The sequence below is a fragment of the Coregonus lavaretus genome (genome assembly GCF_964263955.1).
Source record: "Coregonus lavaretus genome assembly, chromosome: 40".
Lineage (NCBI taxonomy): Eukaryota > Metazoa > Chordata > Actinopteri > Salmoniformes > Salmonidae > Coregonus > Coregonus lavaretus.
The window spans coordinates 6,401,642-6,473,730 of record NC_140027.1 but is presented as its reverse complement, the minus strand read 5'-3'; the positions used below and the strand labels follow the sequence as shown (position 1 = coordinate 6,473,730).

Here is a 72,089-nt window from a genome sequence, read left to right as displayed (position 1 = left end):
TTTACAGCACCATGTCTGTATCAATGACTGATTTCACCTGTATTGCTACCCTTTGCACAAACATCAAACGTGTCTAGAACATTAATATCTTATATTCTGAGAACATGGCAACCATGTTCTGTGTGTGTTTGGTGTGACAATTAAGCAATATTCTCCTAACCCTCTGAATGTGTTCTTGCAACGTTCCCATGAAACGTGTCTAGAATATTCATATCTAATATTCTGAGAACATGGCAACTATGTTCTGTGTATGTTTGATGTGACGTTGGAGGAATATTCTCGTAACCCTCTGAAAACTGGACACATGAATGTTCTTGCAATGCTCCCATGAAATGTGTCTAGAAAACTAACCCTCAGAAAACTAGACACTGGAATATTCTTGCAATGTTCAGTGGTGTTAAGTAATTAAGAAAAATACTTTGAAGTTCTACTTAAGTATTTTTAGGGGATATCTGTACTTTACTTTACTATTTATATTTGTGACAACATTTACTTTTCCCTCACTACATTCCTAAAGAAAATATGTACTTTTTACTCCCATACATTTTTCCTGACACCCAAAGTACTCGTTACATTTCGAATTCTTAGCAGGACAGGACAATGGTCCTATTCATGCACCTATCAAGAGAACTTGTCATCCCCACTGCCTCTGATCTGGCAGACTCACTAAACACAAATGCTTCGTTTGTAAATAATGTCTTAGTGTTGGAGTGTGCCTCTAGCTATCTGTAAATGTAACCCCTCCACTGCCAAACGAAGAGGGTAGCTCAGTTGGTAGAGCATGGCGCTTGCAAGCCCAAGGTTGTGGGTTCGTTTCCCACGGGGGACCCAACAAAAAGAGCATCTGCTGAATTACGTAAATGTAAAATGTAATTTCTCTATGCTAATGCAAGGCCAATTAGATGCAGCTCCTCAGTGCCCCTGAATGTTGCCTTGTGCCTGAAGTGGCGACTATGAGTGAGATAATAAAGAAAGGCTGAATTGAAAGGATACCTTGCTATTGTGGATAGGAGGAGGATGAGTCTGTGACCCCTACGGAGTGGAGGGCGGCTGAGTGTTTTGAGTGCCCTCAAGGCTGATGTAATTGCCTGCGGAGCCTCTTGTCAGTGGTCTGAGGGTCGCTGCAGGAGGCTGCTGTATCAGCCCAGGGTTAATTATGCTGCTCCCCTCTGTCAGGATTACCTCAGGAGATGGGTTATCCACAGGCCTTAATCCCTCTGGAAGGGAGGGGAGAAAAACATGTGGGTTACAAGGATGGGAGTAATGGGGGATAGATGGGTGGAGTTGGGGTAGAGAGGAGAGGAACTTGGGGGTAGGAAGAATAGGGAATGGAGTAGGAGATAAAGGAATGGAAAGTGGGTAGAGGAGAGGAACCTGGGGGCCAGGAGGACTGGAGGACTGGAGGAAAGGGGGATGAGTAGGAGGCTGAGGGATGTGTGCCGGTGCCTTCATGTGCTCTGCACTTGCCTTATTAATGTTAAAAAGCAACTAGATATTGTGCATGATGAGACAATTCAAACTTTAAACTCCTACCGGTCAATCAGTTCATCCCTATCTCTCTCTTTCCCCCAGTCTCTTCCTAACTCTCTGTCTCCATCTCTGTTTGTGTTTATCCATGTTTGGGATTGGACCCGCGCAAATATTAGGTTGATGAGAAGTGTGGCCAGCAATGGGCTCCAGTGCCTGGGCATACATTGATTTGAGCGTTGCTGTGCAGACTCTATTTAAGCTTATTTAAGCAATAAGGCCCAAGGGGGTGTGGTATATGGCCAATATACCACGGCTAAGGGCAGCTCTTTCGCACGACACAATGCGGAGTGCTAGGACACAGCCCTTAGCCATGGTATATTGGCCATATATCACAAACCCAGAGGTGCCTTATTGCTATTATAAACTGGTTACCAACGTAATTAGAGCAGTAAAAATAAATGTTTTGTCATACCCGTGGCCTTAACTATCTCTCTGTCCCCTGGCCCCTCTCTATCAGGTTCCATTAGAGTAGCTCAGTTCTGGCCATTAAATTAGCTCTCCAGGTCTGCCAGCCAGAGAGAGGAAAGCAGGAAGGCTATGCTCATTACCCACAGGGCCTCTGCTCCGCTCTGCTCCACTCTGGTCCGCTCACTGCACTAAAGCTCCTCGCTTTCACCTCTTAATTTGAGACACTAGGGAGCATCGGGCCGGCAGCAAGATAGAGAGATGCGCCATCCAGTGCTATCGCCACTCTCCGCCTGATATGCATGTCCTGCATCCTCTTGATTACAGAGGCGGATTTAGAGTGTGTGCTTGGCAGGCGGGAGATGCACAGGGTACATATTATCCCCATTACATGGCTGACATTGTGCCATGTATGGTTGGTAGTTGGTCCAGTCAGTACTACATGATACTCACATTTTCCCTGTAGCCATCATGAGGTTGCTACAACCTAGCCTATGAATGAAAATGTAAAACGTAGATGGACAGGTTGAGAGAATTTTGAGTAATCAAGGTGACAGACAGTGACACATTCAATAACGCCTTGCACACTCTTGCCTGCATCTAGCTGATCTAGGGTGTAATCATTAGTCTAACAGTTGCAAATTGAGTTTCTATTGGACAAATTCAGGTATGTTTATCCCCGTTTCATTCCGTTTGCTTCTGTTTAAGAAACGTTTTTCAACAGAATCTGCGGAATGAATACACCCCTGATCACACACAAACAGTTCACTTTCATAGCAGCCACATAAAAACAGCATGATCACTTTGCTCGTTGTATATATAATTCCTTCTGCAACTATCTATCTACACGCTCTCCTACTCTCACCTTTTCCCTTCGCTTGTGCACAACACATCAGCTGTCTGTGACCAGGCGAAAAAAACCTTCCAAGCCAAACCTTCATATCATTACCGTTATTGTCACGTCATAGTCAACTAGAACTACTAAAACTAACGCGCTAGTAAACCTGTACAGTGTACAGTTAGAAAGCAGGTTAGCAGTTAGACCGGCAAGCCACGGTGGCAATAAATGAATAAAACCAAAAGCTTACCTTGTCTTGGAAGAGTTCCAGTGTTGGATAGCCATAGCCAGCTAGCTAACATGGCATCCCTCCCTGTTTTTGCTAGGTGTTTGAGTAGGCTAAACTAGCTAGCTGCATTTGCTAACTAAGTGAAAGTGAAGGTTTAAAAAAATACAACCAAATATAGCTATCTCTCGCTCTCTCTCTCTCTCTTGCTTCTCCTTAATTTAGGAAGAAATGAATTTGTTCAAAACTGTTCAGCTATTGTCTTTCTCTCTCTGAGTCAACTACTCACCACATTTTATGCACTGCAGTGCTAGCTAGCTGTAGCTTATGCTTTCAGTACTAGATTCATTCTCTGATCCTTTGATTGGGTGGACAACATCAGTTCATGCTGCAAGAGCTCTGATAAGTTTGAGGACGTCCTCCGGACGTTGTCATAATTACCATGTAAGTCTATGGAAGGGGGTGAGAACCATGAGCCTCCTAGGTTTTGTATTGAAGTCAATGTACCCAGATGAGGAAAGAAGCTAGTGTGATTTTAACCAATTATATGAGTAGGCATTACCTACAAATTGCCTAGTAATTGTCTACTAATTGTTTGATGTCATTGTAAACACTTATTTTCCTCTATCTTTTTTACTACAAAACATTGAAGCCAGCCATTTTCACATATGTTGATGTTGGGGTGGTGCTTTGTAAAAAATAATAAGTGAATCCCCATTAGCCGACGCCAATGGCGACAGCTAGCCTTACTGGGGTCCGACTTACTGGAGATGATTGTGAAGATGTCCCTTTAATGGAGTGGATCCAATGCTGCCCAATTCCCTTTATGGCAATGCATTTTGTACTTTTTCGTTAAAAGAACTTACCTTCCCTTTGTGCTCCCGACGGACGAAAACAAACAAACCAATGAAATCCCCAGGACAACAGGAGAAAATTAACAGCAACAACAAGGAATCAATAATTTATTTAATCAGCCAGGAAGCATGAAGTCTTGGATCTCATTTGGGGGCCGAGGAGACTAGGGACCAGGAAGTCAGCTGACACAGTACAGGTCGCACTGCTCCGTCTGTTGAGACCCTATATATAGACACCAAATCATATCTGCTTCCAAGAAATCATTCAACTACCAACCACACAGTCCCATTTCTCTCCTAAGCCACAGAGCCTCCAATAGAATCAATAACTTCTCAAATGGATACTTAGTCAAGTGGTCTGCAGGTCAAAGCTAATGGACATTGGCATGTACCCGAAATTGCCTTTTTTTAAATTATTTTTTATTTGGTGTACAGACTGATATGATGTATGTTCTGTTTCCACTTGCAGATTTCCAACTCTACCAACATTTTCACACAAAGATACAGCAGAGTGTAGCTCAGACAAATCACTTGTTTATTTAATTGAGGGGAGGGTGGAGTGAGGGAAGGATTGGTCTCTAGCCTCTTGGACCAGAGAAGACTGTAAACTCTTTTTTTGACGTATCATCATCCTTTATTAGAGTGTAACTCTTGGAGGACATCCGTGTCTTTATATGATTACACCTCTCCAGAATGTCAAACAGCAACTTATCATAGAGGAGTAGACATCATGCTGTGGAACGTTTGCATCACCTTTGTTCCTCTTTGCTTTCCATGCATACCCTGAACTGAGGAGAGCCAGACAAGGTTAGAAATGTATTTTCCTGAGCTTTGTTGTCTCTGGTATATAACTGAAGATCTTTGACTCCTCCTCTGTGGCAGCACTACCTGTGGTGGTTTCTAGATGTTTCACACCAATAAACATTTCAAATCAGTCAATGATGAAGGCTTCATGCTGCCATTGTCCATTTTAGCTGCTGAGCAATGTGTTCCATGGCTTAGCTCTTTAGGCGCACAATTGGCCCAGCGTCGTCCGGGTTAGGGGAGGCCGGGGTAGGCCGTCATTGTAAATAAGAATTTGTTCTTAACTGACTTGCCTAGTTAAATACAATTTAAATAAAGTCTGTAGGTGCAGAGGACCTACAGTTGCCTGTAAATAAGGGCTGGACGACGGGAGGGAAACCAGTCTTGGGAGGAAGGGGAGAAGTGGTTTGAGCCATCCCCAGGCTCGTGGCGAGGATATTTATCCAGGGAAGCACACTGGGAGAGGGAAGAGAGAGGCAGTTAGTTTGTAAGTTAGCTAGTCAGCAGCTAACTTACTAATGCTACTGTCTACAACAATGGTGTGACACAGGTTAAAAGCAACGTGACCATCCTGCAAAACACATTTTTTGATACTTTTACAAACTGTAACCATTGTGTCTATTGAATATGGAGTTTTCAGGCTGTAGACGTATTTCCTCTACCACATGGTTCAAAGTCTTTATCAGCTGACACAGGATAAATCACTGTGTAAATATTCCTGTACAGAGAACCTGTGAAACACGTTCCAGAATTCAACTTCAAACAACACAGATGTCCGCTAGAGTAGCAGTAATCACAAAAGCACACAGAGACTTGGACCGACTCACCAGTTGCCTAGCCATTGAACTGAGGACGTTTTCTACATCCTGGACCCACATCTGTGAAAGAGAGGTAGAGAGAGAGAGAGGTAGAAAGAGAGAGGTAGAGATAGAGAGGTAGAGAGAGAGAGAGGTAGAGATAGAGGTAGAGATAGAGAGGAAAAGGAGAGATCAGACAGACAAGGGGATGATAAGCAGCTGACACGCAAGGACATGAATCATTCAAAGAGAGTGAGACGTTGTTGCAATGCAGAATCTCTTTATGCCACATTTTATCACAATAGACCTAGTTTTGCAAAGAGAGCAGTTTTCCGCATGCTGGATTTCTCCCCAGTAACTGTGCACACCCTTGGTTCTTGTGACCCAGAAGTCTCAAATCTTGATGAAGTGACATTTCTAAGTTGCCCTATCACACAGTCACATAGATACACTCTATCCAATCCATCTATGTACATTTAGAAACTACATAGCAGTGCATACAATACGGGGGCTGATCAAAGGTAGCATCTAGAGCAAAACTCTTCCAAGGTATAATTGTAACCCTTAGAGAGTTCACCTTTGTGGATCCCCCCCAGGTCCTAGCAGACACACACAACGATTTAGTGTTGGTAGTTTGCCTGAGATGACAAAACACAGAGAGAGTGTGCAGGTGAGAGATGGATCAAGAGAGTTTCAGGTGAGATCTTTCTTACTCTGTGGCTCTGTCTCTTCTCTATGCTCCACTCCCTCACGTCTCTCCAGTGCTCTGGCAGGCGAGCACTAGCCACCCTCCTATCCTCTGCTCCAGGCATGCTGAAGAAGCGTCCGCTCTCTCCCTTCTGACTCCTAGACAGTCCCAGTCCACTGGTGTTTGGAATTGGCCCAAACAGAGCTGGGGGTTTCTGGCCAGACCACCCCCTCTTATCGGTCTCAGGTGACTGACACTGTTTCTGTATTTGGAACTTGAGTCGAGACATTGATACTCTGCACTGTGTGCTAGAGTCAAGTTTCTCTAGTTAGGGCAAGGCTCTTTCATTGCTATTCAGTACATCCTACCCCTAGTCACGATCCTGTAAGGCTAAGCCATCTCTGACTTAGTCAACTTCAAATATCTGAAAAGCTATTTCAACTTCAATTAGCTATGTAATTGGGCTGGCCATACAACAGAGAAGGCTTTGATCTATGGGAAATATTATCTATTTGTTTCTCTATGCATTATAAACGATCTGACAAAAGAAAGACCCATTATTAATGTGAAGACAGATTTAATGATTTACTGTCCTAGCACTGCTTCTGAATCATAATTATTACAAACTGTAGCTATTATTGCGGTTATATGGATGAATAATATAGAGAGCAATCAGAAAATAATAGAATAATTGGGCTCTCAACTGTTCCTTTTCTTTCCATACAGCCTGGTCACCCTCTCCGTGTATTCACCACTGGTTGCTGCTGCCTTAGGATCTGAAAAGAGGAATTTCAACCAGAAAGTTTAAACCAGTAGACTCTGTACTATAAAACACATGTGTTAGCCATGAGAGTTAAGCGTGCCTAGCTAGCCTGATGCACTGCCACCTGGGACTAAAATGTGTTTGGCTCGACTCCTGGACACTTGTTTAAAATATCCACTACTACATCATACCAAGTCTCTGTGTAGTAATCCAGGGCCCGTATTTAAAAAGTGTTTCAGAGTAGGGTCCCTCTTGTCTGTATAATTGTATTCATTATGATCTAAAAGGCAAAACTGATCCATTAGCAGCACTGCTACTCAGAATCTTTGTGAATGCGGGCCCCGGAGCCTGCAGCATCTCACTAGCACTAAGCCTAAACTCTGATTGGGTGGTTATTGATGCCTACCATCCAGGAAGCTTCACTGGTATTACCATGGAAACACAAAGACTAGCCAGCCAGATGCATTTGGGGAAGAGCGGTTCCAGATTCTAATTTGACTAATTTACTGGATTGAAACCAGAGGGAGCAGGTCTTATACTTTTCCCTGAACCCGTTCCCATAACAAGCCTGTGTCTCTCTCATGCTCTTTCTCCACTTGTTGGAGCAACTAGTGAACTTTGTCAGTTTAACCAAATCTATAGAGCTTGACCTCTTATTTATGTCTACTGTGCTTGATGGTCTTTGATGTACGTATGCTTTCCCACAGCATCAATTAAACCTCTCTTTGAACTACAGCTTTACTAAATAAAATAAAATAAAATTGTATTTGTCACATACACGTGTTTAGCAGATGTTATCGCAGGTGTAGCGAAATGCTTGTGCTTCTAGCTCCGACAGCGCAGTAATATTTAACAAGTAATATCTAACAATTTCACAACATATACCCAATACACAAAAATCTAGGTAAGGAATGGAATTAAGAATATATACATATATGGATGAGCAATGACAGGGCGGCATGGACTAAGATACAGTAGAATATTATAGAATACAGTATATACAGTGAGGGGAAAAAGTATTTGATCCCCTGCTGATTTTGTACATTTGCCCACTGACAAAGAAATTATCAGTCTATAATTTTAATGGTAGGTTTATTTGACAGAATAACAACAAAAAAATCCAGAAAAACGCATGTCAAAAATGTTATAAATTGATTTGCATTTTAATGAGGGAAATAAGTATTTGACCCCCTCTCAATCAGAAAGATTTCTGGCTCCCAGGTGTATTTTATACAGGTAACGAGCTGAGATTAGAAGCACACTCTTAAAGGGAGTGCTCCTAATCTCAGGATGTTACCTGTATAAAAGACACCTGTCCACAGAAGCAATCAATCAATCAGATTCCAAACTTTCCACCATGGCCAAGACCAAAGAGCTCTCCAAGGATGTCAGGGACAAGATTGTAGACCTAGACAAGGCTGGAATGGGCTACAAGACCATCGCCAAGCAGCTTGGTGAGAAGGTGACAACAGTTGGTGCGATTATTCACAAATGGAAGAAACACAAAATAACTGTCAATCTCCCATGGCCTGGGGCTCCATGCAAGTCCTCACCTCGTGGAGTTGCAATGATCATGAGAACAGTGAGGAATCAGCCCAGAACTACACGGGAGGATCTTGTCAATGATCGCAAGGCAGCTGGGACCATAGTCACCAAGAAAACAATTGGTAACACACTACGCCGTGAAGGACTGAAATCCTGCAGCGCCCGCAAGGTCCCCCTGCTCAAGAAGGCACATATACAGGCCCGTCTGTAGTTTGCCAATGAACATCTGAATGATTCAGAGGAGAACTGGGTGAAAGTGTTGTGGTCAGATGAGACCAAAATGGAGCTCTTTGGCATTAACTCAACTCGCCGTGTTTGGAGGAGGAGGAATGCAGTGGCGCAGTGGTCTAAGGCACTGCATCGCAGTGCTAGCTGTGCCACTAGAGTGGTTCGAATCCAGGCTCTGTCGTAGCCGGCCGCGACCGGGAGACCCATGGGGCGGCGCACAATTGGCCCAGCGTCGTCCAGGGTAGGGGAGGGAATGGCCGGCAGGGATGTAGCTCAGTTGGTAGAGAATGGCGTTTGCAGGCCAGGGTTGTGGGTTCGTTTCGCACGGGGGGTATGAAAAATAAAAATAAATAATGTATGCACTCACTAACTGTAAGTTGCTCTGGATAAGAGCGTCTGCTAAATGACTAAAATGTAAATGGTCAGATGAGACCAAAATCGAGCTCTTTGGCATCAACTCAACTTGCCGTGTTTGGAGGAGGAGGAATGCTGCCTATGACACCAATAACACCATCCCCACCGTCAAACATGGAGGTGGAAACATTATGCTTTGGGGGGGTTTTTCTGCTAAGGGGACAGGACAACTTCACCGAATCAAAGGGACGATGGACGGGGCCATGTACCGTCAAATCTTGGGTGAGAACCTCCTTCCCTCAGCCAGGGCATTGAAAATGGGTCATGGATGGGTATTCCAGCATGACAATGACCCAAAACACACGGCCAAGGCAACAAAGGAGTGGCTCAAGAAGAAGCACATTAAGGTCCTGGAGTGGCCTAGCCAGTCTCCAGACCTTAATCCCATAGAAAATCTGTGGAGGGAGCTGAAGGAGTTGCCAAACGTCAGCCTCGAAACCTTAATGACTTGGAGAAGATCTGCAAAGAGGAGTGGGACAAAATCCCTCCTGAGATGTGTGCAAACCTGGTGGCCAACTACAAGAAATGTCTGACCTCTGTGATTGCCAACAAGGGTTTTGCCACCAAGTACTAAGTCATGTTTTGCAGAGGGGTCAAATACTTATTTCCCTCATTAAAATGCAAATCAATTTATAACATTTTTGATGTGCGTTTTTCTGGATTTTTTTGTTGTTTTTCTGTCTCTCACTGTTCAAATAAACCTACCATTAAAATTATAGACTGATCATGTCTTTGTCAGTGACATGTTCAAAATCAGCAGGGGATCAAATACTTTTTTCCCTCACTGTACATATGAGATGAGTAATGCAAGATATGTAAACATTATTAAAGTGACTAGTGTTCCATTTCTTAAAGTGGCCAGTGATTTCAATAGGCAACAGCAGCCTCTAATGTGCTAGTGATGGCTATTTAACAGTCTGATGGCCTTGAGATAGAAGCTGTTTTCAGTCTCTCGGTCCCAGCTTTGATGCACCTGTACTGACCTCGCCTTCTGGATGATAGAGGGGTGAACAGGCAGTGGCTCGAGTGGTTGATTACCTTGATTATCTTTTTGGCCTTCCTGTGACATCGGGTGCTGTAGGTGTCCTGGAGAGCGGGTAGTTTGCCCCCGGTAATGCGTTCGGCAGACCGCACCACCCTCTGAAGAGCCCTGTGGTTGCGGGCGCTGCAGTTGCCGTACCAGGCGGTGATACAGCCCGACAGGATGCTCTCAATTGTGCATCTGTAAAAGTTTGTGAGGGTTTTAGGTGCCAAGCCAAATTTCTTCAGCCTCCTGAGGTTGAAGAGGCACTGTTGCGCCTTCTTCACAACACTGTCTGTGTGAGTGGACCATTTCAGTTTGTCAGTGATGTGTACGCCAAGGAACTTGAAGCTTTCCACCTTCTCCACTGCAGTCCCGTCGATGTGGATAGGGGGGTGCACCCTCTGCTGTTTCCTGAAGTCCACGATCATCTCCTTTGTTTTGTTGATGTTGAGTGAGGGGTTATTTTCCTGGCACCACACTCCCAGAGCCCTCACCTCCTCCCTGTAGGTTGTCTCGTCATTGTTGGAAATCAAGCCTACTACTGTTGTGTTGTCTACAAACTTGATGATTGAGTTGGAGGCGTACCTGGCCATGCAGTCATGGGTGAACAGGGAGTACAGGAGTGGGCTGAGCACACACCCTTGTGGGGCCCCAGTGTTGAGGATCAGCGAAGTGGAGGTCTTGTTTCCTACCTTCACCACCGGGGGGCGGCCCATCAGGAAGTCCAGGACCCAGTTGCACAGGGCGGAGTTCAGACCCAGGGCCTCAAGCTTAATGATGAGCTTGGAGGGTACTATGGTGTTGAATGCTAAGCTATAGTCAATGAACAGCATTCTTACATAGGTATTCCTCTTGTCCAGATGGTATAGGGCAGTGTGCAGAGTGATGGCGATTGCATCGTCTGTGGATCTATTGGGGCGGTAAGCAAATTTAAGTGGGTCTAGGGTGTCAGGTAAGGTAGAGGTGATATGATCCTTGACTAGTCTCTCAAAGCACTTCATGATGACAGAGGTGAGTGCTATGGGGCGATATAAATTTAGTTCAGTTACCTTTGCTTTCTTGGGTACAGGAACAATGGTAGCCATCTTGAAGCATGTGGGGACAGCAGACTGGGATAGGGAGAGATTGAATATGTCCGTAAACACACCAGCCAGCTGGTCTGCGCATGCTCTGAGGACGCGGCTAGGGCTGCCGTCTCGGCCGGCAGCCTTGCGAGGGTTACTATAGACACAACAAACTGTATTGTTTACTCGCAAATTGCAGGTGAACTCCGTTAGAGGCCGAAGAGGATGAAAGGCATGTGTTTTAGAAGGCTATGTCGGTCTGGAGTACAGCCAACTTTACTGTAGGACTGTACCTGGAACTGATGCCTGACAGCGCAGGGAGCCTCACTTCTCCATGGGCTGCAGGTCTCTCTGCACGTATGCCATCTCTTTCTCCCCCAGCTCGTCCGGATGGCTGAAAGGATGGATGGAAGGAGGAGAGGAGAGGAAAGCAGTGGTGGAGAGGTGGGTGGACAGCAGGTGACAGATCGTATTAGCACAGGAGAGGAGAGTGTGACAGATAAACTCACATAGCTGAATACCTCTGGGGGTTCTAAGTGTAAGTATGGTGACTGCTTGCCTTTTTGGCATGGGCTATCACCATTACCTCAGTGACTCAGTGACTTCCTGCCAGAAAGAGAGAGACAGATTACTCTGAGGACATGATTTTTGGTTGCTTTGTTGGTTTTTCGGGTTGTTGGGGGGGATTCTCATTTTAGCTGCTCAAGCACAAAGCCTGCACAGTCAGTTTGGTTCAATGCAAAGTGATGTGTCACTGTTTCCAGGTTGTTGGGTAGGAGTGTTCCCCAATCTGCATAGAAAATGATTGGCGCTTGTAATGTAGTCAGTGTTCAATATACAGAGGAGAGAATTACTACCCTAGCATATCTGTCAAGCATTCTGTTTGTGCTTGTAATGCCTGTGTATGTATGTGCGCTTGTGTGTTTACATGATTTAAAACAAGCCTCCAGAGATCGTAAGGCAGGGCAGAGGTTTATAGAGAGAGTGTTAATCAGCTCCAGGGGTAAACAGAAGATCTGTGTTGTTGGGTTTCAGTCCCACGGGAGATGTTTGAATATACTCAAAGCACTCCTGCCTCGCCCAGCCCTGTGGCATCTCCATATGCTGAGCTGATGTGGAATGCTGATGAGGAAATGCTCTTACATAGTATGCAGGGTGGCAGGGCTGAAGGTACCCTAGCGGTTAGAGCGTTGGGTCAGTAACTGAAAGGTTGCTGGTTTGAATACCTGAGCCGATAAGGTGTAAAATCTGTTGATGTGCCCTTGAGCAAGGCACTTAACCCTAATTTGCTCCAGGGGCATCATAATACTATGGCTGACCCTGTCATGAAGTGTATCTGTTCATTTTATATTGCTGAAGAAGTACTGTTACTAAAAGTGTGTTATTTCTTTGGACTGGTTGTGTGAGATTGAAACTGTGGGTGGCTGAGGAGTGTCTGTAATGTTGTCTGTGTAAGTATGTGCTTGTGGGAAGGACTGTCAGGAGAATGTCCTCAGTGGCCTCTCTCTCTACTCAACTCTCCAGCAACAAGGCTCTCCAAGGACAATAGTGGGTCACACTTTATTTGGAAAGTCTGGATAGTTCATCTGTAGATGTTCTACAGATGGTCATACTATCAACAAACTGTCTGTTGATAAGCTATTGCTTGCTAAGGTTACGGTTAGGGTTAGGGTTAGGGTAAGGGTAAGGGTAAGGGTTAGGGCTAGGGTTAGGGTAAAGGTTAAGTTTAGGGTTAGAATAAGGGTTAAGGTTAGGGGTAGGGCTAGGATTAGTAGATAGTTACTTGAAATGTTACTGATAGTCTGTAAATAGTCTGTAGAGCATCTACAGATGGCCTATTCAAATAAAGTGTTACCCAATAGTGTATCAGGCCAATCTAAGACTATCAGAGATGATGGTGAAACACTAGCACTGTCCCACCCAGTCAAATTGATCACACAATAGAATGCTCACATTGGTCATAAATCTCATGGCGAAAGAACAGGCTGTCCAATCTCCTCCCTGGCAAACTGACTTTAACTCTAATAATGCCATAATATCTACCCTCAACTTTTCAACTCAAACTTTTCAACCTGATCACAGCCTGTTGTCTTGTTTTCCATCGTTAAACAAACGTGAGCAGAGAAAGATTATTTCAAAGATTAGCTTGACATACATTTTAGGGATGGATTTTAATGGCTTGACAGTAATCCATGAGTCATAATGGTACAAAACAACACGTGAGGCAATGGAAGCTTGGGTCGTTTTTTTTTTAAACAGCTTATGGCCCAACTTGCTTTGAGTTCAGAGTTGACTGGGAGGCTGGCACACCGGGTACAGGCTGGTATTTGGCATCAGCTTGACATCCAAACCACCACACCCAAGCCTCTATAGACAATCCATTCATCATAGTGGTGTTTTTACATTCCTCAAATCTCAAAACAAAATAACCTCACATACTGAGCTTCCCTTCCTCCCTCAGCTCTGCATGAAGAGATCGTCTGTTATTTAGGTCTCATGCTGTATCCCGCAATTGATTTCCTCCCCATGATCTTGAGTTTAATGGCCACCATGGCATTTACAATTAATATTTACTAGAAACCTCTGTTTTTTCCCCAGAATGGTTGTTCCAAGAGCTGTCTTTCAACATAACATTCAACAGGGAACGAACTGAGAAACACTGCAGCACACTTCAGACTAACGACGCCGGCTTTGCAGCACAAAATCACCTTGAATCAATTCAACCCTCGACCCCTGGTGTTTTTCCCACCACTTAATTGCCTCTTTCCCCAGACTCTGACAGTCACAGTGAGATGACATTCAAGCACAGGGAGTGCCTGAAGGCTGGCGGAACTAGAACAAGTGCATTTGGTGTACTCTGTACTGGCTTTATACACATGACACAATAGAGATAGAGAGTGGAGATGACAAATGATTGGGAGATGACAAATGATTGGGAGATGACAAGTGATTGAGAGATGACAAATGTTTGGGAGATGACAAATGTTTGGGAGATGACAAATGATTCGAACAAATGATTCGAACAAATGATTAGAACTGAAGAGCACAAGTGCTGGCAAAACGGACTCTTTCTCATTGCAAATCCCACACAAGAATAAAGCCATCAAACAAGACTAGAGCCCTCAGACATCAAACTCCGAGCCTCCAACCAGAGCATGATAGGGATTGGAGCTCTCCGTCTAGACCAGTTGATGTATCGGTGGGTAGGCTTGAATGTACTCACGGTTTGACTTGGTTGTTGAATCGTCTGCGCAGAATGACTGACAGGGTCGAGATGATCAGGATCGTGGTGCACATGATCAACCTGGCCCACGCACCCAGCAGGCAGGCCGGGTCAGCATGAACAGCTCATGGGGGCTCCCTGTCCTACGATCCGGAGGGGCCAAGTTAGCGTAGCGTTAGCCTGTTAGCCTGTTAGCCTGTTAGCCTGTACGTCTCTCCTAGATGCCTGCTAAAACCTGGCTGGATTAGCAGGTGGGGATTAGACCAGATGAGATCACTGATACTGTACTAGCGTAAGCCACTATGTGATGTGTACGCACTTTCTCATTAATCTCTAATTAGACACGTATACCAGTTACATATGGAACTTCTGCTTGAGTTACTGGGCTAGAAAAAGTCTCAGAATTGATCATCTTCCTGTTTATCATTCAGTATTATCACAGGCTATCAATGATACTACCATGATGTGCCCCACAGAAGCCTATATTGAAGCCTTCCCTTATGGAAAACTTTTCAAAGGCCCCTGAATGCCAGACCCTTGGCAACATAATGAACCATTACAGGGAAGGGCACAAAGAAGGGATGGATGCTTTCTGTCCCTTCATGATCCCGGATGTCAATGAATGCCATCCTCCCCTGTCTTGTTAGAGTGAGGAGATTGGAAATGTGTCCCAGGCATTCTCATGCCATTCTCATGGCATTCTATCAGCACCGGAGACATGAAATTCCCCTTGTAGGCAGGCTCAGACTCCTCGCGGCCTGTCAGGAACGCTCTGAAGCATGGATATCGGATGGTTTTGGATCCACAGGAGCACCACCAGGAATGTGAATTGTACAAGTTCTGTGCGCATCTCATCTCTGGCTTGGAGAAGTGTTCCTAATTGTGAATTCTTCAGGTTTCTCCTCCACAGCCCTGTCATGATGGAGAGCCTCTTGGATCCATAAATCACCAAGAGATATGAATCTAAGAACCACTGCCACCTGCATGGTTATGGTATCTTGCCCTAGCTATTTTTCCACTACATTCTTTTAACCAAGTCTACGTTCTTTTAACTCATATAGATCCAAATTCAGATCAGTGAAAGGATGTTTGTTATTATGACATTTCCAAACCTGGTTGAATGCAGTGACATTAGACTATTGTTAACATTGCTATTACTTAACCCTCTATGACCCATTGGTCAAACTCATTCCATGGAGGGCCGAGTGTCTGCGGATTTTCGCTTCATCCTTGTACTTGATTGATGAATTAATGTCACTAATTAGTAAGGAACTCCCCTAATCTGGTTGTCTGGGTCTTAGTTGAAAGGAAAAACCAAAAACCCGCAGACATTCTGCCCTCTGTGGAATGAGTTTGACACCCCTGCTCTATGACATGGTCAAATATATCATAACCTGGCATATTTAACCCTTATTTTACCAAGTTGCAGCAACGACCTGTGCATGAGTTACAGTGGAGAAGAGAGGGGTTCTATGAATCAATTGGAGGCTGTGGATGATTAGGTAGCCATGGTAGTACGAACAATGCTTATTTCAACAGGACAATGACCCAACACACCTCCAGGCTGTGTAAGGGCTATTTTACCAAGAAGGAGAGTGATGGAGTGCTGCATCAGATGACCTGGCCTCCACAATCCCCCGACCTCAACCTCAGAGTGAAGGAAAAGGAGCCAACAAGTGCTCAGCATATGTGGGAACTCCTTCAAGACTGATGGAAATGCATTCCAGGTGAAGCTGGTTGAGAGAATTCCAAGAGCGTGCAAAGCTGTCATAAAGGGTGGCTATTTGAATCTCAAATATAAAATATATTTTGATTTGTTTAACACTTTTCTGCTTACTACATGATTCATATGTGTTATTTCATAGTTTTGATGTCTTCACTAATATTCTACAATGTAGAAAACCCTGGAATGAGTAGGTGTGTCCAAACGTTTGACTGGTACAGTATAATCATAGTCATATACAGTATTCCAAATACATATACAGATAATCATTTTGTTTTATATATTTAGACAAATATAAAGTCCAAGCTTTAAAACTGACTGACAAAAAAACAACAATTCACAACAAGAAGTCCCAGATGTAGTATATGATGTCTACATATGCTCAAGTGTGTGTGTTTGTGTGTGATATGATGTGCGTGTGTGTTCACGAGACAGTGTCAGAGAGGAAAACTCTGCAGACAGAGGGTACACAGCTGAAGGGAGAAAAAAAGATTATGTAGCCATTTTGTGAATAATGAGTAACATATGGCAGTGTTTAATAAACAACCTGTCAGGGCGGCTCACGACCCAACACAAATACCTAAGTCCTCTCCTCTTATAACCACAGAGAGCTCCAAGCTCATCATTAAGCTTGGGACCCTGGGTCTGAACCCCGCCCTGTGCAACTAGGTCCTGGACTTCCTGACGGGCCGCCCCCAGGTGGTGACGGTAGGAAACAACACCTCCACTTCGCTGATCCTCAACACTGGGGCCCCACAAGGGTGCGTGCTCAGCCCCCTCCTGTACTCCCTGTTCACCCATGACTGCGTGGCCAAGCACGCCTCCAACTCAATCATCAAGTTTGCAGATGACACAACAGTAGTAGGCCTGATTACCAACAATGACGAGACAGCCTACAGGGAGGAGGTGAGGGCCCTGGCGGAGTTGTGCCAGGGAAATAACCTCTCCCTCAACGTCAACAAAAAAAACGAAGGAGCTGATCGTGGACTTCAGGAAACAGCAGATGGAGCATGCCCCTATCCACATCGACGGGACCGCAGTGGAGAAGGTGAAAGCTTAAAGTTCCTCTGCATACACATCACTGACAATCTGAAATGGTCCACCCACACAGACAGTATGGTGAAGAAGGCGCAACAGCGCCTCTTCAACCTCAGGAGGCTGAAGAAATTCAGCTTGGCCCCTAAGACCCTCACAAACTTTTACAGATGCACAATTGAGAGCATCCTGTCAGGCTGTATCACCGCCTGGTAGGGCAACAGCACCGCCCGCAACCACAGGGCTCTCCAGAGTGTGGTGCGGTCTGCCCAACGCATCACCAGGGGCACACTGCCTGCCCTCCAGGACACCTACAGCACCTGATGTCATAAGAAGGGCAAAATGATCATCAAGGACATCAACCACCCGAGCCACGGCCTGTTCACCCCACTATCATCCAGAAGGCGAGGTCAGAACAGGTGCATCAAAGCTGGGACTGAGAGACTGAAAACAGCTTCTATCTCAAGGCCATCAGTCTGTTAAATAGACATCACTAGCCGGCTACCACCCGGTTACTCAACCCTGCACATTAGAGGCTGCTGCCCTATATACATAGACATGGAATCACTGGCCACTTTAATAATGGAACACTAGTTACTTTAATAATGTTTACATACTGCTTTGCTCATCTCATATGTATATACTGTATCCTATTCTACTGTATTTTAGTCAAAGCCACACCGACATTGTTTGTCCTAATATTTATATATTTCTTAATTCCATTATTTTACTTTCAGATTTGTGTGTATTATTGTGAATTGTTAGATACTACTGCACTGTTGGAGCTAGGAACACTACACCCGCAATAACGTCTGCTAAATATGTGTATATGACCAATACAATTTGATTTGATTTGAGGAGTTCAAGTAAGTACCAACAGGACCTCTGGATGAGGTTATGTGCTGACATAACCTGTTGTACTATGAGAAGGTTACATAGCCACATAGGTGATGCATTATGGATCTGCTACCAAATGCTGTTCTCTTGTCCCTGATACTATTAATAGGCAGTTTAATCCCAACATCCCTGTAACTGCTGAGTCAGATAGGTAGGCAGGTGTGTGTGTGTGTGTGTGTGCACATGCTTGTGTCTGTGTGTGTGTTCACTTCTCATTCACCTGCACTTCTCACCTTACTGTACAGCTTGGAATGTTGATGTAGGTGCACATGTGTGTTTGTGTCTTTGTTATCACCATGGGAACCTGTCCAAATGAGTCCCTGACTGTCACCAGCGCTGGCTAGAATGACAAGCTTGGTGACAAGAGACAGGTCGCCATGGTGAAACGTCACCATCCTGTCAACACAGCACACAGGGGTGCACACACACTGCTAAATACCACTGGAGTTATTCCTCTGCAAATACAGTAGGAGGTGGGAGATGTAGAATCTACTACAGGGATTTATCATTAAATTAAAACCAATACCATGATATTGGGAATTCTTCCCATCAACACTGTAAGACTCCGAGCAGTCATCGGATTTGCATAAATTTACAATAAAACAAAGTTATAACCACATCTGATGATACAGTACATGCTGATATATCGGCAAGAGAACCGGAATACATTACCACGTGGAATTAAAAAAAGGATGCCTTCTTCACTGTTTGAAGCTCCCACTGGTGCCCTTTGATAAAGAGCATTGCTCGGAGCATCAACCAGCGAACAGGCACGTTCATTAATCATTGATTAATGACATTTACATCTCATTATTGAATTAGCAGAGTGAAACAGAGGGACTTGCAAACCCAGTGCCTCTGTGCACCTGTTGGCAAGAGGTCCTGTGTGCTATTTCAGATTTCTGCACCAGAGGAGAGAAGGGGAGGGAAGAGAAGTAGCCTAGCCTGGTCCCAGATCTGTTTGTGCTCTTGCCAATTCCATTGCTCATTGTCAATGAGTGACAAGGAGTTGACATGATAGCACAAACAGATCTGGAACCAGGCTACTTCTTTTAGACTGACACTCTGGTTAGAAGAGAATAGAGAACTGAGTAGAATTGACTAACTGTATTTCATTCAAAGGAAATTCTGCACAGTCTTGGATAGTCAACACATATGCTCTTGGCAGATATATACCAGACACATTAAAATACATAAAACACATTACAAATAATATAGTCACACATTAAAAGACAGTCCAGACACCCTGAAACAAGTGTAGGTAATGATAACTTTATTGATAGTCATTGATAGTTAATTTCACCAGGTCTGCAAAGGTACACGTCTGTAGTAGGCTGTGCAAACATGCTAAAACAGCACAAAACCACTCCCACTCCCCCAGTCAACAAATGTATACACTACCAGTCAAATGTTTGGACACACCTACTCATTCAAGTTTTTTATTTTTACTATTTTTTACTATTTTTTCAATTGTAGAATAATAGTGAAGACATCAAAACTATGAAAAAACACATATGGAATCATGTAGTATCCAAAAAAAGTGTTAAACAAATACAAATATATTTTATATTTGAGATTCTTCAAATATCCGCCCTTTGCCTTGATGACAGCTTTGCACACTCTTGGCATTCTCTCAACCAGCTTCATGAAGTAGTCACCTGGAATTCATTTCAATTAACAGGTGTGCCTACTTAAAAGTTAATTTGTGGAATTTCTTTCCTTCTTAATGTGTTTGAGCCAATCAGTTTTGTTGGGACAAGGTAGGGGGGGTATACAGAAGATAACCCTATTTGGTAAAAAAGACCAAGTCCATATTATGGCAAGAAAAGCTCAAATAGGCAAAGAGAAACAACAGTCCATTTTCTTTAAGACATGAAGGTCAGTCAATCCGGAAAATGTCAAGAACTTTGAAAGTTTCTTCAAGTGCAGTTGCAAAAACCTTCAAGCGCTATGATGAAACTGGCTCTCATGAGGACCGCCACAGGAAAGGAAGACCTAGAGTTACCTCTGCTGAAGAAGATAAGTTCATTAGCGTTAACAGCCTCAGAAATTGCAGGCCAAATAAATGCTGCACAGAGTTCAAGTAACAGACACATCTCATCAACTATTCAGAGGAGACTGTGTGAATCAGGCCTTCATGGTCGAATTGCTGCAAAGAAACCACTACTAAAGGACACCAATAATAAGAAGAGACTTGCTTGGGCCAAGAAACATGAGCAATGGACATTAGACCGGTGGAAATTTGTCCTTTGGTCTGGAGTCCAAATTGGAGATTTCTGGTTCCAACAAACTTGTCTTTGAGAGACGCGGTGTGGGTGAACAGATGATCTCCGCATGTGTAGTTCCCACTGTAAAGCATGGAGGAGGAGGTGTTATGGAGGGGGTGCTTTGCTGGTGACACTGTCTGTGATGTATTTAGAATTCAAGGCACACTTAACCAGCATGGTTACCACAGCATTCTGCAGCGATACGCCATCCCATCTGGTTTGGGCTTAGTGGGACTATCATTTGTTTTCAACAGGACAATGACCCAACACACCTCCAGGCTGTGTAAGGGCTATTTTACCAAGAAGGAGAGTTATGGAGTGCTGCATCAGATGACCTGGCCTCCACAATATCCCGACCTCAACCCAATTGAGATGGTTTGGGATGAATCGGACGGCAGAGTGAAGGAAAAGCAGCCAACAAGTGCTCAGCATACAGTTGAAGTCGGAAGTTTACATACACCTTAGCCAAATACATTTAAACTAAGTTTTTCACAATTCCTGACATTTAATCCTAGTAAAGATTCCTTGTTTTAGGTCAGTTCGGATCACCACATTATTTTAAGAATGTGAAATGTCAGAATAATAGTAGAGTGATTTATTTCAGCTTTTATTTATTTCATCACCTTCCCAGTGGGTCAGAAGTTTACATACACTCAATTAGTATTTGGTAGCATTGCCTTTAAATTGTTTAACTTGGGTCAAACGTTTCGAGTAACCTTCCACAAGCTTCCCACAATAAGTTGGGTGAATGTTGGCCCATTCCTCCTGACAGAGCTGGTGTAACTGAGTCAGGTTTGTAGGCCTCCTTGCTCGCACACGCTTTTTCAGTTCTGCCCACAAATTGAGGTCAGGGCTTTGTGATGGCCACTCCAATACCTTGACTTTGTTGTCCTTAAGCAATTTTGTCACAACTTTGGAAGTATGCTTGGGGTCATTGTCCATTTGGAAGACCCATTTGCGACCAAGCTTTAACTTCCTGACTGATGTCTTGAGATGTTGCTTCAATATGTCCACATAATTTTCCTTCCTCATGATGTCATCTATTTTGTGAAGTGCACCAGTCCCTCCTGCAGCAAAGCACCCCCACAGCATGATGCTGCCACCCCCGTGCTTCACGGTTGGGATGGTGTTCTTCGGCTTGCAAGCATTCCCCTTTTTCCTCCAAACATAAAGATTGTCATTATGGCCAAACAGTTCTATTTTTGTTTCATCAGACCAGAGGACATTTCTCCAAAAAGTATGATCTTTGTCCCCATGTGCAGTTGCAAACCGTAGTCTGGCTTTTTTTATGGCGGTTTTGGAGCAGTGGCTTCTTCCTTGCTGAGCGGCCATTCAGGTTATGTCGATATAGAACTCGTTTTACTGTGGATATAGATACTTCTGTACCTGTTTCCTCCAGCATCTTCACAAGGTCCTTTGCTGTTATTCTGGGATTGATGTGCACTTTCCGCACCAAAATACGTTAATCTCTAGGAGACAGAACGCGTCTCCTTCCTGAGCGGTATGACGGCTGCGTGGTCCCACGGTGTTTATACTTGCGTACTATTGTTTGTACAGATGAACGTGGTACCTTCAGGCATTTGGAAATTGCTCCCAAGGATGAACCAGACTTGTGGAGGTCTACAATTTTTTTTATGAGGTCTTGGCTGATTTCTTTTGATTTTCCCATGATGTCAAGCAAAGAGGCACTGAGTTTGAAGGTAGGCCTTGAAATACATCCACAGGTACACCTCCAATTGACTCAAATGATGTCAATTAGCCTATCAGAAGCTTCTAAAGTCATTACATCCTTTTCTGGAATTTTCCAAGCTGTTTAAAGGCACAGTCAACTTAGTGTATGTAAACTTCTGACCCACTGGATTCGTGATACAGTGAATTATAAGTGAAATAATCTGTCTGTAAACAATTGTTGGAAAAATTACTTGTGTCATGCACCGACAAGTCCTAACCGACTTGCCAAAACTATAGTTTGTTAACAAGAAATTTGTGCAGTGCTTGAAAAACAAGTTTTAATGACTCCAACCTAAGTGTATGTAAACTTCTGACTTCAACTGTATGTGGGAACTCCTTCAAGACTGCTGGTAATGCATTCCAGGTGAAGCTGGTTGAGAGAATGCCAAGAGTGTACAAAGCTGTCATCAAGGCAAAGGGTGGCTATTTGAAGAATTTCAAATATAAAATATATTTTGATTTGTTTAACACTTTTTTGGTTACTACATGATTCCATATGTGTTATTTCATAGTTTTGATCCCTTCACTATTATTCTACAATGTAGAAAATAGTAAAAAGAAAGAAAAACCCTGGAATGAGTAGGTGTGTCCAAACTTTTGACTGGTACTGTATAATCATAGTCATATACAGTATTCCAAATACATATACAGATAATCGTTTTGTTTTATATATTTAGAAAAATATAAAGTCCAAGCTTTAAAACTGACTGACAAAAAAACAACAATTCACAACAAGAAGTCCCAGATGTAGTATATGATGTCTACATATGCTCAAGTGTGTGTGTTTGTGTGTGATATGATGTGCGTGTGTGTTCACGAGACAGTGTCAGAGAGGAAAGCTCTGCAGACAGAGGGTACGAGCTCACAGCTGAAGGGAGAAAAAAAGATTATGTAGCCATTTTGTGAATTATGAGTAACATATGGCAGTGTTTAATAAACAACCTGTCAGGGCGGCTCACGACCCAACACAAATACTCCTCCGCCCCCAGCTACTCAGAGGAACCGAGGAGCCTGACCTCTAACGGGGTTGCACTCAAGATCTGACGTCAAATGTTTTGCTAACAGTGTGAGACTGGTGCGTGTGTTGTACTGTAGGTGTAATGGGAGCAATAATTTATTACAGACTACAACTTCTACAGTAATCCACCTAATTTCCTCTCATCTACAGCCATTTGTCTCTTGCTGAATGAGTTTCTCATATTGTATTAGCTCGACTTCCTGTGTCGGTTATTTATCAGCCATGTAAGCGTACTATATATCCTTGATCTTGTAACTTTACTGCTGGCCTCCAAAGCAACAACAAAGGAGAAGGCAGTAGAATATGAGTATACTTATATTATTAGCCAAGTAGCCATGGTAGCAAAGCAAATAGAGGGACGTTTTCTCTCAGCATTTGGCCAGAGGAAAGAAAGGATGAGAGAGTAGGGGAGATATTTGATGAATGACCAGAAGAGGAAGAGCGGAGCCCCATTACTTCCTCATTAATGGTAAATGACAAAGCCGAGAGGGACCAGAGCGCAGGAGTTATCGTACACCATCAGAGACACAGAGGAGATTGGATTTAAATAGACATTCAAAATCCATTTGTAGTGAATTCAGGGAAAAGTCGGCAGTAGGGCTCCAACTTGTGACATTGTATTGTACATTTTACATTTTAGTCATTTAGCAGACGCTCTTATCCAGAGCAACTTACAGTTAGTGAGTGCATACATTTTTCATACTGGCCCCCCGTGGGAAACGAACCCACAACTCTGGCGTTGCAAGCGCCATGCTCTACCAACTGAGCTACAGGGGACTACAACCCAACATGGTGTACATGCCAACCCAACATGGTTTAAACTGGACCAAAGTATCTAGACCTCTTGGTAGGGTTGTAGAGTGATTAGTATATCAGATATGGTCGATATTAATATTTTTTCTTACCCTAGTGGTTCAGAGGTTAAATACCTGATTCTACTTCAAAGGGTCCGTTGTATTTCCAGCGACCTCCAGAGTCAGTTTCTTAAACCCTTAATGGGGAGTTTAATGAGGAAATGTAAACCAAGTAAATGCTCCGTAGATATTAGCATATGGGTGGTCCAAGTCAGCAGAGTGGTGTGTGTGTGTATGTGTGTGTGTGTTTGTGTGTGTGTGTTTGTGCGTGCATGCTTATAAAGAGGAGATGGTACCCTAACAGTGGTCTGTCAGCCTGTGGCTCTATCCCATCACTTTGAAACTGTTTGTAATTTACTTGGTTTACAGGGGCTATACGGACAACACCTCAGGGGCAATACAGACAACACCTCAGGGGCTATACAGACAACACCTCAGGGGCTATACAGACAACACCTCAGGGGCAATACAGACAACACCTCAGGGGCAATACAGACAACACCTCAGGGGCTATACAGACAACACCTCAGGGGCTATACAGACAACACCTCAGGGGCTATACAGACAACACCTCAGGGCAATACAGACAACACCTCAGGGGCTATACAGACAACACCTCAGGGGCAATACAGACAACACCCCAGGGGCTATACAGACAACACCTCAGGGGCTATACAGACAACACCTCAGGGGCAATACAGACAACACCTCAGGGGCTATACAGACAACACCTCAGGGGCAATACAGACAACACCTCAGGGGCTATACAGACAACACCTCAGGGGCTATACAGACAACACCTCAGGGGCTATACAGACAACACCTCAGGGGCTATACAGACAACACCTCAGGGGCAATACAGACAACACCTCAGGGGCTATACAGACAACACCTCAGGGGCTATACAGACAACACCTCAGGGGCAATACAGACAACACCTCAGGGGCTATACAGACAACACCTCAGGGGCTATACAGACAACACCTCAGGGGCTATACAGACAACACCTCAGGGGCTATACAGACAACACCTCAGGGGCTATACAGACAACACCTCAGGGGCTATACAGACAACACCTCAGGGCAATACAGACAACACCTCAGGGGCTATACAGACAACACCTCAGGGGCAATACAGACAACACCCCAGGGGCTATACAGACAACACCTCAGGGGCTATACAGACAACACCTCAGGGGCAATACAGACAACACCTCAGGGGCAATACAGACAACACCTCAGGGGCAATACAGACAACACCTCAGGGGCTATACAGACAACACCTCAGGGGCAATACAGACAACACCTCAGGGGCAATACAGTAAAGTACACACAATGAGTCAGTAGGGAGAGGGGAAAGATTCCCCCAAAAGTTGAACACAACAAGATATTCTATGAACAGTCTCAGCCCTAAAAAAATCACCTTTCAACATCCCTGTTCCCTTCATTTTTCTTGGACAGGGGCGTTACAGAGACCGAACTTCCCCTTCAGGATCCGTACAAACCATTAAAGCCCTGCACTCCCTTGCTATCGCCCCTCACACTGCTGAGCTGGAGAGCTGCACCCAGCCGACCTCTGTGTAGGCGCCCGTCACATGCCAGTACACCGCCCCCATCAGTTTGGTCCACACCATTTGCACCTCTGCCGTGAAGCATTCTGGGAAGTCCTCCGACAACACCTCCAGTATTACACCACACAGGATCTGAGAGACGGAGAAAGGGAGGGAGTGAGATAAACAATGAGGAGAAAGGTGAGAGGAAGAGGAGGGCAAGATGTAAAGAAAAAGAACAATTGGTAGATGAAGAAAGAGAGAGGAGTACAAATGGAGGAGAGCACCCTCATAGCCTTTCCAGTTGGCCTCAACTTCAAACAGAGCAATGCAACTTCAGTCCTCTCCCCTCAAAACCTTTCAGAGGGACATTAGGGACCACTAACACAGACAAGCCACCCCCTCACCTTAAAGTACATGGGCTCCACCTTGTGTTTGACAGCATGAGCCTTGCCCACCAGAGCCAGAACAGACGACACTTTCTCTGGGTCGTGGAGGTTCTCGACCACCGTGTTGATGGCGCCCATCACCCGGCGGGCGTGGTGCCTTAGCTGGACACTGCGCTCCATCTCCTCTGGGTCATCCATGTCCTGAAACTGGCTGAAGTACTGCTTGGCCGATGGGAAGTTCACAAAGAACCTGGAGGACAGAAGAGCAATAACATTCTTACTCTAACGTGATTTTCCTGGAACTTCTGGTGACAAGGTTTATCTATGGCTCTGGGTAGAAGTTAGTGTACTCATAATATCATAATATACACAGAACGACCATGCAATCAAACAATATCAGGGGAAGTCCAAGAAACTGGGGGACAAAAGAGTCAGAGTTAGACTTAGTACAGGGCCATGATGGTACAAGCACAGCTTATGTGGATATCATCCATGCTGGTTTCAAATGTTCCAGGACAATGATATTCTAATTAGACAATAACACTCTTATTCGAATGTCCTCATAATCCACACAGAGCAAGACAGAAGATATCAAAATGCCTACAGGCAATCACATGATGTCAGTGTAAAAATGAGGGATGAATAATATGTCAGTTAATACCCTCTGCAAAAGTCACTGAAATTACTGAAGTTACTGAAATCGGTACTAGTGGGGAATATGTACGCTTCATAACATTTGACCAATGCATTCAAGCTTGAAGATTTCTGAATCTACTCATTGAATGGATGCCCTGTGGCCATAAAGTCACACGCGTAAAAAAAAAAAATCTGGAGACATTATTGCTCGTTGTAATGTGTGACCTAGAGCTAATGACAAGTACCCAAAGTTTTCAAAATGCACAATGTGCCTTGAGTTGTAATCATCCTATTAACATAGCCTCATCTGCACCTAGGTGATTGGGCTTACTTATCACTTGTCACGACTTGGGTTTACGACTCAAGTGTTTACGTTCTGCGAGTGGAGTGTGCTGCTCAATTCTCATGATTTCTCGTGTCTACTTGGAGCTTTGGAGAATCCGCTCAGGGCGCCGCCAACACGGCAACGCGGGGTGATTGGCAGACGGGAATGGTAAAGTGGTGCTGATGAGGCGAGGAGCGTTACGATCGTTACGTTTCTTTTAGTGTAATTAGAGGCAGGTGCTGCTGGGTACCGGAGGAGCGAGATGGGTGGCAGTCGATGTTCCTCTCGGAGCATTTCACCCGCGGTGACTGTGTGTAGGAGGTTTCCTCTGTCTAAATGCTTCAGCCACATAACAATACCTGCCATACACAGCAATGAAGGATGCAAAAAACTCAATGTCCTGTGACTGCTTTGTCATCCACAACAGTAGATACCAGCCTCCATGCCAGCCTTGCATGTCCTAAAGTGCTTTTGTCAAGTCCTTCCCTCTCTAGTCACAGATGCTGTATATCCTGCAGCACTAAACACTTTTCCTGAATGGAAAATAATGGAACTTCAAAAGGAAGAGCACCTCTCTGAGGATTACTGGACTTCACACAGAGGGTACTATGACTGATGTGTGTGCTGTCTATGGACTAGTTTGAACTGCAAGTTCTTTTAGAGCCATACAGTAAAGCCCATTCTCCAACCACCCTATGAGATGTAAGCTGAGAGAATGGGAATCGCCCGGCTTTGTTTTGATTGAGGTCTACAGTTTGTACGTCACCACCACCGAGACTGACCACATCAGGGCACCTCAAGACCACATCAGGGCACCTGTGTATTTTTGCCGATAAGACTATAATGAAGTTTCCACAAGCTTACAAGGCGGTGCACTGCTCGTACAAGGAGATATATGGGGGATATTTTTTGCTTTTTGACTCTGTCCTCACCTTTTCTGGTGAAAGCACAGCAAACAAATATGTAAACAAATGAATAATTGAAACATACACACACACATACACTCGTCTTGTTTCACCCCTGACCCAATTTGACTTGTGTAAGTGCTTTACACCAGTGCGGCTGACTGGGTACGAGGGTTTAGTTATTCAGCGTTGGTTAGGTTTGGCCCCTGGCAGCAGTGCTACACTACACTACACCGCATCCCCGCAGATCCTGTGACATGCTATGCTACGCTACGCTACAGAGGCGCCTGCTTGCCTGTAGCTGTCCCCAAGCCAAGCTCTCCCAGCTGTCGCTGCTTCACGCAGTCTTTGAAACAACAAGGGACACTAGCTTGTTGTTCCTTGCAGATAAACACGAAAGTCCCTTAGAGCTTTGTGAGGAAAGGACTTTTTCTCTTAGAAGTCAGAAATGAAGGACTTTTTGCGTATACCTCGCCAATCCCCTTTAGCGCCCCCTTCATAGGTACAAGCGTATTGCGCAATATACTGTTAAATATACAAACAGTGTATATCCACTTTTATATCTGCATGTATATTTCTACATCTCGTATCTATATAATGCAAGACAGTTAAAACATTTGCCCTGAAACCCTAACACAACCAGAACCAGAGAGTGACAGAGTGGAGTGTCTGGAGTGTCAAAGATGCTCTCACACTGAATTCCCCCAACCTGTCGCTGCATTTAAATGAAGTCATCAAAGCAGCACCGTTAGTGGTTTGTTAGTCACATTCTAATTAGTCTTGAAGGGTTCTTTTCGGAAGGCAACACACTTTCTAGTACTGAGAAAAACGACCTTGACTAATTTGTGCGAGCATTAGACACAGCACAGAGGGATGGTTTATCTTTATGGTTGTTCAAAGCACTTCATGAAATCAAATCAAGTCTCAACTCCTCAGTCTTCAAGATGGACCACTTTGGAGAACTCCATATCCATCATGCTAGTATCAGAAGCATCACAGCCTAATACTATTGCTCAATGTTTGGCGATTTAATTGAGCTGCCAGTACTCGAGATGGCCGGAGGTGGTCTCCTCATTGGTGAAATTGCATTTGTGCGCATTGATAATGACATTAGCCCAGGCTATTGTCACTTTGTATTCTTTCCGACAATCCAAGCAGAAGGATAGAAATGCAAATAGCTAAGCATTCACATGGCGAACCATAGAAGTCAACCGAACCGTGGAAGGCTTTGACCCAGTATCCATCCACTCTTCAATGTGCTTTCAGGATAGCTATTAGACCATTATCCATCCACACAGATGACCTGCTTACTCGGGCCATCTGCTTGTTAATAGGAGCAGGCCAATTAGTGGGTTCAGTGATGTCTCCCCTTCCCTGAATCAGAGGGATGTTAGGGAGTGTGACATAGGTTCAGATGAGAGGCTTTGCACTGAGGAGGATCATCAGACCCAGCAGAGCATTCAAGCCTGGGCATGTCAAGAGAGCCTGTGATGTTGTTGTCAAGGGACAGAGAGAAAGAAAGAAAGAAAGAAAGAAAGAAAGAAAGAAAGAAAGAAAGAAAGAAAGAAAGAAAGAAAGAAAGAAAGAAAGAAAGAAAGAAAGAAAGAGAATGGGAGGGAGACGGATAGTGAGAAAGAAAGTGAGGGAGAGAGGAAGAGATATGGAGAATGAGAGAGAGACGGGAGGGAGCGTCGAGAGAGGCAGTGAAGTGCCAAAGCTTGTTGCTGTTACCCACAGATAAGAACGCAACACACATGCACGTATGTACGCACTCACACACACACACACACACACACACACACACACACACACACACATACAACTCTACACACTCTCTGCCCTCAGAGCTCTCCCTAAGGGACTATCTTGTCGCGCCGACCCAAAATCAGAGCACATCACTGCCTTAGCAACGCCATGCTGTCCGTTTTAACGAGCCCTCTTGGCATTCCATGTGGAACACTGAGACAACACTGAGACAACACTGAGACAACACTGAGACAACACTGAGACAACACTGAGACAACACTGAGACAACACTGAGACAAAAGTCAAATGCATCCCAGCTCAGTCAGACAGTGACTATTTCTTCAGATGCATAGCCTCAGTATGAAGACCAACAAACAAACATAAACAAAGTGACAGACAACTTGTAATATTTGAATTCCAATAAAGAAAGCATAAAAAGTCATCAGCAAGGTGCCACAGAAAGATACCTGCTAAACTGGTGGATTAGGTTCCATTTTAGAGTGAAGATGTTCCATTAATTTGAAAGATGTGACAGGTAAAATATGTAAAATCAACTGAACAGCTAGAACAGGAATGTCTGCCTCAGACAGGTGGACATTTAAGCAGAAAAATGTGCTGTCCCTCAATTATAGCGTCTTACAAAAATAGTCTGTAGAACGAAGAGGGCTTCTGAGAAATTGCTTTTTAATGAGGACAGAAGTGAGTGAATGAGAACAGAATTGTCTATGTGTGTGTGTGTGTTCTGTTCAGTGTGGACTCAATCTCCCTGCCTTTTCCAGAGCCTGCTGTGGGATTTCATAGAAATGCATGAGCCCCCTCCAATCTGCACGAATCTATGGAAAACACACATCCAGCAGTGCTCAGGTGCAGTAAACATCAGTGGAAATCACCCTCCACTCAGGACTTTTTGCCCAAACTTTCCTATGCCTGATAAGATGCTGTACATGAGAATGTCATTTTAAAATTGTACTCCACTAAAATTGTAGACCCCCCCCCCCCACCCCAATGCCCTCAGGCCCCACCTGCTACACAAACCTTATGAGGACCCCCTGGTACTCCACGTACCTTATGGGGACCACCAGCCGCAACACTATGAGGACTCTAAGCCCCACGTACTTAATGAGGACCATCAGCCCTATATGTGCCTTATGAGGACCTCCAGCCCCACCACAATGGAGACCAACAGCCCCACTACTATGAGGACCCCCCCCACCTGACCACATACCTTATGAGGACCGACACCCCCACGTCCTCGCAGTTCTCGTAGACGGGTCCCCAGGTGTTCTGGATGATCTCCCGCTCGGCATCGGTCAGCGGCTCGGCCCGCTCTGGCCGCTCCCCACGCTCCATCGTCTCTCCTCCTACGTCTCTCGGCGACTCCATCCGAGACGACCTTCGCCGCAGCAGCTCGGAGGCTCCCGCCAGCAGCGAGCGGGGGAGGTAGGGAGCGAGGGAGGGGGGGAGGGAGAGGGAGAGCTGTGAACCCACGGCGACGGAGACGAAGGGATGGAGGAGACAGACGGAGCAGCCTTGTACGCGACCCACCCACCCCCCACCCAAACCACCCCTCTCTCCCTTCGCTCTCCTCTCCTCCAAAACTTGTCCTCCACTGTTAATACCACTTCTTTTTTTTTACTCCCCTCACTCTTTCTCTCTTTCTCAGTTTCTTTGTTTCTTTCCTTCTCTGGTACGGGAGCTGTCTTCTCTCTGAACTTCTGTGTTTGTGAGGACCTGATGGAATGACGGAGGGAGTGGGAGAGAGGGGTGGAGAGAAAGGAGAGGGGGTGGAATAGAGAGCATCTAGGATCTCTGTAGTGTCCACCCGCCTCCCTCTCACACTCTCTCCTCTCTCTCCCTCCTTCCCTCTCTCTTTCTCTCTCTCTCTTTCTCGCTTTCATTTTGTCTACCTAATGTGCGCACACACGCAAACACAAGCACACACTCCTCACAACTGTTTTTATAGAGCGATGCCGCTGTCTCCATTCCTGGGAGGGCACAGACAACCAGGCAGACAAACAAGTGAGAGTGTGTGTATGTGTGTGTGTGTGTGTGTGTGTGTGTGTGTGTGTGTGTGTGTGTGTGTGTGTGTGTGTGTGTGTGTGTGTGTGTGTGTGTGTGTGTGTGTGTGTGTGCGTGTGTGTGCGGTGGGGTTCTGTGTCATCTCATGAGAGAGCCTGTATAAACTGTGACAGATAAAACTATAGGAAGCCTCTGTCTCTCCACAGACTCTCACAGGACATTGTGCCTGACAGTTTGACAGGTAAAGGAAATAGAAGAGAGAGAGTAAAAAAGAGAGGTTACCATTTGCGTTCAGGCTATTGAGAAAGTTATGAAATAAATAATGGAGGTCAAGAAATAAGGGTAAAACGTCAATTACATTATCTGTCATAGAGTATTTCTCACTGATTCAATTGTATTGGATGTATGATTCATAAAAAATCTTGATGAAACCATTCAAAAGTAAATTCAACTAAAGTCTTGGATCGTCTGGTTTGAAATTACACTTTGATTTGTGCAATGCAGACAGACAAACACAAGAAGATTGAAGAAACCTGCTACTGAAGGGGTCAATATGAATTGAAGATATTGAAAATGTCACATTTGACATTCGCTCGGTGGTCGCCACAGCCAGAGGAGACGGTTAAGAAACTGCTGGCTAGACAAAAGGGGGGAAAAAGAGAAAAGGAGGCTACGGTGACAGTTTTATTGTGCCATGGAGGCTATTGAAAAAGCCTGCCTGCCGTTGAGATAGAGCTGTCACAGCATTTGAAAGATGACAGATTTCTGCACAAAGCCAAGTGTGGCACCCGTCAACACTAAACTGAATTGCACACTGTCTGACAGACGTTCCACGTGTCACTTAGGCTGCATTTACACAGTCAGCCCAATTCTGATCTTTTTCCCAATTATTATTATTAAAGCTCTGATCTGATTGGCCATAAAGATCAGAATTAGGCTGCCTGTGTAAACGCAGCCTTAGGGTGAGCAAATACTAAGTCTGTGACATTGGGCTTTGTCAAAACCTATATGGACATAATTAAATAACCACCCGCTCATATACATACAGAATACACTGTTCATAGTATAGTATGAGTATAAAGAATTTCTACTGTGGGAATATAAAGTTATTGGCCACTAACATCTACTGTAACACAAAGCATATTGCCAATTGGCAAAGGTTTGTTCAAAATCTCACTAGAATATGAAGACCGAGTCCCAGACTACTCGTACATGTACAAAGCATTTGTACTGTGTAAATGTAGCTTGGGCCAAGTTAGCGTTTATGATGCTAGTGTATGATAATATTCATATTATCGCCTCTCCATCTCAGCCCTAGTAAGTAAGCAACATGTACACTGAGTGTACAAAACATTAGGAATGCCTGCTCTTTCCATGACATAGAGTGACCAGGTGAATGCTATGATCCCTTATTGATGTCACCTGTTAAATCCACTTCATTCAGTGTAGAGCAGGGGTCTCCAACCTTTTCTAGCATGAGAGCTTTTAAAAATGAAACATGTCGGAGCTACACATTTATTTTGCTTTCAACATTTATTTGCTACTCATTCTTCTCCTCTCTGCAACTCTTCCCAGAATCCTTTCTGTCAATATACCTGGTCGAATAATGGTTAATAAACAACTCTAAGGGGGGGCCCTATAAAATGTGATTTATTTTACAAATTATGTTTTATATTTTCCCAAATGATGTTCTCAGTTTAATTTTTCTTGGATTTAGATTTAGTTTTGTTTTTCACTCTTAAAATTACAATTGTTTATAGAGAAACAACGAAAATGTCCATGTTAGAGTCCATGTTAATGCTTAAATCACATCAGAAGAACACATTAGGTCGTAAAGGATTGTCTGACTTCTTGGCTCGTTCAGTGTGACAGAGCCTAGGTGAGGAATGTGCCATCAAATGTGCTGGTCTAGCAACGGTTCTGTACTGTTGCTGCTCATTTAATGGCAAAGTTTGCAAATAACAAATAATAGATACAAATGATATACTTACTCATGATATACTTCTGCCAGGTAAGCCTACGTTGCAGTTAACATTTAATTGAGAAGGTTTTGGGGGAAAGTATTTCTGTCAACCCACAAGATGGTTATCACATCAACTGGCTACACACAGAGTGATAGACGCATGTGCACACCACACAGACAGACAGGGACAATATTGTTGGAAATTAATTGCCAGATATTGTGTTAGGTTTGGCTTTTGAAGTCAATAGTGGCTAACCAGGGGTGGGATAATGTCAAGTTGTGTTGATTAAATAGTAGCTGGTAGCTTGCGGTGTCTGATACTTGTGAGATTTATTTATGACAGTTTGCGGTGGAACACTTGAAAATTGCATGTACTTTCAGAATTGTTTGGCGAGCTACTCATTGGTGGGCTACAGGCTACTGGTAGCTTACGAGCTACTGGTAGCTCGCGACCGACCTGTTGGAAACCCCTGGTGTAAATGAAGGGGAGGAGACGGGTTAAACAAGGATTTTTAACCTTGAGACAATTGAGACATGGATTGTGTATGTGTGCCATTCTGGGTGAATGGGCAAGACAAAAGATTGAAGTGCCTTTGACCGGGGTATGGTACCACTTGTGTCAAGAACTGCAGAGCTGCTGGGTTTTTCACGCTCAACAGTTTTACGTGTGTATCAAGAATGGTCCACCACCCAAAGGACATCAAGCCAACTTGACACAACTGTGGCATTGGAGTCAAAATGGTCCTCTGTAGCTCATCTGGTAGAGCACGGCGCTTGTAACGCCATGGTAGTGGGTTCGATCCCCGGGACCACCCATACACAAAAATGTATGCACGCATGACTGTAAGTCGCTTTGGATAAAAGCGTCTGCTAAATGGCATATTATATTATATTATATTATTAAAATGGGCCAACATCCCTGTCGAATGCTTTCGACACCTTGTAGTCCATGCCCTGACGGATTGAGGCTGTTCTGAGGACAAAAGTGGGTGCAACAATATTCAAATCTAATTATTCAACACATAATTCCAGTAAATAGCTCTTGACCTGGAGGGTGAATTGTGACATTTGAAGTGCCACTCACTCTGAAGTGAGTGCATTGTTAGACTGTTTATGGTCAGTAAAAATAAATCAGATGCAGAAAAGTGCAATCTTATGTAGGTCAACTATTTATTCCAGATTGCCTGTTACCATGCCAAGTCAAAGCCACAAGTGAATATGTTCTGTATTATGGATTGCACAGAGCATCCCTTTTCTCTGTGATGATGGAATTGACTTCACTTGACAGAACATACCAGAAACTTTACGCGCGGTCCTTTGACCCCATCTTGTGGACACTCCACGGTCCTGCACAATTTTCGGCTCGCCAGTTTGCCAGATTTCCCGAGAAGTTGAGTTACACGTCAGAATGGAACCTGTACTGGTGAGTGGTCGTGTACAGTGACCTCAACATTTTGTGTGTGTCAGCTGATCCCGGATATATGCAGCTATGGAACGTGTGGTGGAGATGGCAAATAACGGTGGTGAGCACGACATAAACTGCTACGTCTGACATTACATATTTTATTGTTCATAAATACATAACCAGCATGTGTCATTTTTTCTTTTGATATGCGGCTCTGTGATTTTCCTGTGCTCGCGCTGGCCCATAATAAACAATGCAACATTTATACTTTCATCTTCTATCTGCTTTGCCTCCGCATGGGTAGACGTGCTGTGCTGCTTGCACTTGTGCCTTGAATGGCAAAGCGTTTTAGCAACTAGCCTACGTCACCAGGCAAATAAGGGGCTTCGGCTTTTGCTTTGACAGTGAAAGTGATAATATCGGCTTTGCTTTGTATGACAGCTGAACCCCAATCGACAACAAATAGCCTACAGGCCGTTCACAGTTAAATTACATTCATGATTGAACGTTTTGCCAGGGTTGTAATCATTAGCCGATTCTGTTGCAAATCGTTTCGCCCTGTTGCAAAACCGTTTACTCCAAACGGAAAACGCAAACGAGAGTTTCTGTTAGACAAATTCAAGTAGGGTCCCTCCCGTTTTCTTTATGCTTCCTTCTTAAAAGTAATCGGTTTCCAAAAATAATACACCCCACGTATGTTTCCCTAATGTTCACCAATGTGAACCCCTTATATTCAGCCCTGTAGTTTATCGTGCAGCTCCATATAAAACATAATGTTGAACTTCATAGCCTATGCATCATCATTGGAAAGACTAGGCGGCCTACCTGTGGAGTTATTTCCTTACCATCTGTACTGTCTATCTAATTTCTGAAATAGCAATTGAGGAGGAACAGTCATTGAGGCTTGAACTAGTGTTACAGGATAAGTGCACTAAGGCCCAGACCTCTTGGCAAAGGTAATATCTGAGGATTCTATACCAATGGTCTACGACTTTGATATTGCCTCTCACTTTTTCCCTCCCCCTTCCTCTCCCCAGGTTTCTCCCTCGCTGGCCCCTCCACCACTCCCCGCAAGCGACAGGTGCGATTCTCCGCCCGCCACGACATCCTGTTGCTCCGTGAGGTCATTGCTCAGAACCCGTTCTGTTCCAAGGAGTCGGGTCGTATCTGGGCCCGCGTCGGGGAGATCATCACTGCAGCCCTGCAGGACGAGAGCTTTGAGGTGGACGCCCGGCGCTGCAGGGAGAGGACCATGCTGCTGCTGGACTACTACAAGAAGCAGGACTTCCCCAGCCTACGCAGGTTGGTCAAGACTGGCCAGAAGTTGACATAAGACATCCAAGTTGACATTAGACACACATACACAGGAGTCTACATAAGGCTTAATAGGAGGAATGTATTAGAAGCTGATACCCAACCTTGTGTGTGTGTGTGTGTCTGTCTGTGTCTGTTAATGCTTATGCACCTGTATGTGTTCAGGTTTGGGACAGAGAGGCTGTATGCCCAGAAAGAAGACCTACTCCACGAGGTGTTGGAGCTGGAGGCAGAGAAGGGTCTTCTGGCCAGTGGGGAGAGTAAGTACCAGGATGAGGAACTCAGGAAACGAGCCCTGGAAGAGCTGGCTAGTCTACCAGAGCAGGACAAACCCATCATTATCTCCACACAAACAGGACATCCCAAAGGTAAGAAACCCATACAAGTCTGTTTAGATCTGTGGGGGGAGAAAATATATTTTAGATCTGTGATCATATCCAAAGGGAGGAAGGAAATACGACACACACCTGAAGAGAATACTGTTATTATAGCCGTACTGTGTCCAAACTAGTGGTTCCCCTGCAATTGCTTAGAATGCCCTGCCCTTGCCCCGCTTAAAACAGTTGTCTCTGTGTGTGTCGATACTCAAGAGACACACACAGTGACATGTTTGCTCCTCTGCAAAAATGTTTGAGTGACTACAGACCAAAGAAATGATAACCAAAAAACTTTGACCTTTTGAGACTTTATCCTCCCCATCTCAACCATGTCCCTCTCTATTCTCTCCCCTCCCTGCCCCCTTCAGTCCCCACGACCCCAGAGCCCGAGGAGGAGCAGGAGGACCTGGCAGAGCTCTCGCTAGTCTCGGCGGCGCCCATGGCCAAGCAGCCTTGCCAATGCTGCTGCCAGACCTACTCAGAGATCCTAAGCTTCCTGGAGAAGCGCTCGGAGGCGGAACAACGACTGCGGGAGGAGGAGCTATCGCTGAGGAGAGAGGAGCTAGAGATCCAGAGGAGTAAGATCACCCTGGAGAGAGAGAGGCTCGGGGCGGAGAGGAAGGAGAGGGAGAGGAGGTTTGAGCTGGAGAGCCAGGAAAGACAGGTGATATTGGACCTGCTAAAGGAGAAGGTGCTCAAAGGATGAGAGGATTGATGAGGAGGTGGGGTGGTGGAGGAGGGCAGAAGGAACCCTAGGTGTATGGTGTGGACATAACATTAAGACGTCGGGAGGGTGGTACTCCCTCTGCCTCTTGTTCTACGCCAATGGCCTTAGTGAAGGAATCTGCTGTGACACCCATTTCCAAGTGTGGAGATCCATGCCTAGCATTGAGCTAAGCTGGACGACTAAAACACTGTGACTAAAAATAGGTAGCACATCCATCCTCACACTGTACATACCCACACATTATCTTATTAAACAAACCCTTTGGTGATAGAATTCCAAGCTGTTCATCGAAGGTCATTTTTATAGTGAAAATACAAAAATAGCCAACAATTCTCCCAATGTCAATTAACTCTTTAGTCAATTCTGACTTTGTGTTCATTATTATGAAGCTGCTCCTGCTGAAAATTCCAAGAAAGTACTTACATAACCTATTAATGATATGGATGGCTGCAAGCAATTTATAAACTTTTTGTCAATTGAGGAAAGAGTGAAGAAATGTTTTAATAAAGTATGTAGGCTTCTAGGAAATGTATGACCAAGTTGTGTAACAATGTTTTATTTTATTTGTATTGTATTAAATTATACATGACCTACCGTTCCCCCTGAAATACCACTTTTTAAGCATTTAAAACAGAATATGTTACCTACATGTTTCTTCTTCATAATATTTTGAACTCATTACTTCAGCGTCTCTTTCCTTCTTTTTACGCCTGCTACGTAACGTTACTCTTTGACCTCGCGTGTGATTGAAGTGCTCTGAGTGGTTGAAAATTCGCACAAACCGCCCTCCTCTGTTCCAAAGCAGCACTCACATTGGATTATTCTACTGCCAATATGTTAATCGTGGGCTACCCAATGAAATGACTCGTAGTATTTTCTTTGACGCGACCTCATTGCTAGACAGTTTACTTAGCGACGCTAGGACCAACATTGTATAAACTTTTTCAGATTACACGAGCCTGCTATAGTATACTTCTATTGCAAATGTTTCTAATTGAAGAATTAGGTGGAGCACGTTTTTCGTAGAGTGGGCTACAGCTCTATGTGTGGATTTGGAAAAAACTCAGTTTTCATCCGTTTCCTAGTTTGTTAGACCAGTCATACTGCGATCGATAAGTGGACTTGTTTACGTACGCCAGTTATGTAGGTTAGCTACCTGTATGCCGGTGTTTATGCTTTGAGATTTTGTAACATTCCGCACTCATTCGACGGTTTTCCGTGTTCTTAAATCCTGAATTTATAAAAGGAGTCGATATTGTCGATGTGAGTAGGCAAAATACGTGGCCATTGAATTTTATTGGGCCTCATAAGTCTCGTCTGTCATTCTCAAACTTCAAAGCTGTCCTATAGTCACTCAACAATGAATATCTCAAAAAGTGGGTACCGTGTCTTCTCTGCCAACTCGACCACCGCATGCACCGAACTCGCCAAGAAGATCACGGAGTAAGTATATGCTGTGCATTCAAATGAATCTCTTGCATATCACCCAAATGACTTTTTTCCCCCAATTGTATTTGAAAGTAGTCAAAAGACAAATTAGTGGTGGTCTAGCGCAGTGGTTTTCAACCCTTTTCGGTTACTGTACCACCAAATGAATTTTGCTCTGGCCGGAGTACCCCTGAAGTACCCACTCATGTGCACTCATGAGTCTTCTCAAGTACCCCCTGTGGATAGGCCAAGTACCCCTAGGGGTCCTAGTACCCCTGGTTGGGAACCACTGGTCTAACGGTATAGGGCGCTGCTTCTAGAGAACATGTACCGCTGCCAGTATGGGTTTGAATCCGGCCCATTGCTCTTTCATCAAAAACTCTTACCTTTCCTCTGTCTCCTATCCAATAAACAATAAAATAAGTAAGGAACGGGACTGCCTCACTCCTTAAAACAATAAATAGTGGGAAAATATCAGAATTTGGCTGTGTGTGTAAAATCAGTCTATTAGGCCTACTTTTAGGTCGCTAGACTCCAGAGGACCTGTCACTCAAAATTGCAAGGATGAGAGAGGATGACAGCTCACATAACTTTGCTAAGAGACTAAAAGTAAACAGGCCTAACAAACAGAGCCCATTCCAGGCAAACAGTCTCTCAAACATAGGGAGCCGTTACAGCTGATGCCCCAGACACTGACCCGTTTTCCCGATTCAAATGTTTAAGATACAAGTGCATCTGTCCGCGGACCCCAAACCGATCCAAATGTAACATGCATCCGTCAAAAAATCGATTCAAGCGTTACCAATCGCAGGTTCACACATTTTATTTGCTCATATTACATTATTTCTACCTTCCTAAAATATCTAATATTTTATGACAACTGATCAAAGTATGTGAGTGGAGTTGAGCGTTCAGAAATCCTGCTCATTTCTCATGAGCTTTGCACTCCAAAAAATAATAAATAATTTCATTCACCAAAATCACAATTTAACCAACACCCATCTATTTTTGTGACGACCTGGACCTACCATTTGGTTTTGAAGTATTGAAACCAAACCATATGATTTGAATAAGGCTGATCATGTGAAAAATTGAATCCTACTCTGATGCTTTCTGCCTACAACAAAATCTCTTGCATAGTTTGTTTTGTTTCGGTACATTGCATTGAAAGTGGCTAATATTGCGTTGATTCGATCACAATTGCCACAGTAAAGGGAAACGTTGATAGTGTTAACTAACAGGGAAAACTCTAGAAAGTTGAGTGAAGTTCAATCTCGTGTGCACAGCCATAGAGGGAACATTGGTCACCAGCAGGCCTGGAATATTGTGATTTTACTGGCAAGGGCATTTGGCCTTCAAGAGGTGCCCAATCTGCTAAGGCACTAAGGCCATGAACCAAAATAGCCTATTTTTTTATTGATTAGAAAACTGAAAAACACTAGCTATTATGTGAAGAAAAACATGTGTATGTAAATGTGCATAAATAATTAGCCTACATGTCAAAGTGTAGCTGAAAGCCTATGCTTATTGGCTACAATCTTCATGTCCAGAGCGATGCTGAAATGGGGGAGGCCCCAGAAAATGTAGCCACATTTTAATGAGACTTTTAATGTTTTGGTACACCAACTAGAGATCTCTTCTTTGTCTACACCAAATCACCATCTTTCACACCCTCTTAAGCCTTAGCCCCACCCTTCTCTATAAGGATTCACATGTGAGGCCATGTGCTGAACAGAATGAGTAAGGTAGTGTAGTTCACATGTTCGCTAGCTAGCTAACATTAGGCTATAACTAGCAATGCAAATGGTTTTCTGAGGTACTAATCATATTACTACACAGATCATACACGTAATGTTATCTAGCTAATTAACATTAGGCTTTAACTTGCAATGAAAATGACTTTCTGACAAAATTTGAAATGTATAATATCTGTAGCTAGACTCTTACCCATATACATGGGTGAATGCTTCATGGCAGACTGGAACCCCTTTAACTAAGACTTCCTGTGTCGTTTCCGTTTTGTTTGTACAGCTTGCTTGGCTCGACGTGTCAAGTCAATCCGGTTCACATTGACCGTGTGCAATGCCATAAGAATCATCAGCTCTTTCTTCCTCTGTCGTGGATGCAATCCAACACCAGAATTTTCTCCATATCCTTCTCATACTCTGCTTCTACCTGGCATTACGCTGATTTAAAAACTTTGTCAACTTCTTCCGTGACAACAACACTGTTGATTGCTGTTTCTTCCCCATCACTGTCATCAGAAGACTACAATGTCTGGTTCAGTGAAAATGTTTTTACCTAAGTCAGGGATTTCCTCATCTGATTCATTCACAACTTTTTCCCCACTGATCTTTCTCAATAGCGCCTGCTAAATTCAGGGCAGCAATGCTGTTGAGAGCAGTAGCAACACGTTTGCAGTTCTCCATGGCTACTATATCTTTCAGAAAAGCTGCGGTAGCAAGGATTATCTACACATACGGAGTAGCTCATGTTATAGACAGAAGCACACTACATGGCAGACCAATCCGAACTCCTCTCTCAGCTTGTCCAGCCCATTCATTATCTCATCCAATCATGGCTAGCGGGAAGGTTCCTGTCTTTTTCCGTGGCTAAACCAACTAGGCTCATAATTTAACAATTGTATTTGTATTTAAAGATGGCATACACATTTTTTATTAAGGCACATGGAAGTTCACAGGTTCAAGAAAGCATTTCTGCCCCAAAACTCATTTTGATAAAAAAAAAAAAGCAATGCCTCTCCTGTGAAGTAGTGACATGCGACATACACCTAGCTTCCGAAAATGGGTCACATATATAGGCTAAACTACAGTCATGTTCGACAAATATAATAATCTGAGCGGAGGCAGTGAATTTTTAAACTATTTAACCATAAACATAATTGTCATTTTATGAGGCATGTCTTACCGCTTTCCGACCAAAGGAATGTTAAGGGAATTCGTTCATAAACACTTCCTCATATGCCATGGAAACCAGTATTTCTCATGTTCTCAACATTATTTTGTAGTCCAGCAGCCAAAGACACAATCCTAGTCATATTAACAACCCATGATGTGCGCTTTGGAGAGCGCTGTTTTCCAGCTAATTGCATTTTTGAAACATTCACACTTATTGCATACTTTCCTGTGCGCATTGCTGCGCTTATAATGTCAAGAAATAGCCTAATAGTGTATCAACATTTTAAGCTAAATGTTGTGCTAAACAGACTAATTTCTTTTAAACGTTTTAATTTTTTTACGTACAGTGTTTGTATTAATTTGGGATCCGTCGTCCCACAACTGTCGCAGAGTCTGTTTGGAATATTTATTTCTCGCACAGAACTACAAGTTGTCCAATAGAATAGGTCAACTTTTGTAATGTGGGGATAGTAGATTGACATAGGTTAGTGCTTTTGCTGTTCGTTACTTTTCATCAGTCAAGATGAGTAAATGTGTACAGTTCTTCTAACATCTTCGATATGCACCTCGGGAATTCAATAAGGAGCACTTTGGCCACAAGGCATGGATTTTTTTAGGGAGCATTATGGCCACACAAGGGCCGTCGATGCCGCTGGGAAATTTGAGGCCTGGTCAGCAGTGCTCTAAATTAACATTTTTCATTTAGGAGCACTACGAAAAGTTAGGAGCACCACATTAAATTTAAGAGCACCAGACAATAATATTTGTTTTAATTGATTGAGAGAGCTTATTGGGCCTACATGAATTCTAGGTACTTTTGAAGCACATGTTGTGCCCTAGAAACTAATATGTAACACTGTAAAGACATTTGTTTATTATAAAAGGTTGATACGAATACCTGTCATTGAAATTACAAGGTAATTTGTGGAATATTAGGTTTCTACATTGTGTAAAAGCACAATTGTTCTAGTTATGCATTACATTGAAAATTGTACACTGTCTCTGTAAAAATGTCAGGTACAAGAGATCTGTCATTCATTCATTGCTATGATCATTGATCTCTTGAAGAAGCTATCCCTTTTCTTTCTTTGTCCCAAAATGTTTGGATATACTGGTAAAGTTACATTGTTAGCTAGCTAGTCAATGAGGTAACATGACTGAGAAAAGTGTAATCAAATGGTGAGTAGTTTTAGAAGGCCCACGGCATGGTTTATGAATGTAAAATGCGGTCTCGGTGATCTGCTATAGGAAGATACAAATTTTGCACCGGTGTGGTGAAAATAAATTGGAATACAACAACTCTAGCACTTATTTCAAAGAGCGCTCCGTAAGCCACGCCACAGTGGGCAGAGCTAGGCATGTTGCACTTGGACAGGTTTTAAAATGGGAAGAAAAGCCTAATTTTACAATGGGACCGTGTGGTTCTGTGTAGCCTAGTTATGCTAATATATATACAAAAGTATGTGGACACCCCTTCAAATTAGTGGATTCGGTTATTTCAGCCACACCCATTGCTGACAGGTGTATAAAGTCAAACAGACAGCCATGCACAGCCACACCCATTGCTGACAAGTGTATAAAGTCAAGCAGACAGCCATGCAATCTCCATAGACAAACATTGGCAGTAGAATTACCTTAATGAAGAGCTCAGTGACTTTCAACGTGGCACCGTCATAGGACCTTTCCAACAAGTCAGTTCGGCAAATGTCTGCCCTGCTAGAGCTGCCCCGGTCAGCTGTAAGTGCTGTTATTGTGAAGTGGAAACATCTAGGAGCAACAACGGCTCAGCCGCGAAGTGGTAGGCTACACAAGCTCACAGAACAGGACCGCCTAGTGCTGAAGCGCATAGCACGCAAAAATTGCCTGTCCTCGGTTGCAACATTCGCTACCGAGTTCCAACTGCCTCTGGAAGCAACGCCAGCACAATAACTGTTCGTCAGGAGCTTCATGAAATGGGTTTCCATGGCCGAGCAGCCGCACACAAGCTTAAGATCACCATGCGCAATGCCAAGCGTCGGCTGGGGTGGTATAAAGCTCGCCGCCATTGGACTCTGGAGCAGTGGAAACGCGTTCTCTGGAGTGGAAACGCTTCACCATCTGGCAGTCTGACGGACAAATCTGGGTTTGTTCTTCCAACTTTGTGGCAACAGTTTTGGGAAGACCCTTTTCCTGTTTCAGCATGACAATGCCCCTGTGCACAAAGCGAGGTCCATACAGAAATGGTTTGTCGAGATCGGTGTGGAAGAACTTGACTGGCCTGCACAGAGCCCTGACTTCAACCCCATCGAACACCTTTGGGATGAATTGGAACACCGACTGCAAGCCAGGCCTAATCGCCCAACATCCGTGCCCGACCTCAATAATGCTATTTTGGCTGAATGGAAACAAGTCCCTGTAAGAATGTTCCAACATCTAGTGGAAAGCCTTCCCAGAAGAGTGGAGGCTGTTATAGCAGCAAAGGGGGGAACCAACCTCATATTAATGCCCATGATGTTGGAATGAGATGTTCGACGAGCATGTGTCCACATACTTTTGGTCATGTAGTGTATTTGGGACCAGTGTATTGCAATTAATTTAGTCTTTGACTATATCAATAATAACAATATATATATATATGGATGGTTTCATTATTCCATTTTGTAATATGTTTTAATATGATATTTACGGTCAATTTGAGCTGCGGACCAAGAATGTCGCTTTGCCAGCCACAATGTAAGGTAAGGTAAGGCAAGGATGTAATGTGAATTGAAAAGTAGAAATCTCTTCCGCCACTCCGCTCCTCAGACTCTCCATCTCTCGTAGTGGGAATGGGGCCTAAAGCACTTGAGTTGAGTACCCATAGTAGCATGTTATCAGTGTTTTCACATTAGCAGATGGGGTGTAGCCATGTCATAAACCACTCACTTTGCTATTCTCACTATTCTCACTCACTGTTTTTGGACAGTCAGGGCATTTGAGAAACGAGAGTGGACTAGTTAAGTAGCCTAGTGGTTAGTGTTGGGCCAGTAACAAATGTCGCTGATTCGAATCCCTATGCCGAAAAAGGTGAAAAATCTGCCAATGTGCCCATGAGCAAGGCGCTTAGCCTTAAATGCTACAGGGTCGTCTTTGATAATGGCAGACCCTGGGTGTGACCCCACTCTCTGTGGGTGTCTCAGAGTGAGTTTGAATATGCAAAAAACACATTTCCAATTCACACGTGCATAATACACACTTTCACATATGTGAAATAGGACAAATATAAGCACCCACACAATAATAATGTAATAATAATAATAATGGATAAGAATAATATTAATAAGAATGATTATTTATTATTAATAATAATAATGGATTATTAATAATAATGGATGACAGTTGGGCCAGTTACTCACAAGGCGGGCATTCCTTCTGTGTGTGGACGATTAGTTGTGTGTGTTTATTTACTCTAACACCTTCCTTCTCTCCTTGCAGACGGCTTGGCGTAGAGTTGGGAAAGTCAGTTGTTTACCAAGAGTCCAACAGAGGTGAGATGCCAGGTTATCCCTTTCAGCGTCATACAGTATACACTGAATGTACAAAAAATTAGGTACACCTTCCTAATATGTGAACGACCGGCTTGATTCGGTCTTATGTGGCAAAATGTGAAATTGTGTTTTTTACATTGTATAAAAGTAGAGACTCGGAGCTAGAAAATGGTATATCATACACTACAGTTGAGGAATAATGGGAAAGTATTTCTGCATTGAAAGTTGATAAACTTGTAACCCCACTTTTGAGAAAATGGCTGAACGTTTTGATACATTTTACATTTACATTTTAGTCATTTAGCAGACGCTCTTATCCAGAGCGACTTACAGTTAGCGCATACATTATTTTATCGAACCCACAACCCTGGAGTTGCAAACGCCATGCTCTACCAACTGAGCTACATCCCCTACACCTATTGGAGAGCTCTTCTTTGTCTACACCAATTCAGGATCATTCACACCCTCTTAAGCCATGTGAGGCCCTGTGCTAAACCGAGTGACTACAGTAGTGTACTAAACAACCAAAGATTTCAAGACTAAAGGTTTATACTACGTCTATTGACATGTCTTTATACAGTTGTCGCAGTGACATCATGAACATTCTCTATTGTCGTCCGACATCAAACGTGTCGTTTTCGTTATGAAAAAGTATAAACACAAAAACGAAAGGCTGTATGACATCAGCAGCCTGGTGGTCCAAAATAGCATAATTGGTGTATTTTAACACCAATAAACCTATCCGTTTAGCAACAAAAAGCAACTTTCTAAACAATGTTTTGGTTAGTTTCTAGCTTGTTAGCTGACTAGCCAGTTAAAAATAATGACCATATCATATAGCTGACAATGTCTTAACGTTAGCTAATTTGTATTCATTATTACAGGAAAATAAACTCACAACAAGATCATTATTTACAAGTTAATGGTGAGCTAATTACAGAAAATAGCTTATGGTTGTGATTGTGTCTGAATAAAATAATTTTAGAACTTGGACACTGTCTCATTGGCCTAACGTTATATCCTAATTTGACTTTGGTGCAGGTCACATGCATAGGATACAGAAGGTGTAAACGGTACAGTGAAAAGGTTACTTGCACAGTAGAGTCTTTTGTTTAGAAGTAGCTAGATAGCTAAACAATGAACCATAATCCCAACTCATAATGTTGCTATCCTTTATGAAGCTACAGGTAGCTAAAGCTAACCAACTACGTTCAATGTTACTTAGCTAGCTAACATTGGGCTATAGCTAGCAATGCAAATGGCTCTGAGATACACATAATATTACTACACAGATCATACACGTAATGTTAGCTAGCCAGCCAGCTAACGTTAGCTAGCTAGCTAACAGTACGATTTAACTTGCAATGAAATCGACTTTCTGCCAAAATTATAAACTGTAAATAATTGAAAATGTGGGCTAGCTAGACTGTCTTACCCGTATACATGGATGAACGCTTCTCCCTCTGTCACGGATGCCATGGTTGCCCTTAGTTTGAAGATGTAACCCGGAGACAGGTGTTTTATACAATAGCCTTCTGTGTGTTCTCTTTTTTACTCCCTCCGCATATTTGCAATCAAACGCCAGAATTTTCTCCATCTCCTTAGCTATCATACTCTGCTTCCACCGGGCATTCCACAGATTTCAAAACTCTGTCCTCCAGAAAGTGGAGAGCATTAGCAACACTTTTGCAGTTCTTTGTGATATCTTTCGAAAAAGCTGTGTTCGAAAGGATTACCTACACATACTGAGCAGCTCATGCTATAGAAATAAGTGTGCTACATGGCAGACCAATCCAAACTCATGTCCAGCCCATCCATTATCTCAGCCAATCATGGCTAGCGGAGAGGTTCCTGTCTTTTTCCGTGGCTAAACCAACTAGGCTCGTAATTTAAACATTTTATTCGTATTTACAGATGGCATACACGTTTGTTATTAAGGCACTTGAAAGTTCTGAAATTTCCAGAAGGAATTTCTGCCAAAAAATTAAAAAAATATGTTTACGTTCAAATACCTCTCCTGTGAAGTAGTGACGCGCGACAGGAGGTTTCCTGAAACTAGTCACATTGAGTTGCACCCCCCCATTTTTGCCCTCAGAACAGCCTCAATTCGTCGGGCATGGACTCTACAAGGTGTCAAGCGTTCCACAGGGATGCTGGCCCACGTTGACTCCAATGTTTCCCACAGTTGTGTCAAGTTGGCTGGATGTCCTTTGGGTGTTGGACCATTCTTGATACACACAGGAAACTGTTGAGCATGAAAACCCCAGTAGTGTTGCAGTTCTTGACACACTCAAACCGGTGCACCTGGTACCACTACCATACCCTGTTCAAAGGCACTTAAATATTTTGTCTTGCCCATTCACCCTCTGAATGGCGCACGTACACAATCCATGTCTCAATTGTCTCAATGCTTAAAAATCCTTCTTTAACCTGTCGTCTCCCCTTCATCTACCCTGATTTGAAGTGGATTTAACAAGTGACATCAATAAGCGATCATAGCTTTCATATTGTCAGTCTGTCATGGAAAGAGCAGATGTTATTTAATGTTTTGTACACTAAGTGTATATATAATCTATAGGCCTACTATAGCACTATAGTATAGATCCCTCAAACTCAACTCTGGACCTCGAAGCCAGTTCCACTGCATCTTTTCATTGTTCCCCTTTTAATCAATAACTGATTTAGACCTGGGACACCAGGTTTGTGCAATTAATGATCAGGTAGAACAGAAAACCAGCAGGCTCTGGTTGAATATCCCTGGTATACAGTGCATTCGGAAGGTATTCAAACCCCTTGACTTGTTCCACATTTTGTTACGTTACAGCCTTATTCTAAAATTGATTACATTGTTTTTTTTTTCCATCATCAATGTACACACAATACCCCACAATGGCAAAGCAAAAACAGGTTTTTAGACATTTTTGCAAATTTATAAAAAAAACTAAAACCGAAATATCACATTTACATAAGTATTCAGACCCTTTACTCAGTACTTTGTTGAAGCACCTTTGGCAGTGATTACAGCCTCAAGTCTTCTTGGGCATGACTCTACAAGGTTGGCACACCTGTATTTGGGGAGTTTCTCCCATTTTTCTCTGCAGATCCTCTCAGGCTCTGTCAGGTTGGATGGGGAGCGTCGCTGCACAGCTATTTTCAGGTCTCTCCAGAGATGTTCGATCGGGTTCAAGTCTGGGCTCTGGCTGGGCCACTCAAGGACATTCAGAGACTTGTCCCAAAGCCACTCCTGCGTTGTCTTGGATGTGTGCTTAGGGACGTTGTCCTTTGGTCCTGAGCGCTCTGGAGCAGGTTTTCATTAAGGATCTCTCTGTACTTTGCTCCGGTCATCCTTCCTTCGATCCTGACTAGTCTCCCAGTCCCTGCCGCTGAAAAACATCCCCACAGCATGATGCTGCCACCACCATGCTTCACCGTAGGGATGGTGCCAGGTTTCCTCCAGACCTGACGCTTGGCATTCAGGCCAAAGAGTTCAATCTTGGTTTCATCAGAGCAGAGAATCTTGTTTCTCATAGTCTTGAGAGTCTTTAGGTGCCGTTTGGCAAACTCCAAGCGGGCTGTCAACGTGCCTTTTTACTGAGGAGTGGCTTCCGTATGGCCACTCTACCATAAAGGCCTGATTGGTTTAGTGCTGCAGAGATGAGGAGAATCTTTCAGAAGGACAACCATCTCCACAGAGGAACTCTGGAGCTCTGTCAGCACCATCGGGTTCCTGGTCACCTCCCTGACCAAGGCCCTTCTCCCCCGATTGCTCACTTTGGCTGGGCGGCCAGTTCTAGGAAGAGTCTTGGTGATTCCAAACTTCTTCTATTTAAGAATGATGGAGGCCACTGTTCTTGGGGACCTTCAATGCTGCAGACATTTTTTGTGGGGTTACTTGCTCCTGGAACTGATTTGCTGCTTTTTTTATTTACAGAAACCAGGGTGGATGTGAAAGAGTCTGTTCGTGGTCAAGACATCTTTATCATTCAGACCATTCCAAGGTGAGCGGATCCGGGTGTCATGTGTTTTATACCGTCTGAATTGAGTGTGTGTATATTCTAGTTGGTTGGATATGCAGTGTCACCACAGAACCAAATCCATCAACCTTCATTAGAACTAGATGAGAGGAAAGTAAAAGTATTCCCTTGTGAAATTAGGCAGACATTGTGTGTCTGTCCGCCACTTTACATCTTTTCATCCAGTGGTTATGTCATTCATTGGTTGGCAGGAGTTGCCTGGTAAAGTGAGATTGCAATATGAATAGCCAGCAAGGGGGCACTGACCTTTGTGTTGGCTGTAAAGAGTAACTTTCCTGAACTTTTTATTTATTTCTAATTGAAAACCAGATTTTAATAGGCTTATTTATAGTGAAACTCATCAATTCTGGTCTTAATTATGACAGTTCGTTGCAAAAGTGATATATTTAGGTATTTTAGTAGGAAATCTAGCTCTTTTTGCCCCTCGCGGTTCAACTCTACCATTGAAATCGTAATGTCAAGAAGGCACCTTGAGAAGGTGCCTCTTCGCCATCTCAAGGGAGGGGTTCGGTATGAAATACACTCCCTTCTAGATGTGCTGGTGGTACCACCTCAAGGCTCACTATAAAAGCAGGTGACAGCACGCCTTATTTGGCAATGGTCTTGGTAAGTGGAGTGTGCCAATATTTTGTTGTGACTGTTATTTATCAAATCAATTAACTATGTTTAATTGTTACTCTATTAAATTAATCATGTAACAATTAACTCATTAGGAATTTGGGGCACCACGGAATAAGTTGTTTAACGAGTTACCATCTCCCGAATTAAAGTCTTAGAAGATAAATATATGTATTTGTGTATACGGTGTGGGAAAAAAGTATTTGATCCCCTGCTGACTTTGTACGTTTACCCACTGACAAAGACATAATCAGTCTATAATTTTTATGGTAGGTTTATTTGAACAGTGATAGACAGAATAACAACAAAAAAATCGGAGAAACCTGCATGATGTAAAAAGTGTCAGTCTCATTATATTGTCATACATTTTATCTCCAGCCTGTAGGTTACAGAAAAGGCCACATACTCTTTCTACCATGTGCTATATCTGCTACATGATTTATGTAAAACATTTTGATGGAATGTTGGTGGAACGCCACAGCGATGCGTCTCTCCATCAGCACCCTGGAGAGGCGTACTGGGAATGTGACAGTGGGCACTGCTTATCATAGGTCAGCATCAGCGCTCACCTTAAAAGCCCATTGACCACAGGTTGAGAGAAATTGTCATTGTTTTTGTGCAGAATTAATTATGTGAGGTTTCATGTGTGTGTTGGAGCTGAGTCTTGGTCAGTTTAGCTCAGAAAATGCCGCCCTACCCTAGTCAATCTGCCACCATAGGCGGGCGCCTAATCCTGCCTAATGAGCGGGCCGGCCCTGGTACCCAAGACCAATCTGTGAGTTAATTTGACAATTGTAAAAAGAGCTACAGCATAAATAATGCAGTACAGGTTGGATTGAATTGAGCCCCTAATCTTAATTTTAAGGTGATTATTGCATTGTTCTTCCCAACACAGTACTGCAATAAATGTGAGTCCACATAAACAAAGAAAAAATTGCACCCCAAGGTGGATTCCAACTTACCCTGCAAGTGGCAATATATGTCAGGCACTTGGTGACTAACCACTGTGAGCTAACTGTCCAGAGATGTATTTGCTCACAATGCACATAATTTTATTATCAGAGTATGCTTTAGTGAAAAAGTGTTGGGATTAGGTATTAAAATGTTTACCCACCCCCAAAATGAATATTTATGAGTAATTCCCCCCACCCACAACTTCTAGCCTGAAATAGATTTTTAGAACATTTGAAGGGGTTGGGCAAAGGGTGAAATTGGGGTTCAGAGTTGCCCTTTTATGATTGTTGTTGGCTCTGCTGTTTCAGGAGGCTGCCTAGGCCAAATCTACTCTGGCACTACCTCATTGCACTCTTTGTATTAGTTAAGTAATAAGACATTATCTTTCATTACTAATTATAGTGTTAATAAAAGTGCATCAAGACCCCAACAAAGTTTGCCTCTGCTTCTAATAATAAATAATAATATGCCATTTAGCAGACGCTTTTATCCAAGCGACTTAGTCATGTGTGCATGAACAGGCTGATTCCCATACAACAATGGAGTCATTCTTCGATACGATCTTGAGAGGCTTAATTATTTAGAAATGCCCCGAAGCTTTCAAGGTTATACTTCAGAGTTTAGGGAACGACTATTAGGGTGGTGCCCAACGTCTTGTCTTACGATGCGGCGATAGTGCCAGGACAATGGGCACGTAGTCAAGTAAGTTAACATTGTAGGACACTGACTAGCGTCATAGACTCACTCACTTAAATGTGTAGTGCGTGTGTTTCATCAAAGACGAGCGTTAACTCCCAGAGCGAACGCTCTGTGGGCTAATGTGGTCTTGAGATGCGCCGACATCTTGAATTTTATACCCCGTCAGTTTACTGAAATATCTACAATAACTACTTTATCTTATTACATTATCTTATCTCTATTAATCTGTCTCCATTGCCTCTTGAATGGTTATTTTGTCCTACCCAGAGATGTGAACACGGCCATCATGGAGCTGCTGGTCATGGCCTACGCCCTCAAGACTAACTGTGCCAAGAACATCATAGGGGTCATCCCCTACTTCCCTTACAGCAAGCAGTGCAAGATGAGGAAGAGGGGCTCCATTGTCTGCAAGCTGCTGGCCTCCATGCTTGCTAAAGCTGGTATGATACTATATGGTTATTGTATGCATCATGTGATTTTTCTCATTGTTGTGATACCAAGAATGATGTTTTTGCATAGTAGGTTACGATGTTGTAGAAAGGTAGTTTAAAACACTGCTAAGTTAAGTTGTACACAAATGGTAGGAGTTCTACGCGTAGCTATTAGCATTGACATATTGTTGGCAAGATGACAACCCTGTATAGACCTCTAGGAATGAGGCTTAAAAAACAAACAAAAAATGTACTGTGAGGTAACGCAGCCTGGTCTCATAGACTAGACGTAACATAGTAAATGTAAATCCGGGACACTCAAAAAAAGCATAATATGTTACGTATGGAATGGTTACATAAGACAGATGATTACTTAAGGCAAAAATTAAAGTAGGGTGGGTGGGCTTATAAGACGAACATCTAACAACCCAAAGATTGCGAGTTCGAATCTCATCCCGGACAACTTTAGCATGTGAGCTAATTAGCAACTTTTCAACTACTTACTACTTTTAGCTCATTTGCAACTACTAGCATGTTAGCTAACCCTTTCCCTAACCTTAACCCTTTTAGCTAACCTTAACCGTATCATACGTCTTGAAAATTCGTAACATAGTACTGTTTGGAAATTCGTAACACGTACATTTCGCAAATTCGTAACATATAATACAAATTGTAATTTATAACATATCATACGAAATGGGTGATGGACATCCACAAATTAATATATACCATACGAAATGTAACATATCATACTAAATGGAGTGTCTTTGATTTACGGACATAATAATGCGAAATGCTCTGACACCAGGTTGGGTAACGTTACACCATAACAAGTCCATCAACTCTGTCACCACGTACAGCTAGCAGAAAAGCGAACGGTCATATATGGTATTTTAGTAGGGGAACGCTTAATGTATCACCATGCAAAAGCTAACACCCTGACTAGACTGGCCATGTTACATGCGCGAGTATTGCAAAATAAATGTACGCATGTTATTCAATTTCATCCACATTGCTCGCGTGTCAACGAGCGTCTGCGTTGCCGAACGCTAAAATATAACTTTGTTTGGTTTTCATGAGGATACAAACCCACGTGGGTGCTTCAACGACGAACAAGACAGACTAAGCAAAGATAACTAACTAAAAACTAATTAACTCATTCGTTTTCCCATTTTGTCTGTGGATTAATCGTCGGAGTAGAGAAACACAATTTTGTATGACTCCGGGACATAAATTATACAAAGAACCAGCTAAAAAGAGGACCATATGCATGTCAGGTAAAATAACAACCCAATGTTCATCTCCCAGGACAAACTAGCTAGCAACAGCTAGCTAGCTAGCTAAATGTCCATGAACGTTTCATGTGTGTTTTGACCTTCCCCAAAATTAATATAATTGATTAACAGTTGGTTTTGGTATTTAACCTGCGTGTCTTGATCGTGTCTGGTGGGGATGGACAATTATCATGGTCGCACGGACATACGCACGAGCCGGGCTAGCTAGGGTGTTGCTTGACCCACTGGTGTTGTTACAGGGCTAACTCACATCATCACCATGGACCTACACCAGAAGGAGATCCAGGGCTTCTTCAGTTTCCCCGTTGATAACCTGCGTGCCTCCCCCTTCCTGCTACAGTACATCCAGGAGGAGGTGAGACTACATTACTCAGAATCCTCTTCAGTCTCTTGTATAATCTCAATCATTATCTAGATGTATTTGTTGACTAGAGTTTAGTTTTAATGTGGTGTTGAACTGTGAAATCATGTTGGATAATGCTTATTTGTTACCAAAAACTGTCTCCCTCTTTCTAGATTCCAGACTACAGAAATGCCATTATCGTTGCAAAGTCCCCTTCGGCGGCCAAGAGGTAACATAAAGGTTGGGAGTTTTCCAGCAAGATAGATGGTGAATGATGTGATTGTGATTTATGTTTGCTTGTATGTATTTAAATCCTTTTCTGTGTGTCTTTGTTCCAGAGCTCAGTCCTATGCTGAGAGGCTGCGGCTGGGCCTGGCGGTGATGCATGGGGAGGCCCAGTGTTCAGAGTCTGACATGGCCGACGGCAGACACTCTCCCCCTCCACTGTCTTCAGGACGCACCACCTCTGGCCACCCTGGTCTGGAGCTGCCATGTAAGATACCCCTGACACGCATATGCGTGTACACACACACACAACCACTAGAAAATACCCCTGCCTTTGACCCTAACACACACAAATCAGTGTTACTGCTCTTCAACCTGTCCATCACCCACAGACTACAAAGCATATTCAGCAAACATATTTGAGGTGTTGCTCTCCTCATGTACAGTGGGAGTATTTAGTCAGCCACCAATTGTGCAAGTTCTCCCACTTAAAAAGATGAGAGGCCTGTAATTTTCATCATAGGTACACGTCAACTATGACAGACAAATTGAGAAAAAAAATTCTCCAGAAAATCACATTGTAGGATTTTTAATGAATTTATTTGCAAATTATGGTGGAAAATAAGTATTTGGTCACCTACAAACAAGCAAGATTTCTGGCTCTCACAGACCTTTAACTTCTTCTTTAAGAGGCTCCTCTGTCCTCCACTCGTTACCTGTATTAATGGCACCTGTTTGAACTTGTTATCAGTATAAAAGACACCTGTCCACAACCTCAAACAGTCACACTCCAAACTCCACTATGGCCAAGACCAAAGAGCTGTCAAAGGACACCAGAAACAAAATTGTAGACCTGCACCAGGCTGGGAAGACTGAATCTGCAATAGGTAAGCAGCTTGGTTTGAAGAAATCAACTGTGGGAGCAATTATTAGGAAATGGAAGACATACAAGACCACTGATAATCTCCCTCGATCTGGGGCTCCACGCAAGATCTCACCCCGTGGGGTCAAAATGATCACAAGAATGGTGAGCAAAAATCCCAGAACCACACGGGGGGACCTAGTGAATGACCTGCAGAGAGCTGGGACCAAAGTAACAAAGCCTACCATCAGTAACACACTACGCCGCCAGGGACTCAAATCCTGCAGTGCTAGACGTGTCCCCCTGCTTAAGCAAGTACATGTCCAGGCCCGTCTGAAGATTGCTAGAGTGCATTTGGATGATCCAGAAGAGGATTGGGAGAATGTCATATGGTCAGATGAAACCAAAATACTCAACTCGTCGTGTTTGGAGGACAAAGAATGCTGAGTTGCATCCAAAGAACACCATACCTACTGTGAAGCATGGGGGTGGAAACATCATGCTTTGGGGCTGTTTTTCTGCAAAGGGACCAGGACGACTGATCCGTGTAAAGGAAAGAATGAATGGGGCCATGTATCGTGAGATTTTGAGTGAAAACCTTCCATCAGCAAGGGCATTGAAGATGAAACGTGGCTGGGTCTTTCAGCATGACAATGATCCCAAACACACCGCCCGGGCAACGAAGGAGTGGCTTCGCAAGAAGCATTTCAAGGTCCTGGAGTGGCCTAGCCCGTCTCCAGATCTCAACCCCATAGAAAATCTTTGGAGGGAGTTGAAAGTCCGTGTTGCCCAGCGACAGCCCCAAAACATCACTGCTCTAGAGGAGATCTGCATGGAGGAATGGGCCAAAATACCAGCAACAGTGTGTGAAAACCTTGTGAAGACTTACAGAAAACGTTTGACCTGTGTCATTGCCAACAAACGGTATATAACAAAGTATTGAGAAACTTTTGTTATTGACCAAATACTTATTTTCCACCATAATTTGCAAATAAATTCATTAAAAATCCTACAATGTGATTTTCTGGATTTTTTTTCTTCTCATTTTGTCTGTCATAGTTGACGTGTATCTATGATGAAAATTACAGGCCTCATCTTTTTAAGTGGGAGAACTTGCACAATTGGTGGCTGACTAAATACTTTTTCCCCCACTTTATGTAGTAATCTGCCTAGTCAGCAGACAGTGCTGGTTTACCACTAGTGTCAGGACAGGATGAGTTGAGCCCTGACTCTATCAGATGAATCCATGGAGAGTTAATGAGCCTGAGCCGCAGGGTTAAACCCCCACTGCTTATGGGGAGTAGACGGCACTGGGATGAGTCTCCCGTGTAGCATGCATTCACTTGTGAATGCACGTACACCCAGACTCTGATCCTATCCATTTATAGAGACACTGTAAAACATGGCATTGGGTCAAAGTGAGGCTTTATAGAGATCTAATGGAACAGTATTTACAGAAAAGAGAACACTGTATTTTACATTTATGGACTGGAAAAGTGGTAATCTGTCCAAATAACAACCCATAACCCAGAGAAAGTTATTTAATTATTAAATATCCCGCCCTGAATGCCCTAAGGCACCAGTAGCAAAGAGGACCTCCACACATTGTCCTCATGCTGACCATGTACCACTGGAGTGTCCAGCCAGTCAGGGCTGTAGTATGTGTTGGTTCAGCAGCAAAGCACTCCTTCTCAGGGGCCTGACACTACTGCAGATGCCTGAGAAATACTGCAGGCAATAACAGGCATCCCCTCTACCCTCCTCTTCATTCCCCTCTCCTCCACACAGCCTCTGGATTTCTCTTCTCACCCTCTTTTTTCCCTCCTTTTATACAGTGACTATTTATTTTCTCTCGTACTTCTCTCCATTTCTCCGCTCCTTTATACAGAAACACAGGGTTGGTCTCCCTTTATCAAAACAGCAGCTAAATTCAGATACGGAGCAAAGTGACACCTTTAAATCTTTATATTAAACCTTATTTTATTGTATTCCTTGGATAAATAGGACCAGAAAGCCTGTCTTAAGTTCTGGAGTTGTCTGTCAGTATGCTGCCTTTGTCTGTCTGTCTGTCTGTCTATTTTATATTTCTCTGTATATGACAGTGTTAACATATACCATTTATCTTTTGAAGACACGGGGAGGCACCAGGCTCCATTCCCAGGCATAGAGCTCCCAAGTACGACCGTCACGCTCCACTCTCTCTTCCTCTAACCCCCATCCTGCAATACTATCTGCGATGGCCTTATACCTGCCTGCATGTAATGTTGAGGTCTACTGAGGGACTTTCCATTTCTACTAGGACTGAATTTCTAAATTCCCCTTTTGAAAATCTCAGTTAAGTGTTTAGACGGGGGGGGTCAAACAGACGCAGGGGTTTGAGTAAAAATAAAAAATCAGTGGAAAAGATATCTGTCGACATTGAAATGACTAAAACCAAATCGAATGTGTAGAAATGATAATAATCCTACAGTTATAGTCTTGGCACTTTTCACTCAGCCTGCCTGCTAGCAGTCATCGAAATGAAAGCTATTCAGTCGGGGAGCATCGGAAATGAGAGGACAATTTTTTTTATTTTTGTGCTGCCCTTCGGACCTCAGTGAAGACCGAAGACACCCCTGGTTTATACTGTTGGCTGTCACCAAATTTGGTATGATTACTGATACAAGATATCTATAAAACAGCAGATTTCTTTACCTCAAATTGGTGTCAAGGTCTTTCATATATTCCCAAGCTTACATTGTACGGGATTCCTCACTTGATACATTTTTGACATTACATGCCTTTTGTCTATTACACAATTAACTGTGAATTTCCAAAATGCTAATAAAATCATCACATTCAACCCTGCCGATAGCAATAAGAATCTTCTGGATGCATTCATGCAAGCAACATGGAAAAATACATGGCTCTTCCCATGTATACTTTGGAGATGCACTACAATTAATACCAGTTTGAAACCATGTGGCTTGTCAACATTCCCTTCAACATGCCTCTCATCCTCAAATGTAGCATTTATCTGACTTTTGACCACTTTTAAAGCAACCAACAAAATGGCTACTAATGCAAATGCCTTACCAGAGGGCACCTACTGTATTCCACTGCCAGGTTGGTGATGGGCATCAATTTTATGGGGCCAATCATTGCCCCATAAATGTTATGCCGTTTGGGAAATTTAACTACAGTTGAAGTCGGAAGTTTACATACACTTAGGTTGGAGTCATTAAAACTCGTTTTTCAACTACAAGTCGGTTAGGACATCTACTTTGTGCATGACACAAGTAATTTTTCCAACAATTGTTTACAGACAGATTAATTCACTGTATCACAATTCCAGTGGGTCAGAAGTTTACATACACTAAGTTGACTGTGCCTTTAAACAGCTTGGAAGATTTCAGAAAATGATGTCATTGCTTTAGAAGCTTCTGATAGGCTAATTGACATCATTCGAGTCAATTGGAGGTGTACCTGTGGATGTATTTCAAGGCCTACCTTCAAACTCAATGCCTCTTTGCTTGACATCATGGGAAAATCAAAAGAAATCAGCCAAGACCTCAGAAAAAAGATTGTAGACCTCCACAAGTCTGGTTCATCCTTGGGAGCAATTTCCAAATGCCTGAAGGTACCACATTCTTCTGTACAAACAATAGTACGCAAGTATAAACACCATGGGACCACGCAGCCATCATACCGCTCAGGAAGGAGACGCGTTCTGTCTCCTAGAGATTAACGTATTTTGGTGCGGAAAGTGCACATCAATCCCAGAATAACAGCAAAGGACCTTGTGAAGATGCTGGAGTAAACAGGTACAAAAGTATCAGTAAAACGAATCCTATATCGACATAACCTGAATGGCCGCTCAGCAAGGAAGAAGCCACTGCTCCAAAACCGGCATAAAAAAGCCAGACTACGGTTTGCAACTGCACATGGGGACAAAGATCATACTTTTTGGAGAAATGTCCTCTGGTCTGATGAAACAAAAATAGAACTGTTTGGCCATAATGACCATCGTTATGTTTGGAGGGTGGCTTGCAAGCCGAAGAACACCATCCCAACCGTGAAGCACGGGGGTGGCAGCATCATGCTGTGGGGGTGCTTTGCTGCAGGAGGGACTGGTGCACTTCACAAAATAGATGGCATCATGAGGGAGGAAAATTATGTGGATATATTGAAGCAACATCTCAGACATCAGTCAGGAAGTTAAAGCTTGGTTGCAAATGGCTCTTCCAAATGGACAATGTTGTGGCAAAATGGCTTAAGGACAACAAAGTCAAGGTATTGGAGTGGCCATCACAAAGCCCTGACCTCAATCCTATAGAAAATGTGTGGGCAGAACTGAAAAAGCGTGTGCGAGCAAGGAGGCCTACAAACCTGACTCAGTTACACCAGCTCTGTCAGGAGGAATGGGCCAAAATTCACCCAACTTATTGTGGGAAGCTTGTGGAAGGCTACCCGAAACATTTGACCCAAGTTAAACAATTTAAAGGCAATGCTACCAAAATATTAATTGAGTGTATGTAAACTTCTGACCCCTTGGGAATGTGATGAAAGAAATAAAAGCTGAAAGAAATAATTCTCTCTACTATTATTCTGACATTTCACATTCTTAAAATAAAGTGGTGATCCTAACTGACCTAAGACAGGGAATTTTTCCTAGGATTAAATGTCAGGAATTGTGAAAACCTGAGTTTAAATGTATTTGGCTAAGGTGTATGTAAACATCCGACTTCAACTGTATGTCTCTATAACTCCAATGGAGATTAAGGAAACATTGCAAGCACCTCAGAGGCCGAATGAGGCATGATGACAAGCTTGGTTGGGTTCCCCTGCATCCTTTTTCTTGATCAATTCCTAGTTTAGAATTTTTTGTGCTATCTTGCTGATTCAGCAACGGTATGATTGTAGTTTATTTAAAAACTCAACCCCCTCCCCCCAAGCCTTAAAAATCTATTTATTTTAACAAAATAATTTTGTTGCTAATGTCAACACCTCTGAGTTCCAAGTAGAGCCTCATGATTAAACCCTGAGAGTTTTTAAATATGCAGACATCTGGTTGGACACCTCTGGGCTGACGATGAGGAAACTGGTTTGAAGTTGGTTATGATTTGGCATGGGGTTGCTGTGTGGATCCCTAAATCCCAAACCGGATGTTTTATTTGTGGGAAGGAAGACAGCTCTATACACATGAGCCATGTGTTGCTACCATCACAATATGCCTGAAGCTGCCCTATACTTACACCAAATCAAAAATTATAATGACCTAAATGGGGTAATTTAACCTAGTTGTCACTTTGTCAAAATATTGACTTTTCAGGATTATACTGTAGTGGTTGTGGCAGTCTGTGGACATTGAGTTAGAGCTGTCTTGCATGATTTTTGCAGGTGTTGAACTTGATCCCTTCTTACTCAATCTCCTCTCCCAATAACTTTGTCTTTTTTTCTCTGCACCACTGTTTTGAAAGTAATGATAAACCTCTCTCTTTTTCTCTTTCAGTAATGATGGCCAAGGAGAAACCACCTATAACTGTAGTGGGAGATGTGGGAGGCCGCATCGCTATCATTGTTGTAAGAATTTGATCGTCTTTCTCAATTCTATTCAACTTTAACCCCTATGGGACAAAAAACTGCATTGTCCAAGCTATTGCTAATAAGAAAGATTAAAGTGTTATATAAACTATTGAAGTTTCACTCTCACTGTTCTGAGGAAGTCCTCATGTAAGATGTATTTGGACATATTGTATGATACAGCGCTAGTGGTTTATTTAGTTAGACTCTAATAACTGTTGTTATTTTGTTCTAAGTCCTTCCTTTCTTGTCGTTTCCTTCTCTCAGGATGACATCATAGACGACGTGGAGGACTTTGTGGCGGCCGCTGAGATTCTGAAAGAGAGAGGGGCCTATAAGATCTACATTATGGCGACACACGGCCTGCTCTCAGCAGAGGCCCCACGGCTCATAGAGGAGTCCGCCATCGATGAGGTAAGACAAAGGACACAAGCCGTACTCACAGGTTTTTATTAAGCGCAAGATGGATGTCTTTTCTAACATCAACACAACTGACAATTATTGTAAGTAGTCTGCTGCTCCGATATGTGAAGCAGCTCAAGGTTGGAATTATGTCTATTTGCTGGATCAGTCAAACAAATCTATGCTTTCTTAAAAAGGTAAGTGCACAAACCGATACCCAAATACAGTTATATGCAATGCATACTCAAAAAACCCTTAGAATACACTGCTGTTTTCCAATGGGGGCTGAATAATTCAGAGGGCATTCTTAAACATAGTCCCTGCTGTAACCGTCATTGTGCCCCTCCCCAGGTGGTGGTAACCAATACAGTCCCTCATGAGGTCCAGAAGCTCCAGTGTCCCAAGATCAAGACAGTGGACGTCAGTATGATCCTGGCCGAGGCCATCCGACGCATCCACAACGGAGAGTCCATGGCTTACCTGTTCCGTAACATCACAGTAGATGACTGAGCTACACGCACAAATACAGTGTACACACACAATGAGACCAAGAATGTTCAACTCTGTTACATAGGCACTTGTTTCTTTTCATTCTAGTTGACTTCCTATGTTTCTTTTTTTCTTGCATTCTCAATGTCTCTTAATGTCTACTGTTCATGCATACCACTAGTCCTTTACTGTACTCTGCTACACTATGTACATGGTAAATAAACATCACCCATATAGACTCTCAGAAAGCACGAACAGCACCGATATATCTTGGATTAATTTAATTGAATCCTACAGTGTGTGTATTGTATGCAACTTTTCAGTGTTCACTGCAGGATAGCATTTGGTTAATAAAGCCTTTTGGATGAATATGTATTCGTGATCCATTGAACTCCAATATTGTACTCTGACAAATATTTAAACAAGACAGGTACATGGTTATTCTGTTTTCAAAGGTTACTGAGTCAGAACGGTTACTGAATTAGCTTGTAGTTACATGCCTATGGCCCAAAACCCTTTGCAGCCATTGAACTATAGCGCAGTATTGTAACAAGTGGCAATGCCTATTTTAGTCACAGATACCGATACCTCTAACTGAAAACAGACGAGAATAGACACTTACACAGTCTGTTTTCTGCACAGAAAAACATAATGGGTTAATTCATCTGTCACTTTGCAAATTACTGATAGACAAATCAGAGGACCTCAGTCTATCAGCTTTCAAAGAAGACTACTCTGTTTTCATGGGGATTTGTTTTCCATTTGCTCGTAGATTAGAACAGGGAATATGCATATGAAGGACTTTACTGAACCCATTAACCACACGGAAGTAGACAAGGCTAAGCCTTTGATCTGCTCTTACATCTTTTCATGTGTAGCGATAATCTCTTCCTCTCTCTTGTTCCTTTTGAAGCTTGTTTTCTGTTGAAGTCTGTCGTGAGCAAACAACGGTCTGAATGTGAAGAACTGGCTCTATGTTCTGCAGAGCTGCATTGAGTTTACCTGTTCTGTTTCTAGCTATTGTGTGCTTCTCTTTGTCTCCCAGCTAAGTGTTTACCATCAGTGGAATGAAATACAACATGCTCTTACACCTGTTGAGATAATGTTGAAGGGTCAAGCTGAATAGCTCTGTCAGTTATTGCCTCTTTCTGCCTGCCTATTCAATAGGCCTACTTCTCATCTTTTCTGGTCTACCGGACACTCAATGACACAATGGAAATGTTGTCTCTCTCAATGTTGACAGTGGTTTTGGTTGCGTGTGTAACATATTGGTTCTGGGTTCCTCTATAAATTCAAATGAAGCTTGTCTGTGTTTTCCATGTGCACCATGTCATCGTTATGAAAGCAAGTGGTACTACCTTAAATGTATGGCAATGAGGCAAGTGCATGGATCTATTAGGCAACTAGTCTGTTAAAGAAGTGAGGATGTATATTTTGTATAGTTATATATTTTTTGCCACGTGTACAAGTGATATCACCTCCTAATTTCACTTATGCTTGTCTGAGGATATAGCATTAATAGCAACTACGGTATATTGCTAACAATAGAAAGACCACAGTTCACTATGGGCTAGAACACGGAGTCAAACGGCACCTGCTAACTATGTCATGCAAGCAGTATATTAAGACAATTGGTGTATTGTCTGAACCAGCTTGTTTATCTGTCTTCACAGAACACATCACATATTTTATAGCAAATGTTTTAACTTAAGATGCATTATAGTCGTCAAAAAGAGTCCAGGACCCTGAACTTGTTCTAAACGCCTCAGGATTCTCTTAAACAACTGCTGAGGAGCTTTGACCAAGTCTAGGGGCAGAGACAACTATAGACACTGGACATCCATCTGAACTGAGGACACTATGTCCTTTTAACTTATTTAGATTCTCTACAAACTAAACCAAGTCATTTCAATACAGTCGGCTATAGGTCTTCATTTACTGCATTGTTATCACTCATCACAGACAATTATTGCACATGAGAACCAATTTTAGGGATTATAACAATTAAAACGCCTCAGTAATTTGTCATTGAATAACATTATTGTGACTTAAAGGCCAACGTACCTGTTTGACTGTTTGTATATAGACCTGTCTTCTCCAGTCGTGTATTCTGTGAATGAATAGGGGGAGAGTACGGAAGAAGGTTTTAACTGGACAGAAAGAGGAACTAGAGGCCTAACGTTCATCAGGCCACTTCCTCATATGAGACAGGAAACAATGCATCTGATGGGGACAGGGGGAAGCACAGGGACCAACCACAGCTATTGGTGGAGACAGTGTGTTTTTACTGTACTTCACTTGTATGTTGGTAGCTGTGACCGTGTTGTCTGCGTTCATGACATACAGGGAAAATCTGCATACATATTTATTTGTGTTTTTAACATTCCTAATATGCACATTTACAATGAACAAAACAATGGGCTTGTATTTGATTTATTGTGCAAGGCTATCAAAACAAGACAGAAATACAATACTTTGTAAGGCATATGCTTTGTAAAGTAAAAAGGTCCCAAGATATCAGTCAAGTGCAATATATTGTGCTAAATACCTAGACTGCTCACAGCTGGTGCAACTAATTAAGCAACATTTTGGTCATGAGAGCAACGGTCAATTTCTCAAAGGAAGCCTGATTAAATACAGTAATATAAAGAAATGCAATGATTTATGGTTATAAAGTTGATAAATATTTTATGAAGGGGGACGCAGTGAAAGACAACTGCCGTTAGAGGGCGACGTTGGACTATAATACAGCCAGCACAATTTAGTTCGATGCCTTTTCTGGACCAAGAAGTGGGGCTGTGTGAACTGAATCACGGTATGGCACATCTGTCATTTTTATAAGCCTTTCTTATTCTTTACAATTAGAAATGAAGGTTTAGGCTTAATGTTATTCAATTGTATTCCTGGTAGCCTGATAACGCCAGCATAGTCATCTTTAAGCTTGAACTGGTGGTGGTTTAAAATACTCTTGTTTGTCAACATTTTGGCGGAATATCCCTTCAGCCTTTTTTAACAACATATTTTCCAAAAACAAACTAGCCAGGCCCACTACTAGTAAAAGCATGAATAAAAGTTTTCACTGTAGGATAGAGCCTATGCCAGGGATGGGAAAATGGCAGCTCTTTTGTAGGTCCGGTGATCAATTTCCCCCCACCCACCCAAAAAACTAAATCTTGCTTAGGGCCCCCACATCCATGCTCTGACTGCATGTGTGAGTATGGATGTGGATATGCAGACCCGTGGGCCACTGCGGCCCCTCATGATGAGTTCAGATTTTTGTTGTGGTCCCCCCCACCCCGATCAAAGTTGCCCATCCTTGGCCTAGGCTCTATCCTGCAGTGCAAACTTTTATTCATGCTTTTACTAGTAGTGGGCCTGGCTAGTTTGTTTTTGGAAATGTGTTGTTACCTGAACCAGACTACAGGTAGTAGACGGTGTCCACATCATGGTGCACCTGCACATCCATTGGGGTCATGATGATAGACCGTTGCTATTTGATGAACGTGTGTGATGGCTGATGTATGTGATATCCATTTCAATCCTCCAGTTTGTGTCTGCATTGTTCATTCTCCATTGAGCCTGCAAATACGTCTCTCATATTCACAATGAAGTTAATTATTACAGGAGATCATAGCTTTTTTTATTTGTGTACTTTTTATTTAGCTATTTGGGGTAAACATTCCATTGTAAAATGGACACTTGTAAAGCAGTCTAATGTATAAATCATGAATTAAAAAAACATAATAATAAAACATGTTTAGAATAAAACGTATGTAGTAGACATTTGCATGTCACTACTTTTTACACACATTAATCAAGTCATGCTTAATAGCAAATCAATGTAAAAAAAAAAAAACGTACAAGCGAGTCTTTTGTAGACGATAATGCTGTGCTACACGTGAATTTCCAACTGAATAGATGGTGTTTTACATCAAACCATTAACTTTGCACAAACCCCAGTCAATAAATACTCTTCTTGTATGTTTGCAACAGTCAAATGTCTTATTGCAAGTGAATGTCAAACGCACATTGCAAAATTATCATCAATCGAATGCAAAAGCTATACATTGATCTAAACTGAAACAGCAGCAGCCTGTTAACCAAACAAGCAGCAACACATTACATTAAGTAAACAATTGAGCAGTTGAACGTCTTTGCCTCCTCTTCACCCTTATCTCCCGACCTTACAATGTTTACATTAGTTGGACCAAGTCCTATTTCATAACCATTCATTGTCGCCCGTTCTCTTCCCATTTCAACACCATCGCTTGCACGAGGGAAGCAGAAGTGGAATCAAGATTGTTTGTGAGTTCAGTTCCGTTTCAGCACACTGGCAGTCCTCCACCTCAACCTTTTCAGACCATACATTATCAAGTTTCCCTCTCCCTCTTGTGCAGAAGCACTTTAATCGGTGTACTAGCCCACACCCTTTCCCCCTCTCTCTCACTCTTTCTACTTCAACCTGCCCCATTAGGAGATGATGCAGGAGTTGGTCTTGTTCATGGGTGGCCGGATGCACTTGGGGTCTCCTTTGGGAAAGGTCTCCCTGCGGCGCCTCAGAGCAGGGCTCAGCCGGCTGGGCAGATTGGTCTGCTGTAGCAGCTCCCTAAACACCTCCATCACGTTGTCGTTCTCCTTGGCCGACGTCTCCACGTAGCTGTTGTTCCAGTCCAGTTCCACTGTTGACAGTACGTCATCAGCTGCCACCTGCCGGTCGCTTCCTGCTCGGTCTGCTTTGTTGCCCACCACCACGATCGGGATGTGCTTGTCCTCCTTGACCTCCAGGATCTCGTCGCGGAGGCTCTTGACGGCCTCCAGCGACTCTGCGTCATCGACCGCGTAGACCAGGGCGAAGGCATCGCTGTTCTGTATGGAGAGCTTGCGCATGGCAGGGAAGGAGTAGCTGCCGCTGGTGTCCAGGATCTCCACAGTGACCTTAGAGCCGCCAATGTCGTACTCCTTGCTGTGCATCTCCTCCACGGTGCGCCGGTGCTTGGGCTCGAAGGTATCCTGGAGGAAGCGTCGGATCAGGGCCGTCTTGCCCACCCCGGCCGCCCCCAGAAACACCAACCTCACCTGGGTCTTTTCCTTCACCTCTAGAGACATGATGCTGCTTTTTGTCTGGATGACGATATGCTTCTAAAAGGGTCTTTCAACTGACCGCTCAGTCACTGACAGTCTCTGTCAGTAGACAGGTAGACCAGTCAAACTCTTGTGCCTTCTGGTGAAGTTGCTGTCTATAGAAACAGCTGCGCAATTGCACACTGAGTGTAGATTGACTGAGATTTCTGTACACAGATTATAGCAGAAGGTCTCTGATAGTGCTAAAAGTTCTCTTGTAGTAGGTAGACGCTTGTCTGCCTCTGTGGTTTTCCACGTTCCCTTTTATGTGTGTTTTTGGTCGCAGGGATTCCATGCCCTCTTCTGGCAGGAGCCAATCAGTACACGGCTGTCTATTGAGGTGTAAGATACGAGCGGCCAATCACTGGTCTGCATGCAAATGTAAGTACTGGACAGATTCGGGAGGGAAAAACGAGGTGATATCGGAAAGTGTATAAACAAGAGCTACTGGAAAAGTGGAGCAGAGGACATTCGGTGTGAACAGCAGTCTGAATATCATTCAAAGCAGACTCACGTAACGTTAGCTCACAAATGAAAGAGCTGCCTGATCATCTTGATATCTTATTTTGTGTTTATGTGCACAATAAAAAATACAGTAAATCCACCTTGGGTAGTGATTACAATGTCTCTTTAGACTTCAATTCAATAGAAAGTGTTTGACAGTAAATTACAACAGCAAAATATTCCATCAAGTAGGCTATAGCTTGCTGCTTGCTATGTACAGTATTTCCTCATGGTTAAAGTCTCTCAGTCCACATCTAAACGTGTTGATAATACATTTGAATCAAATGATGATGTCTCACTTTATGACTCATACTTGTTATTTTCTTCTACATTAACAACTATTTGTCAGTGCAAGGAGAGCTTGTCTGGTTTGCTATGGTCCTCCTGGTTAAATAAACCATTCACCTCACATGACCATCATGGTAATGTCTATAGGTCACGATAATAATGAATGACATAGATGATTAGCGTGACATAAATAAACCCTTTTGCAGTGTTGGCCTGGTTATTTAAGAAGCCAATTAGTGAGCTGAATATTATATCAGATTAACTTCATCACAACACGCTGAATATTATATCAGATTAACTTCATCACAACACGCTGAATATTATATCAGATTAACTTCATCACAACACGCTGAATATTATATCAGATTAACTTAATCACAACACGCTGAATATTCTATCAGATTAACTTCATCACAACACCTATGCATGTATTTCTTATGGACAGTCAATGTAAATTACATGTACAGGTATGTGTTCACAGGAACTAATTGCAGTTGACCTTTCCACACCAGGGTTCTGTGTTGCTGTTGAGTGAAACTTCCAGCATTCTATTACGAGACACAACTCTACAGCCATAAGGTCTGCTCTGATGACATTTGATAACATTTCAAAAGCCCTCAATGCATTCTGAGGGAGATGCCACTACTGCGTTATTACCAGGAGGAAACTGTACCTGATGAGAGGGACGTCTTACTGCATGATGACGTTATCATTCGGGTCCACCGTCGGCAACGAAGGTGGGGTTTTGTATTCCGTAAGTAGTGCAGCCAGGTAGATATTGGAGTAGGTGGTTATTGTTATTCAGCTGTAACACACTGACTCACTGAAATGATGTATTAGCGGCACCTCTTTTGGAAATCCTGCAAAATCCAATATAGTCCTCATAACCTTATTTCACAGAGAAAAAGAAAGGTGTTGTTTGCTGAATTGAATGTGTCTTATTGCCTCAATCTTTAATACATTATCTTTCCTCAGCATCCAATTAGGTGTAGGCTAAAGCATTACATAGCCTGTGAGTGATATGTACTGAATCATGTCACTCCTGTGTGAGAGCCAGATGCTTTAAAGAAGGGAGCCCATTTCCTTCTTAAATTTCCCCTGGGATCTGCAGCGTTTGACGGACTGTGACTGTCCCTGCCTCGTCAGGCTAGTGATAGCGTGGAACCATCTTGAGCTCTAGGGAGGGACTCCTCACCGCGGTGTGTCCCCAATCTCCTTTATCTTCTCTGGACCACTGGCTGTGTGATAGGCAGCAGAGCAGATCAGAGCAGCCTGGGAAATACAATCTATACAATCTATGTTCCAAGACTGCCATGCACTGGTATACTGCAGGGCTGTATGCACTCACAACTCTGGAATTGTAATCAGTGTTCTAGCATTCTTATTCATTCACGATGTTCTGTCCACTCTGACATGACCTGAGACATTTGTGGGCTCATTTGTGAGCATGTCAAGTATCCAGAACAACCAATTTCCAGTAAATAGGCCTATCTTCCACTGCATTCATTAGCGTACCTCCTTCTTCTCATGTGACGTGGGCGTAATGGGGGGAATCCTTGTAGTGCTGTACATAGTATATAGTACAATCTGTCCTAAAGCTTCCAAAGTCCCATCACCAGGCAAGACACTCGTTCTCCCTGTCTTGCTGTTGCTCTCAGGGAAATGTTATATTCCTGTGCTCCTCTCCATCACAGATGAGTCCTCTGATTGTGCCTTAGCCCTCATCCACCCCATACCCTTCTTTACTTTTCATGACCGGGCCCACAGGTGTCTTTGTGTTGTCATGGCGGCAGTGATGGAGATGTTAGGGGGGGGATCATGTGCGCTCATGCAGTCCACTTCCTCTCTAATTGCCCATGTCCTTCTTCTCCTTGACTGTTTAATGTTCCCAAGACAAAGCCCCTCCACCATTGTGGGTCTCCCCCCGCGTAGGAGAGCCCAATTAGGCTGCACGTGCACCCATGTGTGCCAAGCTCTGTATCGCTCCTTCAGCTCGAACATTACATGTGAGAGCGCTGGATGGACATCCATTTCCTACGGTCATTGCACAAGCATTCAGTTACAATCATTATCAAGATCACAGGAACATTCATTTGCAATCAGCTAAAACCTTTGACAGACATTCTAATAATTTCTAATCACCAAGGTCATTACTTGGACATTAGTTAATTAAGCAATAAGGCCAGAGGGGGTGTGGTATATGGCCAATATACCACGGCTAAGGGCTGTTCTTGAGGGCTGTATCCAGGCACTCAATGCGGAGTGCCTGGATACAGCCCTTAGCCATGGTATATTGGCCATATACCACACCCCCTCGGGCCCTATTGCTTAAAGATAACACGGGTATGACACAAAATTACATTTACATTTTACATTTTAGTCATTTAGCAGACGCTCTTATCCAGAGCGACTTACAGTTAGTGAGTGCATAATTTTTTTTATACTGGCCCCCCGTGGGAATCGAACCCACAACCCTGGCGTTGCAAACGCCATGCTCTACCAACTGAGCTACACAGGGCCAAATGACCTGTTTACTGTTTATAATAGCACTAAAGCACCTCGAGGTTTGTGGTATATGGCCAATGTACCACGGCTAAGTGCTGTATCGAGGCACTCCGCATTGCGTCATGCGTAGAAACAGCCCTAAGCCGTGGTATATTGGCCATATACCACACCCCCTCTGGCCTTATTGCTTAATTATAAACATAAAAAAAAATAAAAAATCAATCACTTCAATTGTTACAGGAACATGCATTACAAAAACCCTTCAATTTCCAATCATTACAAGAACATACATTTCCCTGTAATTGGTTAATACTTTGTGGCCCACTATTAATGTCTCCCCACCCCTTTAAATTCACATAATCATCTTTGTTAATGAATGACACCCTGCCTGGTTTATACAGGGACATACTAACGTGCTATTATTAAAGTACTGCCTATCAGCATCAGAAATAGACAGGCGCTTGGCTCCAAGCCCCTGTGTCCTGTGGACGTGTTCAGTGCCATGATTCCCTAAGACCCTGTCTATGTCTGTAGCCCTGAGAGGAACACAACCACAGGAGGATGGTGGCACCTTAATTGGGGAGGACGGGCTCGTGATAATGGCTGGAGTGGAATAAATGGAATGGTATCAAATACATAAAACACATGGTTTCCATGTGTTTGATGCCATTCCATTTTGCTCCATTCCAGTCATTATTATGAGCCGTCCCCCCCCTCAGCAGCCTCCACTGAACACAACATAACCCTGTAAAAAGACGGTGGAGATGACAACAGTGATATTTGGCAGAAAATATATAGACCTATATTATATTGTGTATGTGAGGCATTGAATTAGCCTGCACCAGTTAGAGATTGAATCCGCATCTGGGGAAACAGCGGCACGTTCACGGCAGCGCCAGCGCGTTTGTTATTGTTTTTGTTTAATTGATGTAATGGAGGAGAGGAGCGCGGTAAGCGTGGTAAAAAAAAAAAAAGTGTACATATTCTATTGTTCTGTCATGAATACTATCGCGCGTGATGTTCGAGGCGAAAAAAGTGTTCATTGTTTGCAGTAACTTATTTGTTGTTGTAATATATCAAACGGATGTGGCGGTTCCACCAATTAAGGATTCCAGCTTTTAAAAAATAGTCAATATTTTTGACTGCGCAATCTTTCCGATGTTTCTGATCATGAAATAAATCCAATTCTTTCAATGAAAAATTATTTCGTAATCAAAGATCCAGGCATGCGTGGAATGGAACATGATCAGATAGACAGTATCATCTTCCATTGAAAGTGTTTCCAGTTTTTCAACTCATTGGTCACACATCTGCTATGATGGGTTTGACAATTATACCTAGATAGATGGAAAATCCATTCTCTACGGGCTTGCTGTTGGTTTAGTGCTTGGACATATTCCAAATGGTTATTATACTGTATTTACATGGACTCACCATGGTTTCTACTTTTCCCTCATCACTAACTGTAGTAACTAGTAACTGTTGATATGGAAATGTCATTAAACCAATGTTTTGGTATTTTGTGTCACATGTGGTGTTGTTGACCAAAGTCCTGTCATTTACATCATATGACTACCCTATGTACAGTCCAATCATCTCTTTATAGTTTTTCCCCTTCCTCGTATGTTAGAATTCCAGAAAGCAGCATCATATGCATAATTACCTGAGAAAACAAACACTAACATTTGATCCGGTAATCCAACTCTAGCCAGGCCCATATCTTCTCAACATTAAGGCATTCTTATCATGGCTCATCAGATGTTAGCAAGGATGGGAAGTACAGTAAGTCACAGGGGTTCACCTACCTATCCTACTGTACCTAATGTTGCCTTCTGCCATAAACACTGTACATCTCTTTTGGCTCGCTCCACACCAACACGCCAGTATTGATGTCATTCTATCCCTTTGTTATCTTCTGCTGCTTTTTGACCTTGGCTGACTCAAGACAGAGAAACAAGGCCATTTTTCTAAATCTTATCCATGTCCTGCAGGGTTGGTTTGGGTTGAGCTGCTTCTCCTTTCTTTGGGCTTCATTTGTTCCCCCTCTCTCAGTGATTCTGTGATAGGCTGTGTCACTCGTGTTTGATTTGTGATGTGGGTTGACTGTCCCTGTCCTCTTCCAAGATGCTCTCTAAAACGGATTAGGTTTTGTCCGGAAGGTCCCCTCTTCTTTCTCTGCTCCACTTTCAGGCTTGTCAAAATAGCATTATGCTAAAATAGTTGCTCCTGAGCCCAGCCCCCAGCCTTTTGTATTTGTGCTCGGTCCAATTGATGTTTTGAGATATAACAAAGTCCCACTCTCCTCTCCCTGCTGTGGATTTATTTGACCAATATTTCGGCTAAAGAGACTTTATCAAGGTGTTGCAAATAGGTCTTATTGGTGTAAAACAATGACAGACTCCTGGCATTGACCCACTGTAGGTTCTTTCATGGGCCCATGTTGGAAAAAGGCTAGTTAACCGGAGGTTATGCAGTGGGGGAAAAAAGTATCTCCCACTTAAAAAGATGAGAGAGGCCTGTAATTTTCATCATAGGTACACATCAACTATGACAGACAAAATGAGAAAAGAAATTCCAGAAAATCACATTGTAGGATTTTTAATGAATTTATTTGCAAATTAT

General features: G+C 43.2%; 4 protein-coding genes across 6 annotated transcripts; 2 read left to right on the top strand and 2 right to left on the bottom strand.

Annotated features, from left to right (window-relative positions):
- Window positions 1–25,446: 25,446 nt before the first annotated feature.
- On the bottom strand, window positions 25,447–30,936 carry LOC311113494 (cytoglobin-2-like). The gene is made up of 3 exons (XM_084156723.1): window positions 30,704–30,936; window positions 25,885–26,116; window positions 25,447–25,630 (listed from the first exon to the last, which is right to left on the bottom strand). The coding sequence occupies exons 1-3, from the start codon at window positions 30,859–30,861 to the stop codon at window positions 25,466–25,468; spliced, it is 555 nt and encodes a 184-aa protein (XP_084012849.1). The 5' UTR covers window positions 30,862–30,936; the 3' UTR covers window positions 25,447–25,465.
- A 3,924-nt stretch (window positions 30,937–34,860) lies between these two features.
- Window positions 34,861–37,880, top strand: LOC311113447 (uncharacterized protein). Its single transcript, XM_084156660.1, has 4 exons — window positions 34,861–34,983; window positions 35,903–36,167; window positions 36,345–36,547; window positions 36,925–37,880. Exons 1-4 carry the CDS (start codon window positions 34,950–34,952, stop codon window positions 37,260–37,262), a joined length of 840 nt encoding a protein of 279 aa, XP_084012786.1. The 5' UTR covers window positions 34,861–34,949; the 3' UTR covers window positions 37,263–37,880.
- A 239-nt stretch (window positions 37,881–38,119) lies between these two features.
- On the top strand, window positions 38,120–61,424 carry LOC311113653 (phosphoribosyl pyrophosphate synthase-associated protein 1-like). 3 transcript variants are annotated; one of them, XM_084156925.1, is made up of 10 exons: window positions 38,151–38,726; window positions 45,083–45,135; window positions 49,067–49,133; window positions 51,708–51,880; window positions 53,406–53,521; window positions 53,683–53,738; window positions 53,848–54,002; window positions 60,088–60,158; window positions 60,426–60,572; window positions 60,912–61,424. In XM_084156925.1, exons 1-10 carry the CDS (start codon window positions 38,644–38,646, stop codon window positions 61,068–61,070), a joined length of 1,080 nt encoding a protein of 359 aa, XP_084013051.1. In that variant the 5' UTR covers window positions 38,151–38,643; the 3' UTR covers window positions 61,071–61,424. The 3 variants fall into 3 exon arrangements, with proteins under 3 accessions (XP_084013053.1, XP_084013051.1, XP_084013052.1); XM_084156926.1 differs by lacking the exon at window positions 49,067–49,133 and having other exon boundaries at window positions 38,168–38,726; XM_084156927.1 differs by lacking the exons at window positions 45,083–45,135; window positions 49,067–49,133 and having other exon boundaries at window positions 38,120–38,726.
- A 3,866-nt stretch (window positions 61,425–65,290) lies between these two features.
- On the bottom strand, window positions 65,291–66,155 carry LOC311113479 (GTP-binding protein Rhes-like; the record flags this gene model as incomplete). The annotated part of the gene is made up of 1 exon (XM_084156703.1): window positions 65,291–66,155. The coding sequence occupies one exon, from the start codon at window positions 66,153–66,155 to the stop codon at window positions 65,520–65,522; it is 636 nt and encodes a 211-aa protein (XP_084012829.1). The 3' UTR covers window positions 65,291–65,519.
- Window positions 66,156–72,089: the final 5,934 nt, after the last annotated feature.

Excerpts from the sequence above, each read along its gene's own strand:
- LOC311113447 (XM_084156660.1), top strand. The coding sequence starts at position 34,950 with ATGGAACGTGTGGTGGAGATGGCAAATAACGGTG. Across the intron at positions 34,984-35,902 it reads GGAGATGGCAAATAACGGTG|GTTTCTCCCTCGCTGGCCCC; the intron begins GTGAGCACGACA and ends TCCTCTCCCCAG. Across the intron at positions 36,168-36,344 it reads GACTTCCCCAGCCTACGCAG|GTTTGGGACAGAGAGGCTGT; the intron begins GTTGGTCAAGAC and ends GTATGTGTTCAG.
- LOC311113494 (XM_084156723.1), bottom strand. The coding sequence starts at position 30,861 with ATGGAGTCGCCGAGAGACGTAGGAGGAGAGACGATGGAGCGTGGGGAG. Across the intron at positions 26,117-30,703 it reads GGGGTGTCGGTCCTCATAAG|GTTCTTTGTGAACTTCCCAT; the intron begins GTATGTGGTCAG and ends TCTGTCCTCCAG. Across the intron at positions 25,631-25,884 it reads TGGAGCCCATGTACTTTAAG|ATCCTGTGTGGTGTAATACT; the intron begins GTGAGGGGGTGG and ends TCCGTCTCTCAG.
- LOC311113653 (XM_084156925.1), top strand. The coding sequence starts at position 38,644 with ATGAATATCTCAAAAAGTGGGTACCGTGTCTTCTCTGCCAACTCGACC. Across the intron at positions 51,881-53,405 it reads CTCCATGCTTGCTAAAGCTG|GGCTAACTCACATCATCACC; the intron begins GTATGATACTAT and ends GTGTTGTTACAG. Across the intron at positions 60,573-60,911 it reads AGGAGTCCGCCATCGATGAG|GTGGTGGTAACCAATACAGT; the intron begins GTAAGACAAAGG and ends GCCCCTCCCCAG.